Source organism: Pristiophorus japonicus, unplaced genomic scaffold (genome assembly GCF_044704955.1).
Source record: "Pristiophorus japonicus isolate sPriJap1 unplaced genomic scaffold, sPriJap1.hap1 HAP1_SCAFFOLD_873, whole genome shotgun sequence".
NCBI classification, from domain to species: domain Eukaryota; kingdom Metazoa; phylum Chordata; class Chondrichthyes; family Pristiophoridae; genus Pristiophorus; species Pristiophorus japonicus.
This window is the reverse complement of record NW_027254796.1, coordinates 9,921-82,009: the sequence shown is the minus strand read 5'-3', so window position 1 is coordinate 82,009 and position 72,089 is coordinate 9,921. Positions and strand designations below refer to the sequence as shown.

Below are 72,089 nucleotides of genomic sequence, written 5' to 3'. Positions count from 1 at the left end.
ACCACACCTTAGGAAGGATATATTGGCCTTGGAGGGAGTGCAGAGTAGGTTTAGCATAATGATACCCGGACTCCAGGGGTTAAATTATGAGGAGAAATGACTCAAATTGGGGTTGTATTCTTGGAATTTAGAAGATTAAGGAGTCATTTAATCGAAGTTTTTAATATATTAAGGGGAACAGGTCGGGTAGACAGAGAGAAACTGTTTGGGTGGGGGGTCTAGGGCTAGAAATTTGGGAGCACCTGTTTGGAGTGCTAACTTTTGAAATCATGAAAAATGAATGGCAGGCGCTAATGATTCTCAGCTTCCAGTAAATTGGCTGTTAGTGCTCCAGGAAAAAACTGGAACACTCATGAGCTCAGGAGGGCGTTATAGCAGAGCGATAATGAATTTCAGTGCAATGCAATTGGCAATTCATACTGGCTCCTTCCAGCTCTTAAAGGGGAGGTTGTATCATTGTGCAGATCTTCATTATCAGCATTGCTGGCTGTGAAGGCGACCTGCACCAACTCAATGCCCTGATCGCAATGGCTGATCCCACGCCCAGGGAGAGAGTTTGTCGTTTCACCAACCAGAAATTGGAGGCATTGATTACGGGAGTGGAACGAAGGAGGGTAGTGCTGTTCTCGGCCACTGGAGGGAGGCCATTGCCCCAGGTCTTCAGGGCAATGTGGAGGGAAGTGGCCAGGGGGTCTTGACCAGTCAGGGCGTACGCAGCCTGACACAGTGCCGGAAGAAATTTAACAGCCTCACTTGCGTGGTCAAAGTGAGCATGTGCTTCAACAGGTCCTACATACAAGCATCTGAACCTCAGTCTGTACTCACTGTACAAAGCACCACACTCTCCCCACCACTCACCCACCAAGCATCTGTACCTACTTAAACTCACATCCACATCTCACGCCTTGCTTACAATTAGTTATTCAACAATGGCAGGCATATCTCCCAAACACATAGCTGAACTCTGACTTGCGCACATTCGTTTCTCTTTCAGGCCAAGGTAGCCCACGGCAGGAGGGAGCAGCAGAGAGCAAGTGGGGGTGATGCGCAGCTCCAGCAACTTACAGACCTCAAGGAGCGAGTACTGCAACTCATTGAGTAGCAGGGGATGGGTGGCCGTCGGCAACATCTACTCCATTGGAGGTAACAATGGTATCTTCATCCTCTCCTCCTCATCCCACTTCCCCCTCACGCCACCATCCTTTCTCACTTTCCACCTCCTGAGAATGCATTCCTTGCTCCAATCCTGCCCTCACGCGAGTCTTGTGCCTTTATGCTGTCAAATAATCAGCAACCAGCTGAGCAGCCTGTTCCTGAGGAGAAGAGGAGGACAAGCAAAGCACTGGGTCACTGCATCTCACCCGCAGGCACCACCTGAGATACTGGCACTACGCGATCTTTAGAGGCAAGTTTAGTAGTGGGGTCTACACTGGGTGATGCACTGAGGCCTTATGGGCTGCAGCAAGGTCAAGGGGAAAGGGTAGCTTGGGAGCCAGCTCCCCGGAAGGAGAGTTCGCACACGAGTTCTGCTGCACAGGTCTCAGATGAGGGCCTCGATGGGGAAGCATTCACAAGAAGGGTGATGGGCATGCACTCCAAAATGTTCGGTCCAATGGCTTGGGTGTCGGAGAGCCTCTTGGCAAAGGTGAGGAGTGTGGAGGAGTCTGCCTCTAACATTGCACAGAGCTCTGCCATGGAGCCCATCATTTCTACTCTGCAGAGGATGGTGGACTCCCAGAGAGACCGTGCGGATCCAGACCTCGTGACGCATGTCATGGGCGATGTGGCAGCTTCCACTGCATCACAGACAGAAGTGACGCAAAGTCTTAATGCTGTAGGGATGCTGAGGTGCTGTCCCGGGGGTGTGGCAGTGGGTCAGTGGAGCAGGAACTTGTTGTCCTCTTTCAGGATGACAGCATTCATGAGCCTGCCACTCTACCATTGCACTTGTTGCTGCCTCTCATCCAGACTGAAACCGCCCATCACATGTTGCGGTCTACAGCCGCACCTTCTCGGCCCAGAACTAGTCAAGGGCATCCTGCAAGGTTATTTGTAGTCTCTGGCAACAACAGTCAGCAGCCTACACTCCACTCACCCGAAACCATGTGATCTCCTGGGAGACCCCAAAAAACATGAAAAACCCAGGCCAATTTTGGAAAAAAAAATCTGGGAAATTATTCTCCGACCCATCTAGGCGATCGAAACTAGTCCAGGAGATCACTCTGGCCTTTAATTCCCTGCATGGGAAAGGAAACCTGCTGATAACCATTTACCGCCCTCCCTTAGCTAATGAATCAGTATCCTCCATGTTGAACACCACTTGGAAGAAGCACTGAGGGTAGCAAGGGCACAGAATTTACTCTGGGTAGGGGACTTCAATGCCCTTCATCAAGAGTGGCTTGGTAGCACCACTACTGACCTACTGCCCGAGTCCTGAAGGACACAGCTGCCAGACTGGGCCTGCAACAAGTGGTAACATAGAAACATAGAAACATCGAAAATAGGTGCAGGAGTAGGCCATTTGGCCCTTCTAGCCTGCACGGCCATTCAATGAGTTCATGGCTGAACATGCAACTTCAGTACCCCATTCCTGCTTTCTCACCATACCCCTTGATTCCTCTATTAGTAAGGACTTCATCTAACTCCTTTTTGAATATATTTAGTGAATTGGCCTCAACAACTTTCTGTGGTAGAGAATTCCACAGGTTCACCACTCTCTGGGTGAAGAAATTCCTCCTCATCTCGGTCCTAAATGGCTTACCCCTTATCCTTAGACTGTGTCACCTGGTTCTGGACTTCCCCAACATTGGGAACATTCTTCCTGCATCTAACCTGTCTAACCCCGTCAGAATTTTAAACGTTCCTATGAGGTCCCCTCTCATTCTTCTGAACTCCAGTGAATACAAGCCCAGTTGATCCAGTCTTTTTTGATAGGTCAGTCCCGCCATCCCGGGAATCAGTCTGGTGAACCTTCGCTGCACTCCCTCAATAGCAAGAATGTCCTTCCTCAGGTTAGGAGACCCAACATGAGGAAAAAACCTACTTGACCTGGTCCTCATCAGTCTACCTGTCGCAGATGCATCTGTCTGTCCATGACAGCATTGGTAGCAGTGATCACCGCACAATCCTTGTGGAGACGAAGTTCTGTCTTCACACAGAAGACCCCCTCCATCGTGTTGTGTGGCATTACCTCCGTGCTAAATGGTATAGATTCAGAACAGATCTAGCAGCTCAAAACTGGGCATCCATGAGGCACTGTGTGCCATCAGCAGCAGCAGAAATGTATTCCACCATAATCTGTAACCTCATGACCCGGCATATCCCTCAATCTACCATTACCATTGAACCAGGGTTGGTCCCTTGGATTGATGAGGAGTGCAGAAGAACATATCAGGAGCAGCACCAGGCATATCTAAAAATGAGGTACCTACCTGGGGAAGCTGCAACACAGGACTACATGCATGCTAAACAGCGGAAGCAGCATGCTATAGACAGAGCTAAGCAATCCCACAATCAACGGATCAGATCAAAGCTCTACAGTCCTGCCACTTCCAGTCGTGAATGGTGGTGGACAATAAACAACTAATGAGAGGAGGAGGAATATCCTCATCCTCAATGATGGAGCCCAGCACGCAAATGCAAAAGATAAGGCTGAAGCCATCTTCAGCCAGATGTCCAAGTGGATGATACATTTTGGCCTCCTCCTGAGGTCCCCACCATTACACAAGTCAGTTTTCAGCCAATTCGATTCACTGCACCTGATATCAAGAAACAGCTGAGCGCACTGGATACAGCAAAGGTTATGAGCCCCGACAACATCCCGGCTGTGTGCTGAAGACTTGTGCTCCACAACTAGCCGTGTCTCTAGCCAAGCTGTTCCATACAGCTACAGCACTGGCATCCTGTCCACAAAAAGCAGGACAAATCCAATTCGGCCAATTACCACCCCATCAGTCTCCTCTTAATCATCAGCAAAGTGATGGAAGGTGTCATTGACAGTGCTATCAAGTGGCACTTGCCAATAACCTGCTCACCGATCCTCAGTTTGGGTTTGGCCAGGATCACTCGGCTCCAGACCTCATTACAGCTTTGGTCCAAACATGGACAAAAGAGCTGAATTCCAGAGATGAGGAGAGAGTGACTGCCCTTGACATCAAGGCAGTATTTGACCAAATGTGGCATCAAAGAGTCCCAGTAAAATTGAATTCAATAAGAATCAGGGGGAAAACTCTCCACTGGCTGGAGTCATACCTAGGTTGTGGTGGCTGGAGGCCAATCATCTCAACCCCATGACATCGCTGCAGGAGTTCCTCAGGGCAGTGTCCTAGGCCCAACCATCTTCAGCTGCTTCATCAATGACCTTCCCTCCATCATAAGGTCAGAAGTGGGGATGTTCGCTGATGATTGCAGTGTTCAGTGCCATTCACAACTCCTCAGAAAATGAAGCAATCCATCGCTGCATGCAGCAAGACTCAGGCTTGGGCTGATAAGTGGCAAGTAACATTCGCACCACACAAGTGCCAGGCAATGACTATCTCCAACAAGCGAGAGTCTAACCACCTTCCCTTGATATTCAACGGCATTACCATCACTGAATCCCCCACCATCAACATCCTGTGGGTCACCATTAACCAGAAACCTCACTGGACCAGCCACATAAATACTGTGGCTACGAGTAGGTCAGAGGCTGGGTATTCTGCGGCGAGTGTCTCACCTGACTCCCCAAATCCTTTCCACCATCTACAAGGCACAAGTCAGGAGTGTGATGGAATACTCTCCACTTACTTGGATGAGTGCAGCTCCAAGACCACTCAAGAAGCTCAACACCATCCAGGACAAAGCAGCCCGCTTGATCGGCTCCCCATCCACCACCTTAAACATCCACTCCCTCCATCACCGGTGCACTGTGGCTGCAGTGTGTACCATCTACAAGATGCTCTGCAGCATCTCCTTCTTCAGCAGCACCTCCCAAACCTGCAAGCTCTACCACCTGGAAGGACAAGGGCAGCAGGCGCATGTGAGCACCATCACCTGTAAGATCCTCTCCAAGTTATACACCATCATGACTTGGAAATATATCGCTGTTCTCTCATTGTCGTTGGGTCAAAATTCTGAACTCTCTTCCTAACAACACTGTGGGAGTACCTTCACCACAAGGACTGCAACGGTTCAAGAAGGCGGCTCACCACCACTTTCTCAAGGGTAATTGGGGATAGGTAATCAATGCTGGCCTTGTCAGCAACGCCCATATCCCAGAATGAATCATTTTACAAAGCACCTATCTTCTGTAAGGTGTGATCTCCGCCACAGCCAGAAACAAATCCAGCTTTTGCTTGAAGGAATTCAGTGAGTCTGCATCCACCACATGAAACGGTAGCTCGTTCCAGAGGTCTACTATTCTCTGGGAATGCACTCGAATGCCCAAATCTTTCTATCTCCACCATCTTTAATGCCTTTTCCTGGAGGATGTATGAATGTTGAGCATTTGCCCTGCCCACATGCATAACACTGCATTTATCTAAGTTATACCACCATTTTCCAGTCTTAAGATCTGCCTGAAGCAGACGAGCATCTTCTACAGTTCTAACACTTGCACAGATCTTGGTATCATTTGCAAATTGTGCCTGCCCCCAACCCCTACATCCAGATCATTAATAAAAATAGTAAAAAGCAACGGTCCTAACACTGATCCCTGGGGGTCACCAGTGGTGACCGATCTCCAAACAGATCCAAGTCCAACTATAACTACTTTTGTCAATGTCCTGCCAGCCAGTTCTGAATACAACTCAATATATTTCCAGTAATATCAGAGGCACCGATCTGAAAGGGAAGCCTCTTATGCAATACCTTATCAAAATGTCACCAATCCTTGCAGCCCGTGTTCCCCGATGCAGGGCTCTTCGATGTCTATTTTTTTCCTCGTTGCTCATTGCCGTCGGATTGAGTTGGAGCCGAGTCATACAGGCCAGCTGCAACGTCGGGACCCAGGAGTGAGGTCGGGAGCAGCCAGGTCGGGACCCAGGGGCGAGGTCGCGAGGAACAGCGAGGTCGGGAGGGAGGGGCGGCAAGGTCGGGGCCCAGGAGCGAGGTTGGGAGGAACACCGAGGACGGGAGGAGGAGCGAAGTCGGGACCCAGGAGCGGGGCCCGGGAGAGGTGCAGTGAGTTCGAAGCCCAGCAGCGACATTGGGATCCAGGAGTGGGACAGGGTGGACCAGCAGCGAGGTCGGGGCCCAGGGAAAGTGCAGCACGGGCCAACAGCGAAGTCAGGAGGCCTACACTGCATTCTCTGAAACCCAGGGAGAGAGGACCTGTGGGAAGGACGGAGGGGGATAGTAGGAATGTGTGTGTGTGCTAAGCCCAAGCAGTGGAGCCTGGTCTCCAATCATCTTGGATCCCTTCATGAGGTTGTTAAACTTCTTGTGACATTGGGTCGCAGTTCGCGGCTCCATGTCTCTAGCAGAGACGTCCTGTGCCACCTCCCTCCAAAGCCTCCGAAAAACTCTTGGCACAAGCCTCCTTCCTCCATTAAAGGGGAGGGCTGCTGCACACTCTGAACGGCCTTTTGGTGACCTCCACTGGGCCACCAGAGCATCATGAGACCGGGCCAGCGGCCTGGCACCCAAGACAGAGTGCGGGGCTGCACGATGGTGCCCTGGATCATGATAGGGCCGCCATGGTCAAGCCCACCCAAGAGTCGGCTGACAAACAAAGATTGCAGCACGGGTGCTGCAGGCCTACCCTTTAAAGAACGTCCCGACAGTGACTGACCGCCAACCTTGTGACTGGCAATTTCCACCACGGGGCGTTAAGGGGTTGGTGTGGAGAAGGGTCACCATGCATGGCAATGATGTCATCGCCGGTTGCGTGGCGACCCAGGGCGTGAATCATGGGGCGCGGCACTGCTGGGTCATCGCCTCCGGAAGTGCCCCCCTCACCCGGGCAAAAACTGCCTTGCCCCTGGAGGCACGAACAGGGTTAGAAAAAGAGGCAATTATGCCCCCCAAATCTCTCTCCAGCTGTTAAATTCTCACTGATAAAAATAGCAACCCCATCTCCCCTTTGACCTACCCTATCCTTTCTGAAAGCCTTGTAGCCCTTTAGGTAAAGTTCTGTCCCATCACTGTAAAGTCCTTACACAATACCACAAATCCACACGAGGCACATTCTATGGACAAGGCCACTCCATGACCTGAACCTTTATTCACAGGACCGAGAAGTGATGACACTGCGTGGGACCTCTCTTTATATACCTGGGTGACCAGGTGAGGATTGTCTCTCACAAGTTCACCCCTGTGGTCAAGGTGTGCATTTCTTACGTATATACAGTATTGCAGTGTTGTTACATAAAGGTTACATACATGACATCACCTTCACCTCAACATCTTATTGGGATCATAGGTTAAGTCTCTCGGGTGGTCTGTGCTCTCTCGTGGAGCGCCGCAGTTGGGGCTTTGGTTGTTGAGCCTTGGTATGCGTATCTGTCACCTGTGGTGATTCCGGCCTGTCCGGGCTGACCGCAGGGACTGTGCATGCTGCTGAATGTTCTTGTTGCTCGTTCACTGGCGGTGGTGTGAGCACCATCTCATGATCTTCCTCAGGTTCCTCAGTGTCCATGCTGAACCTTTTTTTTACTTGGTCCAGATGCTTGCGGAATATCTGCCCACTGTTACGTTTAACCACTGTGACCCTATTCCCCTCTTTGTCTATTACAGTACCCTCAAGCCATTTGGGCCCCAAAGCATGATTGAGAACAAATACAGGGTCATCAATTTCTAGACATCTCCCCCTTGAATTTCGGTTATGGTACTCGTTTTGGGACTGGCGCTTGCTCTCAACAGTGTCGGACAGGACTGAATGAATGAGGGACAGCCGAGTTTTGAGTGTTCATTTCATGAGTAACTCCGTGGGCGGGACCCCCGTGAGTGAGTGCGGTCGGGACCTATAGGCCAGCAGGAGGCGCGATAGGCGGCATTGGAGGGAGTGTCCTTGAATCCGGAGTATGCCTTGTTTTATGATTTGGACCGCACGTTCCACGTGGCCATTGGAGGCCGGCTTGAACGGTGCTGTCCTAACATGATTAATGCCATTGCCCGACATGAACTCCCGGAATTCGTAGTTTGTGAAACATGGGCCATTATCGCTAACAAGCATGTCCGGCAAGCCGTGGGTCGCAAAGACCGCGAGCAGACTCTCCACGGTGGTGGATGTCATGCACGAATTCAAAATGATGCACTCGATCCATTTCGAGTGCGCATCAACCACAATGAGAAACATTTTTCCCATGAACGGGCCCACATAGTCTACGTGAATACGTGACCATGGCCTGGTGGGCCAGGGCCACGGGCTGAGCGGGGCCTCCCTGGGGGCATTACCTAGCTGGGCACTCGTCGTGCACCTACGAACACAGTGTTCCAGGTCTGAATCAATTCCCGGCCACCACACATGTGACAGGGCAATGGCCTTCATCAGCACGATGCCTGGGTGCTCGCTGTGGAGTTCCCTGATGAATGCTTCCCTGCCCCTCTGGGACATGACTACCCGGCTGCCCCAGAGTAGGCAGTCGGCTTGGATGGAGAGCTCATCCATCCGTCTGTGAAACGGTCTGACCTCTTCAGGGCATGCTCCGTGTGCGGGCACCCAATCCCCAATCAGGACACATTTCTTAATCAAGGATAGGAGGGGATCTCTGTTGGTCCAGATTTTGATCTGGCGGGCTGTGATGGAGGAGCCTGTGCTGTCAAAGGCATCGACACCCATGACAATCTCAGCGCTTTGCTCCGCTGCCCCCTCAGTGGACAGTGGAAGCCTGCTGAGCGCGTCAGCGCAGTTTTCAGTGCCAGGCCGGTGCCGAATGGTGTAGTCATACGCAGCGAGCGTGAGAACCCATCGCTGTATGCGAGCTGACGCATTGGCATTGACAGCCTTGCTGTCTAACAGCAGGGATGTTAACGGCTTGTGGTCCGTTTCTAATTCAAACCTCCTGCCAAAAAGGTACTGATGCATCTTTTTCACCCCATAGACACATGCGAGTGCTTCCTTCTCAACCATCCCATATCCCTGTTCAGCTTGAGAGAGTGACCTGGAGGCATAAGCCACAGGTTATAGTTGGCCCTCAGCGTTACCCTGCTGCAACACGCACCCGACCCCATAGGACGATGCATTACATGTCTGAACCAATTTCTTACGGGGGTCGTACAGGGTCAACAACTTATTTGAACAAAGTAGGTTCCGCGCTGGATTGAAAGCCCGTTCCTGACAGCCCCCCCACAACCAATCACAACCCTTACGCAGGAGCACGTGCAGTGACTCCAACAATGTGCTTAAGTTCAGTCCCGAAATAGTTCAAGAGTCCCAGAAATGAACGCAACTCCGATGTGTTGCAGGGCCTGGGCGCTCGTTAAATCGCCTCCGTTTTGGATTCGGTAGGCCGAATCCTATCTGCAACAACCCTCCTGCCCAGAAACTCAACCTCGGGAGCCAAAAACACACACTTAGACTTTTGAGTCGCAGGCCTACCCGGTCCAGTCGGCGTAGCACCTCCTCCAGGTTGTGGAGGTGTTCCTCGGTGTCACGACCCATGATGAGGATGCCGTCCTGAAATACAATCATTCCGGGAATGGGTTTGAGCAGGATTTCCATGTTTCTTTGAAAAATCACGGCCGCTGATCGAATGCCAAACGGACACCTGTTGTAAACAAACAGTCCCTTGTGTGTGGTGACGGTGGTCAGTAGTTTAGATTCATCGGCCAGTTCTTGGGTCATGTAGGCTGAAGTGAGGTCCAACTTGGTGAACAACTTGCCGCCTGCCAGCGTGGCAAAAAGGTCCTCTGCTCTCGGGAGCGGGTATTGGTCTTGTAGGGACACCCAGTTGATAGTGGCCTTGTAGTCGCCACAGATTCTGACCAAGCCATCCGCTTTTAGGACGGGAACGATGGGGCTCGCTCAGTAGCTGAATTCAATGGGCGAGATGATGCCCTCTCTCAGCAACCGGTCCAACTCACTCTCAGTTTTCTCCCGCATCACATACGGCACAGCTCTGGCTTTGTGGTGCACTGGTCTAGCGTCCGGGGTGATGCGTATCACTACTTTGGTACCTTTGAACGTCCCGATGCCAGGTTGAAATAGTGACTCAAATTGCTGTTAGACCTGTGAGCATGAACTTTGCTCCACAGATGACATGGCGTGCACATCCCCCCATTTCCAGTTCATTTCAGCTAACCAGCTCCTCCCCAACATTGCGGGACCATTGCCCGGGACAATCCAAAGCGGCAGCCAGTTCACCGATCCATTGTGTGTGACCCCCAACATTGCACTGCCTAGCACTGGAATGATTTCTTTGGTGTACATCTGTAATTGCATCTCAATGCGATCTAGTTTGGGTCTGCTGGCTTTGAGTGGCCGCAGCTTTTCGAATTGTTGACCACTCATGAGTGACTGGCTGGCCCCCATGTCCCGCTTCATGCGTACAGGGATGCCGTTTAATAGGACTTTCATCATCATAGGTCGTGTTTTGGTATATGAGCTGCGAATGTTTGCCACATGAACCCGCTGAACTTCAGTGTCCATTGATTTGCCCCAAGTGTCATCCTGCCTCGCAGACCCCTCATCTGGTTCATCCGCCTCGTATATTAGACTGGTCACAGGCTTTCTGCACATTCTGGTTAAATGGCCACTGAGGTTACAATTTCTGCAGACGAACTGTTGAAACCTGCGCGTCCTGGCAGCATGTCTGCCCCCACAGCTCCAGCATGAACTGAGATTCCCATTGTTGTGAACAAAAGAGCTGTTGCAAGGCATTCCTCACTGATTGTCCCTGTGACTGCTCTTGAGCACCCTGTTAGTTGGGTGTCAATGGCCCCATCCCAGGCAGCATTGTCCACTGGGGGGGAGGGGGGAGTAAATGTCCGTTCAGCCAGCCATTGTCTCTGTTGGAGACTTACTCTTGGGTCTATTGCTGCCTGGGGTGTGTCAAACTGCCCTTGCCTGCCTGCGGGGCTCTGTGTTGCATTTATGATATTGACTCCCTGATCCAGCGCCACGTTGGAGGCAGAATTGCGCGCGTATATTATCTTGGTTTCCTCCTCCCCTGCCATAAAAGTCTGAGCCATCAATGACGCCGCTTCCAAGGTCAAGTCCTTGGTCTTAATTAGCTTTCTGAAAATCCCAGCATGACCGATGCCCTCAATAAAGAAATCCCTTAACATCTCCCCCCTGCAGGCGTCTGTGAACTTACAGAGGCTGGCCAAGTGCCAGAGGTCTGCAACAAAATCCGGTATGCTCTGTCCTTCCCGACGTCGATGGGTATAGAATCTGTGTCAGGCCATGTGTACGCTGCTCGCCGGTTTGAGGTGCTCACCGATTAGTTTGCTGAGCTCTTCAAAGGTTTTGTCCGCCAGCTTCTTGGGTGCCAGCAGGTCTTTCATGAGCGCGTAAGTCTTAGGTCCACAGCTGGTCAGCAGATGAGCCCTTCGCTTGTCGGCCGCTGCATCTCCCAGCCAGTCCTTCGTGACAAAACTCTGCTGGAGCCTCTCAATGAAATCGCCCCAGTCCTCACCAACACAGTACCATTCATCTGGGCTGCTGCTGGCCATTCTCGTGGGTTGTTGATTCCCGTTTCTCGTCGCCAATGTAAAGTCCTTACACAATACCACAAATCCACATGAGGCACATTCTATGGACAAGGTCACTCCATAACCTGAACCTTTATTCACAGGACTAAGAAGTGATGACCCTGCCTTTATATACCTGGATGACTAGGTGAGGAGTGTCTCCCACAAGTTCACCCCCTGTGGTCAAGGTGTGCAATTCTTACATATATACAGTATTGCAGTGTTGTAACATAAAGGTTACAGACATGACAATCACTTTCAACTAGCCATGTCTCAGAAATACACAATATGTCTAGATTCTCCAAAACAGCATAGGATTGCAATTCTAACAATTTGCTTCTAACATTCCTTGTATTTACATAAAACCAATTTAAAGATTTCCCATCCAATTTCTGAAAGTTATTAATTCTGGTTTGCTTCCTACCTGGTTCATCATCATGCTTAGCATCGGGCTAGACTTAGTCTTCGATCGCTAGGGCCCAAAAAATGGGTGATGTTCCAGCCTGAGCGATGTTTCAGCCTTCAGGATCGTGACTTTCGGCTTTTTTTGGGAGGCGATAGCCCAGCGATGTGAAATGGGCCCTAGCGATGTGGCAGGCAAGGCTTCCCTAGCAACGGCCTTCTGCACATGCGTTTTTTTTTGGTAAGCAGGTTTCCCCGTATTTCGCGAGGTCAGGGGTCATCCACACATGCACAGAAGGTAAAGGGAGAGGTAGAGAGAGAGGATAGAGAGTGATACGTCCTTACTATACAGTATAAATTCACACGAGGCCCAGGCTTGAGAGAAGGTCAGTCTGTGACCTGTCCTTTATTCCTTAGCACTCAAGTGCAGGAAGTGGGTGGAGCTTCCCTTTTTATACCTGAAGGTCCAGGTTAGGAGTGTCTCCCACAAGTTCACCACCTAGTGGTCAGTGTTCTCACAGTGTACAACTTAGGTCAGATTATACATGGGTTACATTGCTGGTTGAATACGTGACATCATCTCCCCCCCCCCAAAGTCTTATTGGGGTCACAGGTTGAGTCTCTCTGGTGGTTTACGCTACCTTGTAGAGTGCCTGAGTTGGGGCTCCGGTTGTTGGGCGCTGGCCTGAGTGTCTGCTGTTTGCGCTGCCTCAGGCCTGTTCGGACTGCCCACAGTGACTGGGCTCTCCTCTCTTTGGTCCCTGTGTTCGGTCACTTGTGGAGGAGTGAACTCTACATCGTGTTCTTCCTCTGCTTCTTCTCTGGTTGCTGAACCTCCTTTTAGTTTGATCCACATGTTTGCGGCAGATTTGTCCATTGGTAAGTTTAACTACCAGAATCCTATTTCTCTCTTTGGCAATCACAGTGTCTGCGAGCCATTTGGGCCCTGCAGCATAGTTGAGGATAAAAACAGGGTCATTTACATCAATACATCACGCCCTCACATTCCTGTCATGGTAGTCATATTGTGACTGCCGCCTGCTCTCGACAATTTCTTTCATGGTGGGGTGTATAAGGGATAACCGGGTTTTGAGCTTCTTTTTCATTAGTAGCTCTGCGGGTGGAACCCTTGTGAGCAAGTGTGGTCGGGATCTGTAGGCCAACAGGAGGCGTGATAAGCGGATTTGTTGGGAACCCCCTTGGATTCTGAGCATCCCCTGTTTGATTACCTGCACTGCTCGTTCTGCCTGGCCGTTTGAGGCCGGCTTGAACGGTGCCGTTCTGACATGGTTAATTCCATTGCCTGCCATGGAATTCAGTGCTTGTGAAGCACGGACCATTGTTGCTGACCAAGATGTCCGGTAGACCGTGGGCGGCGAACATTGCCCGTAGACTTTCGACCGTGGCAGAGGATGTGCTTGAATTAAAAATGTCACACTCGATCCATTTGGAGTAGGCATCTACTGCAACCAAAAACATTTTTCCCATGAAAGGACCTGCGTAGTCCACATGGATACGTGACCAAGGCTTGGCGGGCCATGGTCAGCAACCATGGGGGGCTTCCCTGGGCGCATTGCCCAGCTGAGCACACGTGTTGCACCTGCGAACACAAAGTTCCAGATCTGCGTCTATCCCTGGCCACCAAACGTGTGACCTGGCAATTGCCTTCATTATGACAATGCCTAGGTGCTTATTGTGGAGTTCTCTGAGGAACATCTCTCTGCCCATCTGGGGCATGACTACGCGGTTTATCCACAGTAGGCAATCGGCCTGAATCAAGAGTTCATCCCTGCACCTGTGAAATGGTTTAAATTCCTCAGGGCATGCCCTGTATGTGGCTGCCCAGTCCCCATTCAGGACACATTTCTTGACTAGAGACAATATCGGGTCTCTATTTGTCCAGACTTTAATCTGACGGGCTGTCACGGGTGAGCCTTCGCTTCCGAAAGCTGCAACAGCCTTGACCATCTCAGCAGCATGCTCAGTAGCCCCCTCAGTGTCGGCTAGTGAGTGCATCGGCGCAGTTTTCGGTGCCTGGTCTGTGCCGAATTGTGTAGTCATAGGCGGTTAGCGTGAGTGCCCACCTCTGTATGCGGGCCGATGCGTTTGCATTTATGGCCTTGTTGTCGGCCAAAAGGGACGTTAGAGGTTTGTGATCTGTCTTCAGCTCAAATTTCCTGCCAAACAGGTACTGGTGCATTTTCTTTACCGCATATACACATGCGAGCGCCTCCTTTTCTACCATCCCGTAGCCCCTTTCTGCCTGGGACAGACTTCTGGAGGCATAAGCTACCGGCTGTAACTGACCCTTGGCATTGACATGCTGCAACACACAACTGACACCATAGGACGACGCATCGCACATTAACACAAGTTTCTTACATGGGTCATGTAGCGTTAACAGATTGTTGGAACATAACAAATTGCGTGCTCTATTAAAAGCCCATTCCTGGCTGTACGCCCAGACCCATTCACGACCTTTGCGTAGGAGCATGTGTAGCGGCTCTAACAGCGTGCTCAATTTGGGAAGAAAGTTACCAAAATAGTTCAGGAGCCCCAGGAACGAACGCAGCTCCGTCGTGCTACGGGGTCTGGGTGTTCTCTGGATTGCTTCCGTCTTGGACGCAGTAGGGCTGATCCCGTCTGCTGCTACCCTCATCCCCAGGAATTCTACCTCTGGAGCTAGGAAGACGCACTTCGCCTTTTTCAGTCACAGCCCTACCCGGTCCAGTCTGCGTAGCACCTCCTCCAGGTTGTGGAGGTGTTCTTCAGTATCGTAACCCGTGATGAGGATGTCGTCTTGAAAAACCACCGTCCCTGGACGACTTGAGGCTTTCCATATTTCATTGGAAGATCGCAGCGGCCGAGCGAATCCTGAACGGACATCTGTTGTACTCAAACAACCCCTTGTGTGTCGTGATGGTGGTCAGCTTCTTCGACTCACTCGCCAGCTCCTGGGTCATGTAAGCTGAGGTCAGGTCCAATTTTGAAAAAAGTTTGCCACCGGATAGCGTCGCAAAGAGGTCCTCCGCTCTCGGTAGCAGGTACTAGTCTTGGAGTGACACCCGATTGATGGTGGCCTTGTAATCACCACATATCCTGACCGACCCATCCGCCTTGAGCACCGGCACAATCGGGCTCGCCCAGTCACTGAATTCGACTGGCGAGCTGATGCCTTCCCTCAGCAGGCGGTCCAATTCGCCTTCTATCTTTTCCCGCATCACGTACAGCACCACCCTGGCCTTGTGGTGTACTGGCCTGGCGTCCGGGTTTATGTGAATCAATACCTTGGCCCCCATGAAAGTGCCAATGCCGGGTTGAAATAATGAGTCAAATTTGTCCAGGATCTGTGAGCATGATACTCGCTCCACAGTGGAAATTGCATTGACGTCGCTCGATTTCCAGTTCATGACAGCAAGCCAACTCCTCCCCAGTAGTGCGGGACCATCCCCCGGGACAACCCAGAGTGGCACCTGTTCTCCGAATCTTTGTGGATCACGACTACCGTGGCGCTGCCTAGCACCGGAATGATCTCCTTTGTGTATGTCCGTAGCTGTACGTCAATCAGCGATAATTTTGGCCTCCTGGCCTTGGACGCCTACAACTTTTCGAACTGTTTGATACCCATCAGGGACTGGCTGGCCCCCGTGTCTAGCTCCATTGATACTGGGATGCCATTGAGGAGCACTTTCATCATTATCGGTGGCGTCCTGGTATATGAACTGTATATGTGCTCCACATGAACTCGCTGAACTTCAGCTTCCAGCGATTTCCCCCAGCGTTCATTTCTGCAATTTCTGCAGGTATTTTGCTCATCTCTGCAAACTCCAGCTGAGTGTGTGCCTCCATGTCTCCTATATGAGCTGCTGTTGGAAACAAAAGGTCCCTTGCCAGTTGATCATCCCTGACTGCCCCTGTTATTGTCCTTGAGTGCGCCATTAACAGATGTTGATGGCCCCATTACTGGCCGCATTGTCCCTTGCAATGGCGTGAATCGCCATTCAGCTTGCCATTGTCTCTGTGGAACACCCCCTCTGGGTTCGACTAGATGTTGGGGCATGCCCGCTTGCCCTTGTCTGCCTGGAGAACTGTGTGCTGCTTTAACAATGTTGAATCTCTGTCCCAACCATTCCTTAACACAGTACCTCTTATCTGTTCTGCTAGTGGCCATGCTCGTGTGGTTTAAATCCCAGTTTCTCGTCGCCATTGATACGTCCTTACTATGCAGTATAAATGCACACGAGGCCCAGGCTTGAGAGAAGGTCAGTCTGTGACCTGTCCTTTATTCCTTAGCACTCAAGTGCAGGAAGTGGGTGGAGCTTCCCTTTTTATACCTGAAGGTCCAGGTTCGGAGTGTCTCCCACAAGTTCACCACCTAGTGGTCAGTGTTCCCACGGTGTACAACTTAGGTCAGATTATACATGGGTTACATTGTTGGTTGAATACATGACAGAGAGAGAGGAGGAAGGCAGAGACAGAGAGGAAAGAGAAAGAGAGAGAGAAAGCTTTTTGGCAATTAAGGAGATAAAACAAAAATATGTCTGATCCAGATAGTGTTCAAGATGTGGAGGTGGGGAGGAGGATGGCCAAACCCTTCTCTAATGAGGCCAACGAGGCCCTCGTCAGGGAGGTGTACTTGCGGTGGGCCCAATTAACCCGGGGTGGGGGTGGGAAACCTCCACCCTGGGCGTACCACCGAATCTGGGGCAAGATCGGCGACGTGGTGTCGTCAGCGTCCCACAAGGCAAGGGGATCCGTCCAGTGCTGGAAGCGCTGGAAGAGCCTGGTTGCTTCGGCAAGAGTAAGTATAGATTTTAAATTGTAATGATGCAAATTTTAATTATACATCTCCCAGAATGAAATTAAGCTTGTCATTCTTGCATATAGAAACATAGAAACATAGAAAATAGTTACAGGAGTAGGCCATTTGGCCCTTCGAGCCTGCACCACCATTCAATAAGATCATGGCTGATCATTCACTTCAGGACCCCTTTCCTGCTTTCTCTCCATACCCCATGATCCTTTTAGCCGTAAGGGCCACATCTAACTCCCTCTTAAATATATCCAACGAACTGGCATCAACAACTCTCTGCGATAGACAATTCCACAGGTTAACAATTCTCTGAGTGAAGAAGTTTCTCTTCATCTTGGTCCTAAATGGCTTACCCTTATCCTTAGACTGTGTTCCCTGGTTCTGGACTTCCCCAACATCACGAACATTCTTCCTGCATCTAATCTGTCTAGTCCCGTCAGAATTTTATATGTTTCTATGAGATCCCCTCTCATCCTTCTAAACTCCAGTGAATACAGGCCCAGTTGATCTAGTCTTTCCTCATATGTCAGTCCTGCCATCCCGGGAATCAGTCTGGTGAACTTTCGCTGCACTCCTTCAATAGCAAGAACATCCTTCCTCAAATTAGGAGACCAAAACAGAACACAATATTCCAGGTGAGGCCTTCTCAAGGCCCTGTACAACTGCAGTAAGACCTCTCTGCTCCTATACTCAAATCCCCTGGCTATGAAGGCCAACTGCTTTGAGTGCTGTTGAGGGGGATGACTCATCAGGAGTGGGCAGCAGCAGCCAAGTTCATGGCACCGTGGCTGGCTCTGTTGCACAGGAGGGCAGGAAAAAGAGTGGGCGAGCGATAGTGATAGGGGATTCAATTGTAAGGGGAATAGATAGGCGTTTCTGCGGCCGCAACCGAGACTCCAGGATGGTATGTTGCCTCCCTGGTGCAAGGGTCAAGGATGTCTCGGAGCGGGTGCAGGACATTCTAAAAAGGGAGGGAGAACAGCCAGTTGTCGTGGTGCACGTTGGTACCAATGACATAGGTAAAAAAAGGGATGAGTTCCTACGAAATGAATTTAAGGAGCTAGGAGCTAAATTAAAAAGTAGGACCTCAAAAGTAGTAATCTCGGGATTGCTACCAGTGCCACGTGCTAGTCAGAGTAGGAATTGCAGGATAGCTCAGATGAATACGTGGCTTGAGCAATGGTGCAGCAGGGAGGGATTCAAATTCCTGGGGCATTGGAACCGGTTCTGGGGGAGGTGGGACCAGTACAATCCGGACGGTCTGCACCTGGGCAGAATCGGAACCAATGTCCTCGGGGGAGTGTTTGCTAGTGCTGTTGGGGAGGAGTTAAACTAATATGGCAGGGGGATGGGAACCAATGCAGGGAGATAGAGGGAAACAAAAAGGAGGCAAAAGCAAAAGACAGAAAGGAGATGAGGAAAAGTGGAGGGCAGAGAAACCCAAGGCAAAGAACAAAAAGGGCCATTGTACAGCAAAATTCTAAAAGGACAGAGGGTGTTAAAAAAACAAGCCTAAAGGCTTTGTGTCTTAATGCAAGGAGTATCCGCAATAAGGTGGATGAATTAACTGTGCAAATAGATGTTAACAAATATGATGTGATTGGGATTACGGAGACGTGGCTCCAGGATGAGCAGGGCTGGGAACTCAACATCCAGGGGTATTCAACATTCAGGAAGGATAGAATAAAAGGAAAAGGAGGTGGGGTAGCATTGCTGGTTAAGGAGGAGATTAAGGCAATAGTTAGGAAGGACATTAGCTTGGATGATGTGGAATCTATATGGGTAGAGCTGCAGAACACCAAAGGGCAAAAAACGTTAGTGGGAGTTGTGTACAGACCTCCAAACAGTAGTAGTGATGTTGGGGAGGGCATCAAACAGGAAATTAGGGGTGCGTGCAATAAAGGTGCAGCAGTTATAATGGGTGACTTTAATATGCACATAGATTGGGCTAACCAAACTGGAAGCAATACGGTGGAGGAGGATTTTCTGGAGTGCATAAGGGATGGTTTTTTAGACCAATATGTCGAGGAACCAACTAGGGGGGAGGCCATCTTAGACTGGGTGTTATGTAATGAGAAAGGATTAATTAGCAATCTCGTTGTGCGAGGCCCCTTGGGGAAGAGTGACCATAATATGGTGGAATTCTGCATTAGGATGGAGAATGAAACAGTTAATTCAGAGACCATGGTCCAGAACTTAAAGAAGGCTAACTTTGAAGGTATGAGGCGTGAATTGGCTGAGATGGATTGGCGAATGATACTTAAGGGGTTGACTGTGGATGGGCAATGGCAGACATTTAGAGACCGCATGGATGAACTACAACAATTGTACATTCCTGTCTGGCATAGAAATAAAAAAGGGAAGGTGGCTCAACCGTGGCTATCAAGGGAAATCAGGGATAGTATTAAAGCCAAGGAAGTGGCATACAAATTGGCCAGAAATAGCAGCGAACCTGGGGACTGGGAGAAATTTAGAACTCAGCAGAGGAGGACAAAGGGTTTGATTAGGGCAGGGAAAATGGAGTATGAGAAGAAGCTTGCAGGGAACATTAAGACGGATTGCAAAAGTTTCTATAGATATGTAAAGAGAAAAAGGTTAGTAAAGACAAACGTGGGTCCCCTGCAGTCAGAATCAGGGGAAGTCATAACGGGGAACAAAGAAATGGCGGACCAATTGAACAAGTACTTTGGTTCGGTATTCACGAAGGAGGACACGAACAACCTTCCGGTTATAAAAGGGGTCGGGGGGTCTAGTAAGGAGGAGGAACTGAGGGAAATCCTTATTAGCCGGGAAATTGTGTTGGGGAAATTGATGGGATTGAAGGCCGATAAATCCCCAGGGCCTGATGGACTGCATCCCAGAGTACTTAAGGAGGTGGCCTTGGAAATAGTGGATGCGTTGACAGTCATTTTCCAACATTCCATTGACTCTGGATCAGTTCCTATGGAGTGGAGGGTAGCCAATGTAACCCCACTTTTTAAAAAAGGAGGGAGAGAGAAAACAGGGAATTATAGACCGGTCAGCCTGACATCGGTAGTGGGTAAAATGATGGAATCAATTATTAAGGATGTCACAGCAGTGCATTTGGAAAGAGGTGACATGATAGGTCCAAGTCAGCATGGATTTGTGAAAGGGAAATCATGCTTGACAAATCTTCTGGAATTTTTTGAGGATGTTTCCAGTAGAGTGGATAAGGGAGAACCAGTTGATGTGGTATATTTGGACTTTCAGAAGGCGTTCGACAAGGTCCCACACAAGAGATTGATGTGCAAAGTTAGAGCACATGGGATTGGGGGTAGTGTACTGACATGGATTGAGAACTGGTTGTCAGACAGGAAGCAAAGAGTAGGAGTAAATGGGTACTTTTCAGAATGGCAGGCAGTGACTAGTGGGGTACCGCAAGGTTCTGTGCTGGGGCCCCAGCTGTTTACACTGTACATTAATGATTTAGATGAGGGGATTAAATGTAGTATCTCCAAATTTGCGGATGACACTAAGTTGGGTGGCAGTGTGAGCTGCGAGGAGGATGCTGTGAGGCTGCAGAGCGACTTGGATAGGTTAGGTGAGTGGGCAAATGCATGGCAGATGAAGTATAATGTGGATAAATGTGAGGTTATCCACTTTGGTGGTAAAAACAGAGAGACAGAATATTATCTGAATGGTGACAGATTAGGAAAAGGGGAGGTGCAAAGAGACCTGGGTGTCATGGTACATCAGTCATTGAAGGTTGGCATGCAGGTGCAGCAGGCGGTTAAGAAAGCAAATGGCATGTTGGCCTTCATAGCAAGGGGATTTGAGTACAGGGGCAGGGAGGTGTTGCTACAGTTGTACAGGGCATTGGTGAGGCCACACCTGGAGTATTGTGTACAGTTTTGGTCTCCTAACCTGAGGAAGGACATTCTTGCTATTGAGGGAGTGCATCGAAGGTTCACCAGACTGATTCCCGGGATGGCGGGACTGACCTATCAAGAAAGACTGGATCAACTGGGCTTGTATTCACTGGAGTTCAGAAGAATGAGAGGGGACCTCATAGAAACATATAAAATTCTGACGGGGTTAGACAGGTTAGATGCAGGAAGAATGTTCCCAATGTTGGGGAAGTCCAGAACCAGGGGTCACAGTCTAAGGATAAGGGGTAAGCCATTTAGGACCGAGATGCGGAGGAACTTCTTCACCCAGAGAGTGGTGAACCTGTGGAATTCTCTACCACAGAAAGTTGTTGAGGCCAATTCACTAAATATATTCAAAAAGGAGTTAGATGAGGTCCTTACTGCTAGGGGGATCAAGGGGTATGGCGAGAAAGCAGGAATGGGGTACTGAAGTTGAATGTTCAGCCATGAACTCATTGAATGGCGGTGCAGGCTAGAAGGGCCGAATGGCCTACTCCTGCACCTATTTTCTATGTTTCTATGTTTCTATGTTTCTATGCCATTTGCCTTCTTCACCGCCTGCTGTATCTGCATGCCAACTTTCAATGACTGATGTACCATGACACCCAGGTCTCGTTGCACCTCCCCTTTTCCTAATCTTCCGCCATTCAGATAATATTCTGCCTGCGTGTTTTTGCCAACAAAGTGGATAGCGTCACATTTATCCACATTATACTGCATCTGCCATGCATTTGCCCACTCAACTAACCTGTCCAAGTCACCCTGCAGCCTCTTAGCATCCTCCTCACAGCTCACACCACCACGCAGCTTAGCGTCATCTGCAAGCTTGGAGATATTACACTCAATTCCTTCATCTAAATCTTTGATGTATATTGTAAAGAGCTGGGGTCACGGCACACCACAAGTCACTGCCTACCATTCTGAAAGAGATCCGTTTATCCCGATTCTCTGCTTCCTGTCTGCCAACCAGTTCTCTATCCACATCAATATATGACCCCCAATATCATGTGCTTTAATTTTGCACACCAATCTCTTGTGTGGGACCTTGTCAAAAGCCTTTTGAAAGTCCAAATACACCACATCCACTGGTTCTCTCCTGTCCACTCTAATAGTTACATCCTTCAAAAATTCTAGAAGATTTGTCAAGCATGATTTCCATTTCATAAATCCATGCTGACTTGGACCGATCGTGTCACTGCTTTCCAAATGCGCTGCTATTTCATCTTTAATAATTGATTCCAACATTTTCCCCAGCACTGATGTCAGGCTAACCGGTCTATAATTTCTCGTTTTCTCTCTCCCTCCTTTCTTAAAAAGTGGTATTACATTAGCTACCCTCCAGTCCATAGGAACTGATCCAGAGTTGATAGACTGCTGGAAAATGATCACCAATGCATCCACAATTTCTAGGGCCACTTCCTTAAGTACTCTGGGATGCAGACTATCAGGCCCTGGGGATTTATCGGCCTTCAATCCCATCAATTTCCCTAACACAATTTCCTGACTAATAAGGATTTCCTTCAGTTGCTCCTTCTCACTAGACCCTCGGTCCCCTAGTATTTCCAGAAGGTTATTTGTGTCTTCCATCGTGAAGATGAAACCAAAGTTTTTGTTCAATTGGTCTGCCATTTCTTTGTTCTCCACTATAAATTCACCTGCAAGGGACCTATGTTTATCTTCACTAATCTTTTTCTCTTCACATATCGATAGAAGCTTTTGCAGTCAGTTTTTATGTTCGCAGCAAGCTTCCTCTCATACACTATTTTCCCCCTCCTAATTAAACCCTTTATCCTCCTCTGCTGAATTCTAAATTTCTCCCAGTCCTCAGGTTTGCTGCTTTTTCTGGACAATTTATATGCCTCTTCCTTGGATTTACCACTATCCTTAATTTCTCTTGTGAGCCACGGTTGAGCCGCCTTCCCTGTTTTATTTTTACTCCAGACCAGGATGCACAATTGTTGAAGTGCATCCATGTGATCTTTAAATGTTTGCCATTGCCTATCCACCGTCAACCCTTTAAGTATCATTTGCCAGTCTATTCTAGCCAATTCACGTCTCATACCATCGAAGTTACCTTTCCTTAAGTTCAATATCCTAGTCTCTGAATTAACTGTGTCACTCTCCATCTTAATAAAGAATTCTACCATATTATGGTCACTCTTCCCCAAGGGGCCTCGCACAATAAGATTGCTAATTTGTCCTTTCTCATTACGTATCACCCAATCTAGATGGCCAGCCCTCTAGTTGGTTCCTCGACATATTGGTCTAGAAAACCATCTCTAAAACACTCCAGGATCCTCCTCCACCGCATTGCTACCAGTTTGGTTAGCCCAATCAATATGTAGATTAAAGTCGCCCATGATAACTGCTGTACCTTTATTGCATGCATTCCTAATTTCTTGTTTGATGCTGTCCCCACCTCACTACTACTGTTTGGTGGTCTGTACACAACTCCCACGAGCATTTTCTGCCCTTTGGTATTCCATAGCTCTACCCATACAGATTCCACATCATCCAGGCTAATGACCCTCTTTACTATTGCGTTAAATTCCTCTTTAACCAGCAAAGCTACCCCACCACCTTTTTCTTCCTTTCTATCCTTCCTGAATGTTGAATACCCCTGGATGTTGAGTTCCCAGCCTTGGTCTCCCTGGGGCCATGTCTCCGTAATGCCAATTATATCATATTCGTTAATAGCTGCCTGCGCAGTTAATTCGTCCACCTTATTACGAATACTCTTCGCATTGAGGCACAGAGCCTCCAGGCTTGTCTTTTTAACACACTTTGGCCCTTTAGAATTTTGCTGTAATGTGGCTCTTTTTGATTTTTGTCTTGGGTTTCTCTGCCCTCCACTTTTACTTTTCTATCTTTTGCTTCTGCCCCCATTCTACTTCCCTTTGTCTCCCTGCATAGGTCCCCATCCCCCTGCCATATTAGTTACACCCCTCCCCAACAGCACTAGCAAACACTCCTCTTGGGACCTATACTCACTGCTAAGATCTGGATAGGGCTCGGAACCTGCACCCTTTTTAAGTCTCACTGTTTCAGTCTCTCCGGCTGCTGTCACTGACCCAGCCTGGACTGGGGAACTTAGAAACATAGAAAATAGGTGCAGGAGTAGGCTATTCAGCCCTTCGAGCCTGCACCGCCATTCAATGAGTTCATGGCTGAACATGCAACTTCAGTACCCCATTCCTGCTTTCTCGCCATACCCACTGATCCCCCTAGTAGTAAGGACTACATCCAACTCCTTTTTGAATATATTTAGTGAAGTGGCCTCAACAACTTTTTTTTTGGTAGAGAATTCCACAGGTTCACCACTCTCTGGGTGAAGAAGTTTCTCCTCATCTCGCTCCTAAATAGCTTACCCCTTATCCTTAGACAGTGACCCCTGGTTCTGGACTTCCCCAACATTGGGAACATTCTTCCTGCATCTAATCTGTCTAAACCCGTCAGAATTTTAAACGTTTCTATGAGGTCCCCTCTCACTCTTCTGAACCCCAGTGAATACAGGCCCAGTTGATCCAGTCTTTCTTGATAGGTCAGTTCCACCATCCCGGGAATCAGTCTGGTGAACCTTCGCTGCACTCCCTCAATAGCAAGAATGTCCTTCCTCAAGTTAGGAGACAAAAACTGTACACAGTACTCCCTGGCTCACTGTCTGCCCTGGGACACTTTGGGACATTAGCTCCTGTCATTGCCGAGCTCACCAGCTATCCTGATTCCCACCACACCTGGGGGCCCTTCACCGGAGATTGTAGTCGAGATGTTCATGTCAAGCATTAGATCCTAAACACGATCTTTGTTGTAACCATGCATCAACTGTGGATACAAACCCTATTAGCCGTTGAAAACTGTTGTCTTTCCATGATAGTACCTACTAGTCAATTAGCTGATGCTATGCTCTTGTCACGTTTGCAGAGGAAGACATCTAAGAGTCGGGCTGACTGCAGGCGCACGGGAGGAGGCCCTGCCCAGCTGACCATCCTTACCGACTTGGAGGAATTGGTCGACAGCCACAGTCGCTCGGCCACCCGTGGTGAGGCAGAGCCCTCCCTTGTGTCACGTGAGTAATGTGTCAAGCAGTGTTAAAGTAATGTAACATCATTTCATTATAATATAAGAATGATGTCATGTTCTGCATACAGCTATCCTGGTTCCCATGCAGCCTCTGTGCTACTCTCAGGTTGACAACATAAGAAATAAGAGCAGGAGCAGGCCATCTGTCCCCTTCGCTGTCCGCTCCCCATAAACCTTCAGTCCCTTATCATTCTGTCTATCTTAGACTGATCCAGCCTCCACAGCTCTCTGGGTCACTGAACTTCAACTTGGATGTACTATCATATGTACTACCGTGTGATGCGTTATTATGGAACGTCTCTTGGTCTCATTTATTATAGTAGTGCTGCTCCTCCTTCGTATGTACCTTTCCATTCTAATAAGCTCAATAAGCTCAATTGTGTTTTGCAGGTCCAACAACATCCTTGTGCAGTGAGGCACGAGCTTAACTGGAACCTGTATCGTTGCAGGTGGTCCTCACCATGGGTGGGGAGGAGGAGGAAGACAATGATGTTGATGATGAACAGACAATGCAGCCTGAAGAGGATGTTGCTGATACAGAGGAGGATGCCCCTCTGATGCATCTGTCACCTGTGGGACCTGCGGCCATAACATGGTCTTCGACAGAAGAGGCAGCGGGACCAAGCGGGTTGCAGCCGTCGATGCCAAGGCACATGTTAGTGCTCACGCCGACCCCACGGAGGTCAAGTCAGCGCGGACAGCAAACGCCTGCTCTGGTCGATCGCATCGAGGGTTTGACCAGACTGTACATGGAGAGTGTCGCGATAAGTCGCGAGCTCCTCCAGGCGTTCGTGGTTTACACGAGGGACATGTCCCGGGGTCAGCTCACAATTCGGAGGATACGCAGCAGATGATCCAGGAGATGTGTGCAACGACCGCCTCCATCGATGCCTTGCGGCATGCAGCACTGAACCCCAAGGTGCGGCAGCACAAACCACCAGCAACAGCACACAAGCAAGTCAGGAGGAAGCACTTCCTTCTGGCTGGGAAGGTGTTTCCGCAGGAACGTCTTCCCCTCCACCACCCCCTGAGCTGATCGAGCCATCATCAACCCCCACCCCCCCCTCCACAGCAGGAAGTCTTGCCGTTGCCCGCTGCATGCCTGTCTCGTCTCGATACCCAGGGATCAAAACGGGGGGGGCGGTGGGGGAGGGGTTAAGATACGGGGGGATAAAGGACCTGGAGGGAAACATGGCCATAGGTAGGGAGGGGGTTGCTTTATTGTTGTTCTTATTGTTGTTATTATTATATTGTTCTTACTGTTGTTTTTTAATTTTATTGTTGGTTGACTGTTTAGTTAAGTTGTTTGTTAAATCATTGAAGAATTTTATTGCATTTTACAATTGTTGTGCAGTGTCTTCTAATAACGTACGGTAAAGTAAAACATGAGTACAATTGTTGGAAAACAATCGCCAGGCCAGACCAGGCAAGGATGAAACATAATGCAACTGTTGTCTTTCCGTAACTGTAACTGTGACTGTCCCCAATGTAAGTTCATGCAAATCGTTCATTTATGAGCTGCTGACTCAACAGTTTTGCAGTCACGTAACTCCCACGGGGTTTTTCCAGTCTTGCGGGGGGAGCATGGGGGCAAGGGTTCATCGCCCAGCTGACTGTCCTCCCTGAGATCTTCATCCTCCTCTTCCACCACCCCTCTCTCCTGAGGTGGACCAGGGGTCCCATCTGGTAATGATTGTCCTCTCCTTCTTGCTAGGTTATGCAACATGCAGCACATCACAATAAACTCAGCGAACTGGTCATGCTAGTATTGTAGGCTGCCTCCAGAGTGGTCCACACACCACTCCAATTGTCTTTTCGACAATATTTCATGTAGCTATATGGTTTTCTCGGCTTCTGTCTGGGGATTATGTAGGGAGGTCATGAGCCAGCGGCAAGGCCATATCCTTTATCCCCCAGCATCCAACTGTGACCTTGTGGCTGACTGTTAAACAGGTCAGAGACAATGCTCTCATGCAAGATGTGCGCATCATGGATGAAGCCTGGAAAATTAGCATTTACTGCCATGATTATTTGGTTATGGTCGACAACGAGTTGCGCATTCAAGGAATGGAATCCCTCTCGATTACAAAATACCTCCACATCCTGCAAAGATGCTTTCAGGGTGATGTGCGTACTGTCTATTGCTCGCTGCACCTTGGGGAAGTTTGTTATTCTTGAGAAACCCAAAGCCCTCCCGGTCTGTGCCTCCCTGGTCATAGGGAAGCTTATAAAGTCCATCCTGCAAGTGTAAAGGGCTTGAGTCACATGTCAAATCTGCAGCCTACCAGCACCATCAGGACTGCACGTCCGTTGAGGTAAAGGTTACTGCGGCACTATCCTTCTCTGCATCGGGCAATGTATGGCATGCGAAGAGATATCACAGATGTCGCTAGCTGAAGCTTGAAAGGAGCCCTATGTGTAGAAGGTTAGTGCGCAGTAACCTTTACCTCAACGGACAGTGCAGTCCTGATGGTGCTGGCAGGCTGCAGATCTCCCTTGATGAGCTGGCATTTCTCAGGGATGATCTCCTTTCAGAAGCGCAGCCTCCTAAGGCAGGTGTTATCGGACAAGTTCAGGTATGATTGCTTTTCCCTGTAAGTTCGTCGGATGTACGGTCTCCTACTCCACATCAGTCTGCCACCTCTTTGATTGGGCTCTTCACTAAACCCAACTTCAGTCTCCAGCATGTGAGCATTTACTAATAATGGTACAGACCCCATCATTATCACTATTGCTATAAACGCCCTTTGTACTAATATAAATATAAATGTGAGTATCACAAGCTAGCACTAATCGTTTGCATGGATCATATAGAACAAGTAACTTATTAGAGCATAACAGGTCCCTAGCCTTCTTGAAAGCTGTCTCTTGAGATTTACCCCAAACCCAGTCATTACCCTGACGTAGCAACATGTGCAAAGGTTCTAACAACGTGCTCAGCCCAGGTAGAAAGTTAACAAAGTAATTGAGGAATCCCAGAAATGAATGCAGCTCCGTCACATTTTGGGGTCTAGGTGGTCTTGATGGTCTCCGTCTTGGAGTCCGTGGGCCTGATGCCATCAGCTGCGATCTTCCTCCCCAAACATTCAACCTTTGGCACCAGGAAAACACACTTGGAGTGTTTCAGCCTGAGTCCCACTCTGTCCAGGCGATGCAGGACTTCTTCCAGGTTGTGTAGGTGTTCTGTGGTGTCAGTGATCAGGATTTCACCTTGGAACACGACAGTCCTCGGGACGGATTTTAGCAAGCTCTCCATGTTCCTCTGGAATTTTGCAGCAGCCGAACGAATCCCAAAGGGGCATCGGTGGTAAATAAACAGTCCCTTGTGCATGTTAATGCACGTCGGCTTTTTCAAGGATTCAGCCAGCTCTTTAGTCACATAGGCAGAGGTCAGGTCCAACTTGGAAAATGACTTCCCGCCCTCCAGTGTTGCAAATAGGTCGTCTGCCTTCGGTAGTGGGTACTGGTCCTGTAGCGAGACTCGGTTGATTGTCACCTTGTAGTCCCCGCAAATTCGGAGATCAACGAAATCTTCCCAATCAACAAATCATTCTAAAATACCAATGGAAGCCATGGTCGCATGAAAGTTCGTATTTCTTTACTCGTCACCAGTTAGTGTGTATGAAATAATCTCACGAGGCCAAGTACTGTAAGCTGAAATTAGTATGACCTTGGTTTCTTTATTAAAACTCCAGAGTGTCTAAACAACAAGGTAGCAAGCCTTTTATACCAGCACGAAGTGTGGGTGACCCGTAGGATTCCCGCAGTCACGCCATCTGGTGGCAACTATATATAGCTACATACATAATAGTGAGTGTCCGTGGTTTCAAGATGCAGCTTGTATTTATTACAATGTAAGTTATTTGGGACTGTCAATAAGTGTCCCTTTTAGCAGGTGACTGTTTTTTGGGGTTGTCGGATTGTACAGGTTTCATTGTAATCGGCCTGGTGCTGGGAACACTGCATTTTCACCACAATGATGCTGGACTTAAAGGGTTAAATTATGAGGCCAGTTTGCACAACCTTGAGTTTAGCCGGTTATGGGGTAATTGGATTGAGGTGTTTAATTGATGAAAGGATTCAATAGATTGAGAGAAACTATTTCCGTGGGTTGGGCAATGCAGAATACGTGGGCAGAGTATTCCAATTAGAGCCAGACCATTCAGGAGGGAAATCAGAAAGCACCTTTTCACACACAGGAGAGTGGAAATCTAGAATGTTCTCCCTTTGTTGAAATGCTGCTCCAAAGTTTAAAAATACGTAAAAGTTACAACACGGAAATAGGCCATTCGGCCCAACCAGTCCATGCCAGTGTTTACCCTGCACACGAGCAAATAGTCCTAATCACATTTACCCCTCCTTCAATTCCATTTCCTCCACCCACCGATCCAGTCTAATCTTGAATGCCTCAGACACTAACTCTGGAAGTGAATTCCACAGCCTCACAACTCTCTGTGAAGATGTTTCTCTTGTTCTCTCTTCTAAATCTTGAACATTTAACCTTGTATCTGTGGCCCCTCGTTCTTCACCCCTCAACCACTGGAAACAATCTGCTTCTATCTACTCTGTCCCATCCTTTCATAACTTTAAACACTTCTATCATGTCGACCCATAATCTGTAATGTTGTAATGAAAAGCTCAACCAGCAATGACTTTCTGAATGTTAGCGACGAGAACACTGACTTGTCTGACTCATGGCTCTCGGTTTTTCTGGGGCTGAGTGTTACCTGACCTGTGACCTGTGGTTAGGTACAGAGCAAAGGTCACGGTCAGTGTGATGTCACCAGTGTCTCATTAACACACAGGTCGCGTTTGTGGCTCATTACCATTAATGGCCGGTACATCATGAGCACAACTGAAAAATCCCAGCCCTATTTTAATAGCAACTCCCTCCCTTCTGAGGTGCAACGATGTTCGTGCCATAACATCTTTGACAGTAAGAACATGAGCAGCACTAATTGGAGCGCTAAACAGACACAGCAAGATAGCACCCAATTTTCTGATGCACTGCAACTCAGGAAGTGGCCACTGATTAGGCCCTAAACCAAACTTAGGAATATCGCTCATGCCGCAATTTACTTTCCCTCAAAAACCAACAAGCAACAATAAGTACAGAAAAATAACTAGAGAGGGTACAGAGGAGATTTACGAAGATGTTGCCTGGACTAGAGAATTTTGGCCAAGAAGAAAGATTGGATAGGCTGGGGTTGTTTTCTTTGGAACAGAGGAGGCTGAGGGGAGACATGATTGAGATGTACAAAATTATGCGTGGCTTGGATAGAGTGGATAGGACGGACATGTTTCCCTCAGCAGAGGGGTCAACAACCAGGGGGCATAGATTTAAAGTAATTGGGGGGCGGTTTAGAGGAGATTTGAGGGGAAATGTCTTCACCCAGAGGGTGGTGGGGGTCTGGAACTCACTGCATGAAAGGGTGGTAGAGGCAGAAGCCCTCACCACATTTAAAAAGTACTTGGATGTGCACCTGAAGTGCCGTAACCTACAGTGCTACGGACTGAGAGCTGGAAAGTGGGATTAGGCTGGATAGCTCTTGGTCGGCCGGCACGGACACAATGGGCTGAAATGGTCTCCTACCGTGCTGTAAATTTCTATGGTTCTATGGGGCGATAAGAAAAGGGATTTTACGAACATCAGGCACTACAAAAAATTTAAGACGATCTTTCTTTTCATTTCCAATCATTTTGCTCAGAAGAAAGTGATTGCTGGTGTGTACTGCGAGCCTCAATTCAGTTCCATCCACCCCCATTCAGGAATCCTGCATCACTTGTCCATCCTTGTACCTCTCGCGACAGACTCTGGAGTTCAGTATTCATCATTGAAGGGATATTCTGGGTGATCGCTCCACCTACAGCAACAAAACAGGGAGTGATGGGTTAAGGTGAGGCAACAAAATCCATGCATGGCATGGCCGGGCCCCACCAATGTCCCTGTTAGCAGATTGCACAACTGAGGCACAGAGACCATAAGCTCCTGAATGGTGGGGGTGGTGGGGGGGGGACCGTGGGGAGGTAATCCTGCTCCTCCCAGCCCACAAGGAGTGAACCCTGAGGTGATCCTCGCCTCACTGCAGCTGTGGGAGTCCCAGGGCCTGGGAACCCCGGCAGTTACACCTGCGAAGCAGGTTAAAACCGAGGATCCAGATAAAGATGGTACAGTTGGCCTCAGTGCTAATGCAGTAGGTAGAGGGAAAATCAACTTGCTCCTGATGGTTATCCAGTGACTGCTAATGGGAAGTGTTGTTGCAGGGTGAGTCTAGGGCTGGGGTTGGACGAGATCAGCCTGAACCAGGACCACACCAAGTGGCACATCTACCCACTGAGCCATCAGGGTTCGGTGGGGTTGAACAATAATAGTTATTTTGCCTTAAACAGTTGGAGGCTGCATTAGATGTGAAAGGTTCCTGACACTGATTCCTGGTTTCACAGATGGGAAGCTTACATCAAAAGTTCCACATATCGCTGGTTTCTGTTGAGAGCACTGATCTTTTTCATTTCTTCACCCGTCAGAGAAAAGTCAAAAATCTAAGAAATGAGAGAAATCAGAGACAGTGAGGGGAACAAGAAATAAATTAAACATTATATTGGTTAAAAGTTACTGAAACTGCTGCTCCCTCTCAAATGATTCATCAGCTGCAATAGTTTTCACTGTGGCCTCACTGTGGATCTCACTCCCAATCCAACTGAAGGCTGAGGGTAATCTGATAGAGGTCTTTAAAATAATGAAAGGGTTTGCTAGGATAGATGTACAGAAGATGTTTCTACTTGTGGGGCAGTCCAAGGGGCCGTAAGTATAAGATAGTCATTCATAAATCCAATGGGGAATTCAGGAGAAACTTCTTTACCCAGAGAGTGGTGAGAATGTGGAACTCGCTACCACAGGGAGTGGTTGGACGAAAAGTGTCATGTATTCAACCAGCAATGTAACCCAGGTATAATCTGACCTAAATTGTACACTGTGAGAACAATGACCACTTGGTGGTGAACTTGTGGGAGACACTCCTAACCTGGAGCTTCATAAGAACATAAGAACATAAGAATTAGGAACAGGAGTAGGCCATCTAGCCCCTCGAGCCTGCTCCGCCATTCAAAAAGATCATGGCTGATCTGGCCGTGGACTCAGCTCCACTTACCCGCCCGCTCTCCATACCCCTTAATTCTCTTATTGGTTAAAAATTTATCTATCTGTGATTTGAATACATTCAATGAGCTAGCCTCAACTGCTTCCCTGGGCAGAGAATTCCACAGATTCACAACCCTCTGGGAGAAGAAATTCCTTCTCAACTCGGTTTTAAATTGGCTCCCCCGTATTTTGAGGCTGTGCCCCCAAGTTCTAGTCTCCCCGACTAGTGGAAACAACCTCTCTGCCTCTATCTTGTCTATCCCTTTCATTATTTTAAATGTTTCTATAAGATCACCCCTCATCCTTCTGAACTCCAACGAGTAAAGACCCAGTCTACTCAATCTATCATCATAAGGTAACACTCTCATCTCCGGAATCAGCCTAGTGAATCGTCTCTGTACCCCCTCCAAAGCTAGTATATCCTTCCTTAAGTAAGGTGACAAAAACTGCATGCAGTACTCCAGGTGCGGCCTCACCAATACCCTATACAGTTGCAGCAGGACCTCCCTGCTTTTGTACTCCATTCCTCTTGCAATGAAGGCCAACATTCCATTCGCCTTCCTGATTACCTGCTGCACCTGCAAACTAACTTTTTGGGATTCATGCACAAGGACCCCCAGGTCCCTCTGCACCGCAGCATGTTGTAATTTCTCCCCATTCAAATAATATTCCCTTTTACTGTTTTTTTTCCAAGGTGGATGACCTCACATTTTCCGACATTGTATTCCATCTGCCAAATCTTAGCCCATTCGCTTAACCTATCTAAATCTCTTTGCAACCTCTCTGTGTCCTCTACACAACCTGCTTTCCCACTAATCTTTGTGTCATCTGCAAATTTTGTTGCACTACACTCTGTCCCCTCCTCCAGGTCATCTATGTATATTGTAAACAGTTGTGGTCCCAGCACCAATCCCTGTGGCACACCACTAACCACCGATTTCCAACCCGAAAAGGACCCATTTATCCCAACTCTCTGCTTTCTGTTAGCCAGCCAATTCTCTATCCATGCTAATACATTTCCGCTGACTCCGCGTACCTTTATCTTCTGCAGTAACCTTTTGTGTGGCACCTTATCGAATGCCTTTTGGAAATCTAAATACACCACATCCATCGGTACACCTCTATCCACCATGCTCGTTATATCTTCAAAGAATTCCAGTAAATTAGTTCAACATGATTTCCCCTTCATGAATCCATGTTGCGTCTGCTTGATTGCACTATTCCTATCTAGATGTCCCGCTATTTCTTCCTTAATGATAGCTTCAAGCATTTTCCCCACTAAAGTTGTTACACTAACCTGCCTTTTGTCTGCCCTCTTTTTTTAAACTGAGGCGTTACATTAGCTGCTTTCCAATCCGCTGGTACCTCCCCAGAGTCCAGAGAATTTTTGTAGATTATAACCAATGCATCTGCTATAACTTCTGCCATCTCTTTTAATACCCTGGGATGCATTTCATCAGGACCAGGGGACTTATCTACCTTGAGTCCCATTAGCCTGTCCAGCACTACCTCCCTAGTGATAGTGATTGTCTCAAGGTCCTCCCTTCCCACATTCCCGTGACCAGCAATTTTTGGCATGGTTTTTGTGTCTTCCACTGTGAAGACCGAAGCAAAATAATTGTTTAAGGTCTCAGCCATTTCCACATTTCCCATTACTAAATCCCCCTTCTCATCTTCTAAAGGATCAACATTTACTTTAGTCACTCTTTTCCGTTTTATATATCGGTAAAAGCTTTTACTATCTGTTTTTATGTTTTGCGCAAGTTTACTTTCGTAATCTATCTTTCCTTTCTTTATTGCTTTCTTAGTCATACTTTGCTGTCGTTTAAAATTTTCCCAATCTTCTAGTTTCCCACTAACCTTGGCCACCTTATACGCATTGGTTTTTAATTTGATACTCTCCTTTATTTCCTTGGTTATCCACGGCTGGTTATCCCTTCTCTTACCGTCCTTCTTTTTCACTGGAATATATTTTTGTTGCGCACTATGAAAGAGCTCCTTAAAAGTCCTCCACTGTTCCTCAATTGTGCCACTGTTTAGTCTACGTTCCCAGTCTAACTCTGCCCTCATCCCACTGTAGTCCCCTTTGTTTAAGCATAGTATGCTCGTTTGAGACATTACTTCCTCACCCTCAATCTGTATTACAAATTCAACCATACTGTGATCACTCATTTCGAGAGGATCTTTTACTAGGAGATCGTTTATTATTCCTGTCTCATTACACAGGACCAAATCTAAGATAGCTTGCTCCCTTGTAGGTTTTGTAACATACTGTTCTAAGAAACAATCCAGTATGCATTCTATGAATTCCTCCTCCAGGCTACCCCGTGCGATTTGATTTGACCAATCGATATGTAGGTTAAAATCCCCCATGATTACTGCCATTCCTTTTTCACATGCCTCTATTATTCCCTTGATTATTGTCCGCCCCACCGTGAAGTTATTATTTGGGGGCCTATAAACTACGCCCACCATTGACTTTTCCCCCTTACTATCTCTAATCTCCACCCACAATGATTCAACATTTTGTTCATTAGAGCCAATATCATCTCTCACAACTGCCCTGAGTTACCCCACCTCCTTTCCCTTCTTGTCTATCCTTCCGAATTGTCAGATACCCCTGTATGTTTAATTCCCAGTCTTGGCCACCCTGCAACCACGTTTCTGTAATGGCCACCAAATCATACCCATTTGTAATGATTTGTGCCGTCAACTCATTTACTTTATTTCGAATGCTGCGTGCGTTTAGGTAGAGTGTTTTAATACTAGCTTTTAAACCATGATTTTTAGTTTTGACCCCTCCTGCAGCCCCTTTATCTTCATACATATTGTCCCTTCCTATCACCTTGTGGTTTACACTTACCCCAGTGCTACTCTGCTCTGTTGCCTCCTGCCTTTTGCATTCAGATATAAAAGGGGAGGCTCCACCCACTTCCTGCACTTGAGTGCGAAGGAATAAAGGACAGGTCACAGACTGACCTTCTCTCAAGCATGGGCCTCGTGTGCATTTATACTGTATAGTAAGGACGTATCAATGGCGACGCGAAATTGGGATTTATACGACGCGAGCATGACCACTAGCAGAACAGACGAGAGGTACTGTGTTAAGGAGTGGTTGGGACAGAGATTCAACATTGTTAAAGCAGCACACAGTTCTCCAGGCAGACAAGGGTAATCGGGCATGCCCCAACATGTAGCCGAATCCAGAGGGGGAGTTCGACAGAGACAATGGCAAGCTGAATGGCAATTCACACCATTGCAAGGGCCAATGTGGCCAGTAATGGGGCCATCAACATCTGTTAATGGTGCACTCAAGGACAATAACAGGGGCAGTCAGGGACGATCAACTGGCAAGAGACCTTTTGTTTCCAACAGCAGCTCATGTTGGAGGCGTGGAGGCACACACTCAGCCGGAGTTTGCAGAAATGAGCAAATTACCTGCAGAAATTGCAGAAATGAACGCTGGGGGAAATCGCTGGAAGCTGAAGTTCAGCGAGTTCATGTGGAGCACGTATACAGTTCATACACCAGGATGCCACCGATAATGATGAAAGTGCTCCTCAATGGCATCCCAGTATCAATGGAGCTAGACACGGGGGCCAGCCAGTCCCTGATGGGTACCAAACAGTTTGAAAAGTTGTGGGCGTCCAAGGCCAGGAGGCCAAAATTATCGCCGGTTGACGCATAGCTACGGACATACACAAAGAAGATCATTCCTGTGCTAGGCAGCGCCACAGTAGTCGTGACCCACAAAGATTCGGAGAACAGGTTGCCACTCTGGGTTGTCCCGGGGGATGGTCCAGCACTACTGGGGAGGAGTTGGCTTGCTGTCATGAACTGGAAATGGGGTGATGTCAATGCAATTTCCTCTGTGGAGCGAGTATCATGCTCACAGATCCTGGACAAATTTGACTCATTATTTCAACCCGGCATTGGCACTTTCATGGGGGCCAAGGTAGTGATTCACATAAACCCGGATACCAGGCCAGTACACCACAAGGCCAGGGTGATGCCGTACGTGATGCGGGAAAAGATAGAAGGCAATTTGGACCGCCTACTGAGGGAAGGCATCAGCTCATCAGTCGAATTCAGTGACTGGGCGAGCCCAATTGTGCCGGTGCTCAAGGCGGATGGGTCGGTCAGGATATGTGGTGATTACAAGGCCACCATCAAGCGACGCAATCCGGTGGCAAACTTTTTTCAAAATTGGATCTGACCTCAGCTTACATGACCCAGAAGCTGGCGAATGAGTCGAAGAAGTTGACCACCATCACGACACACAAGGGGTTGTTTGAGTACAACAGATGTCCGTTCGGGATTCGCTCGGCCGCCGCGATCTTCCAACGAAATATAGAAAGCCTCCTCAAGTCGATTCCAGGGATGGTGGTTTTTCAAGGCGACATCCTCATCACGGGTTACGATACTGAAGAACACCTCCACAACCTGGAGGAGGTGCTACGCAGACTGGACCAGGTAGAGCTGCGACTGAAAAAGGCGAAGTGCGTCTTCCTAGCTCCAGAGGTAGAATTCCCGGGGATGAGGGTAGCAGCAGACGGGATCAGCCCTACTGCGTCCAAGACGGAAGCAATCCAGAGAACACCCAGACCCCGTAACACGACGGAGCTGCGTTCGTTCCTGGGGCTCCTGAACTATTTTGGTAACTTTCTTCCCAAATTGAGCACGCTGCTAGAGCCGCTACACATGCTCCTACGCAAAGGTCGCGAATGGGTCTGGGGGGACAGCCAGGAAAGGGCTTTTAATAGAGCACGCAATTTGTTATGTTCCAACAATCTGTTAACGCTATATGACCCATGTAAGAAACTTGTGTTAACGTGCGATGCGTCGTCCTATGGGGTCGGGTGTGTGTTGCAGCATGTCAATGCCAAGGGTCAGTTACAGCCGGTAGTTTATGCCTCCAGAAGTCTGTCCCAGGCAGAAAGGGGCTACGAGATGATAGAAAAGGAGGCGCTCGCATGTGTATATGCGGTAAAGAAAATGCACCAGTACCTGTTTGGCAGGAAATTTGAACTGGAGACAGATCACAAACCTCTAACGTCCCCTTTGGACGACAACTAGGCCATAAATGCAAACGCATCGGCCCGCATACAGAGGTGGGCACTCACGCTAACCGCCTATGACTACACAATTCGGCACAGACCGGGCACCGAAAACTGCGCCGATGCACTCAGCAGGCTCCCGCTAGCTGCCACTGAGGGGGCTACCGAGCATGCTGCTGAGATGGTCAAGGCTGTTGAAGCTTTCGGAAGCGAAGGCTCACCTGTGACAGCCCGTCAGATTAAAGTCTGAACAAATAGAGACCCGCTATTGTCTCTAGTCAAGAAATGTGTCCTGAATGGGGACTGGGCAGCCACGTACAGGGCATGCCCTGAGGAATTTAAACCATTTCACAGGCGCAGGGATGAACTCTCGATTCAGGCCGATTGCCTACTGTGGGGAAACCGTGTAGTCATGCCCCAGATGGGCAGAGAGGTGTTCATCAGAGAACTCCACAATGAGCACCCGGGCATTGTCATAATGAAGGCAATTGCCAGGTCACACGTTTGGTGGCCAGGGATAGACGCAGATCTGGAACTTTGTGTTCGCAGGTGCAACACATGTGCCCAGCTGGGCAATGCGCCCAGGGAAGCCCCCCTTAGCCCCTGGCCATGGCCTGCCAAGCCTTGGTCACGCATCCGTGTGGACTACGCAGGTCCTTTCATGGGAAAAATGTTTTTGGTTGTAGTAGACGTCTACTCCAAATGGATCGAGTGTGACATTTTAAATTCAAGCACATCCTCTGCCACGGTAGAAAGTCTACAGGCAATGTTCGCCGCCCACGGTCTACCGGACATCTTGGTCAGCGACAATGGCCCGTGCTTCACAAGCACTGAATTCCAGGACTTCATGGCAGGCAATGCAATTAACCATGTCAGAATGGCAACGTTCAAGCCGGCCTCAAACGGCCAGGCAGAACGAGCAGTGCAGGTAATAAAACAGGGGATGCTCAGAATCCAAGGGGGTTCCCTACAAAGCTGCTTATCACGCTTCCAGATCCTGACCACAGTCGCTCACAGGGGTTCCACCCGCAGAGCTGCTCATGAAAAGGACGCTCAAAACCCGGTTATCCCTTATACACCCCACCATGAAAGAAATTGTCGAGAGCAGGCACCAGTCACAATATGACTACCATGACAGGAATGCGAGGGCGCGATGTATTGATGTAAATGACCCTGTTTTTGTCCTCAACTACGCTGCAGGGCCCAAATGGCTCGCAGGCACTGTGATTGCCAAAGAGGAAAATAGGATTCTGGTAGTGAAACTTCCCAATGGACAAATCTGCCGCAAACATGTGGATCAAACAAAAAGGAGGTTCAGCAACCCCATAGAAGAAGCAGAGGAAGAACACAATATAGAGTTCACTCCTCCACAGGTGACCGAACACAGGGACCAAAGGGAGGAGAGCCCAGTCACTGTGGGCAGTCCGGATAGGCCTGAGGCAGCGCAAACAGCAGACACTCAGGCCAGCGCCCAACAACCAGAGCCCCAACTCAGGCACTCTACAGAGAGCGTAAACCACCAGAGAGACTCAACCTGTGATCCCAATAAGACTTTTGGGGGGGAGGTGATGTCATGTATTCAACTAGCAATATAACCCATGTATAATCTGACCTAATTGTGCACTGTGAGAACAATGACCACTAGGTGGTGAACTTGTGGGAGACACTCCTAACCTGGATCTTCAGATATAAAAGTGGAGGTTCCACCCACTTCCTGCACTTGAGTGCTGAGGAATAAAGGACAGGTCACAGACTGACCTTCTCTCAAGCATGGGCCCCGTGTGCATTTATAGTGTATATTAAGGACGTATCAAAAAGCATCGATGAATTTAAGGGGAAACTAGACAAGTGCACGAGGGAGAAAGGAGGAAGGTTATGTTGCAAGGGTCAGATAGAGACAGGTGGAAGGAAGCTCGTGTGGAGCAGAACCAGTGGAATGGATCGTATCAAACCCTGGTTAGGCCGCAGCTGGAGTACTGTGTGCAGTTCTGGTCACCACATTACAGGAAAGATGTGGTTGCACTAGAGAGGGTACAGAGGAGGTTTACGAGGATGTTGCCTGAACTGGAGAATTTTACCTTTGAGGAAAGATTGGATAGGCTGGGTTTGTTTATTTCGGAACAGAGGAGGCCTCAAGTGAGACCTTAATGAGGTGTATAAAATTATGAGGGGCCTGGATAGAGTGGATAGGAAGGACCCATTACCCTTAGCAGTGAGGTCAATAACCAGGGGCACAAATTTAAAGTAATTGGTAGAAGGATTAGAGGGGATTTGGGGAGAATTTTTTTCACCCAGAGGGCGGTGGGGGTCTGGAACTCACTGCCTGAATGGGTGGTGGAGGCAGGAACCCTCATCCTATGGATATGCACTTGAAGTGCCGTAAGCTGGGCCAAGAGCTGGAAAGTAGGATTAGACCAGATAGCTCTTGGTCGGCCAGCACAGACACGATGGGCCGAATGGCCTCCTTCCGTGCTGTAAATTTCTATGTAATTCTATATAATAGAACACATTTAAGCAAAACATTACCTCAATGTAAAATACATTTAAACAAATTGGTACCTCAGTGTAAAATAACTTTAAACTACACTTTACCTCAAAGTTCTGTTTGATGCGTTCTGGGTTAAAACTTTTTGGAATGACGACTATGTTACGCTGAAGCTGGTAACGCAGAGCCACCTGGGCACTTGTCTTCTTGTACTTTGCTGCCACAGAGTTTAGGACAGGGTCATCCAGCAAAGAGGGAATCTCGATGTTCACCCTGCAAACACAGACAAGCACCATGTAATTTGCAAAAAGCCCCCTTCCGATTGTGCCTCCGGAGAGCACCACCTTTGTTGGGTACAGTCCCATAGGTACCGGACACTCTCTGGTACCTTGTCCCATTGCCATTCTACAGGGCAGTTTTCCACACTGTCGGGTAGATGCCAGTGTTGTAGCTGTACTGGAACAGCTTGGCTAGAGGTGTGGCTAGTTCTGGAGCACAAGTCTTCAGCACAACAGCCGGGATGTTGTCGGGGCCCATAGCCTTTGCTGTATCCAGTGCACTCAGCCGCTTCCTGATATCACGTAGAGCGAATCGAATTGGCTGAAAACTGGCTTCTGTGATGATGGGGACATCAGGAGGAGGCCGAGATGTATCATCCACTCAGTAATTCTGGCTGAAAATGGTTTAAAACACTTCAGCCTTGTCTTTTGCACTTGCGTGCTGGGCTCCGCCATCATTGAGGATGGGGATATTCAGGGAGCTGTGTGTTTAATTGTCCACCACCATTCACAACTAGATGTGGCAGGACTGTCGAGCTTTGATCTGATCTGTTGATTGTGGGATCACTTAGCTCTGTCTGTAGTATGTTGTTTCCGCTGTTTGGAATGTATGTAGTCCCGTGTTGCAGCTTCCCCAGGTTGGCACCTCATTTTCAGGTACACCTGGTGCTGCTCCTGGCATGCTCTCTACACTCCTCATTGAACCAGGGTTGGTCCCCAGGCCTGATGGTAATGGTAGAGTGAGGGATATACCGGGCCATGAGGTTACAGATTGTGGTGGAATACAATTCTGCTGCTGATGATGGCCCACAGCGTCTCATGGATGCCCAGTTTTGAGCTGCTAGATCTGTTCTGAATCTATCCCATTTAGCACGGTGGTTGTGCCATACAACATGATGGAGTGTCCTCAGTGTGAAGACGGGACATCGTCTCCACAATGATTGTGCGGTGGTCACTGCTACCAATGCTGTCATGGACAGATGCATCTGCGACAGGTAGATTGGTGAGGATAAGGTCAAGTAGGTTTTTCCCTCGTGTTGGTTCTCTCACCACCTGCTGCAGGCCCTGTCTGGGGGCGATGTGCTGTGTTTTAAGTTGGCCCTCCATTCTGATGCAAAGCTGTAATACAAGTAAGTCAGTAGACGTGAAAAAAAGAAGGATTTTCACTTGTATAACGTCTTTGGTGATCTGAGGACATCCCAACGCGCTTTACAGCCCATGTAGTATTTTTGAAGTGTAGTCACTGTTGTAATGTAGGAAACGTAGCAGCCACAGCAAGTTCCCGTAAACACAGCAATGAGATAAATGAACAGGTCATTTCTTTTAGTGATGTTGGTTGTGGGATAAATGTTGGGCTGGACACCAGGGAAAACACCCCTGCTCTTTTTTAAATAGAAACATAGAAACATAGAAAATAGGTGCAGGAGTAGGCCATTCGGCCCTTCTAGCCTGCACCGCCATTCAATGAGTTCATGGCTGAACATGCAACTTCAGTACCCCATTCCTGCTTTCTCACCATACCCCTTGATTCCCCTAGTAGTAAGGACTTCATCTAACTCCTTTTTGAATATATTTAATGAATTGGCCTCAACAACTTTCTGTGGTAGAGAATTCCACAGGTTCACCACTCTCTGGGTGAAGAAATTGCTCCTCATCTCAGTCCTAAATGGCTTCCCCCTTATCCTTAGACTGTGTCCCCTGGTTCTGGACTTCCCCAACATTGGGAACATTCTTCCTGCATCTAACCTGTCTAACCCCGTCAGAATTTTAAACGTTTCTATGAGGTCCCCTCTCATTCTTCTGAACTCCAGTGAATACAATCCCAGTTGATCCAGTCTTTCTTGATAGGTCAGTCCCGCCATCCCGGGAATCAGTCTGGTGAACCTTCGCTGCACTCCCTCAATAGCAAGAATGTCCTTCCTCAGGTTAGGAGACCAAAACTGTACACAATACTCCAGGTGTGGCCTCACCAAGGCCCTGTACAATTGTAGCAACACCTCCCTGCCCTTGTACTCAAATCCCCTCGCTATGAAGGCCAACATGCCATTTGCTTTCTTAACCGCCTGCTGTACCTGCATGCCAACCTTCAATGACTGATGTACCATGACACCCAGGTCTCGTTGCACCTCTCCTTTTCCTAATCTGTCACCATTCAGATAATAGTCTGTCTCTCTGTTTTTACCACCAAAGTGGATAACCTCACATTTATCCACATTATACTTCATCTGCCATGCATTTGCCCACTCACCTAACCTATCCAAGTCGCTCTGCAGCCTCATAGAATCCTCCTTGCAGCTCACACTGCCACCCAACTTAGTGTCATCCGCAAATTTGGAGATACTACATTTAATCCCCTCGTCTAAATCATTAATGTACAGTGTAAACAGCTGGGGCCCCAGCACAGAACCTTGCGGTACCCCACTAGTCACTGCCTGCCATTCTAAAAAGTCCCCATTTACTCCTACTCTTTGCTTCCTGTCTGACAACCAGTTCTCAACCCACGTCAGCACACTACCCCCAATCCCATGTGCTTTAACTTTGCACATTAATCTCTTGTGTGGGACCTTGTCGAAAGCCTTCTGAAAGTCCAAATATACCACATCGACTGGTTCTCCCTTGTCCACTCTACTGGAAACATCCTCAAAAAATTCCAGAAGATTTGTCAAGCATGATTTCCCTTTCACAAATCCATGCTGATTTGGACCTATCATATTACCTCTTTCCAAATGCACTGCGATGATATCCTTAATAATTGATTCCATCATTTTACCCACTACCGATGTCAGGCTGACCGGTCTGTAATTCCCTGTTTTCTCTCTCCCTCCTTTTTGAAAAAGTGGGGTTACATTGGCTACCCTCCACTCCATAGGAACTGATCCAGAGTCAATGGAATGTTGGAAAATGACTGTCAATGCATCCACTATTTCCAAGGCCACCTCCTTAAGTATTCTGGGATGCAGTCCATCAGGCCCTGGGGATTTATCGGCCTTCAATCCCATCAATTTCCCCAACACAATTTCCCGACTAATAAGGATTTCCCTCAGTTCCTCCTCCTTACTAGACCCTCCGACCCCTTTTATATCCGGAAGGTTGTTTGTGTCCTCCTCAGTGAATATCGAACCAAAGTACTTGTTCAATTGGTCCGCCATTTCTTTGTTCCCCGTTATGACTTCCCCTGATTCTGACTGCAGGGGACCTACGTTTGTCTTTACTAACCTTTTTCTCTTTACATATCTATAGAAACTTTTGCAATCCGTCTTAATGTTCCCTGCAAGCTTCTTCTCGTACTCCATTTTCCCTGCCCTAATCAAACCCTTTGTCCTCCTCTGCTGAGTTCTAAATTTCTCCCAGTCCCCGGGTTCTCTGCTATTTCTGGCCAATTTGTATGCCACTTCCTTGGCTTTAATGCTATCCCTGATTTCCCTTGATAGCCACGGTTGAGCCACCTTCCCTTTTTTATTTTTACGACAGACAGGAATGTACAATTGTTGTAGTTCATCCATGCGGTCTCTAAATGTCTGCCATTGCCCATCCACAGTCAACCCCTTCAGTATCATTCGCCAATCTATCCTAGCCAATTCACGCCTCATACCTTCAAAGTTACCCTTCTTTAAGTTCTGGACCATGGTCTCTGAATTAACTGTTTCATTCTCCATCCTAATGCAGAATTCCACCATATTATGGTCACTCTTCCCCAAGGGGCCTCGCACAACGAGATTGCTAATTAGTGATATGGGATCTTTAATGTCCACTTGAGAGGGTAGATGAGGCCTCGGTTTAAGATCTCATGTGAAAGACGGCACCTCCGACAGTGCAGCACTCCTTCAGTACTGCACTGAAGTGTCAGCATGGATTATGTGCTCAAGTCTCTGGAGTGGGGCCTTAACCCATAACTTTCTGACTGAGGGGCATGAGTGCTGCCCACAGGGGAACGCCTGACACCCGACTATTATGAAGACAGGAGTAACTGTGCTATTACAATTAACCTCAGTGCCCCTGGCTACTGAAGGAGAATAATCTGTCAAGATTCCTGGCCCAGATTGTACTGCACATCTATGGCATCACATCAGGCAAGAATTGTGTCTATGGAGGTAAAGCGATGTCGGTGAGAGAGGTAAATTGCCCAATCCCAAAGCTGCAGACATTTTTATTCTGTCCGTAGCAACAAGATTTGAACATTGCTGAGCTGTGACCTGCTCAGCAATGCAAAGGTCGAGAGTTAGAATGTTAACCTCACTAAGGTGGGCTTAGATTAGCTGAGCTGGGGAGAGGTTTGGGCTTACCCAGCTTTTCAGCAATTGCTGCTGGTCACGGACTCTACCCTGCAGAGCGATGGGGGGTGAATTTACAACCCAACAACCCGGCTTAGGATAGAGATCCACGTGAAGGTATCTGATCTCAACCACTGCACCATCTCAGGCACAATTTCTGACCGCGACACACATGAAGAATGGTCAGTTGGGTGAGAAGCCCATGGAACTTACCCCAACAGGGAGTGAGCACTCAGAGAGGGGAAGCAAGTCACCAAACTGCTTACCAGAGGGAGTCACGACAGGTTCCCAGGGGGCTGTAGCCCACGATGACAATGCCATGGGAGTCACAAAATTCATTTAACTTAGTCTGAATAAAGTACGGGTGGCATTCGACCTGAGCAGAAAAAGACAAAAAGAAAAAGCCTTTTGTAATTAAGAGCAGTGGACGCACTTATTGGCCTGGCATTATTCTGTGTAAATGGCATTCAGTATAAAGGGTCTCAGTCTGGCTCAGTGGGGGGAGTCGAGGGCGGGGGGGAGTCGGGGGGAGTTGGGGGCAGATGGAGTGGGGGGTAGGGGAAGTTGGGGGGAGGGGAAGTCGGGGGTGGAGGGAGTCAGGGGTGGGGGAGAGTCGGGGGTGGGGGGAGTCTGGTCGGGGAGAGTTGGGGGCAGAGGGGGAGTGTCAGGAGAGGGGGGAGTCAGGGGCGGGGCGGGCTGGAGGGAATTAAGGGCAGGGGGTTGTTGGGGGAGGGGGGGGAATCGGGAGCCAGGGGGAGTCGGGGGCCGGAGGAGAGTCGGGGGCAGGAGGGAGTCGGGGGCAGGGGGCTGTCGGGGCGGGGAAATCGGGGGCAGGGGGGTTGTTGGGGAAGGGAGGGTAGTCGGGGGCGGGGGTAGTTGGGGGCGGGGAGAGTCGGGGGCGGGGAGAGTTGGGGCGGAGGGGGAGTGTTATCAGAGGTGGGTGTCGGGGGCGGGGGGAGCCGGGGCTGGAGGGGAAGTGTCCAGAGCGGGGGGGCAGGGGGGGAGTCAGGGGCAGGGGCAGGAGGGCCTCGGGGGCAGGGGGTTGTCGGGTGCGGGGGGAGAGTCGGGTGCAGGGCAAGAGTCGGGGGCAGGGGGAGAGTCGGGGGCAGGGGGAGAGTCAGGAGAGGGTGACTTGGGGGCGGGGGGAGTCATGGACATGGGGAGTCGGGGGATTGTTGGGGGTGGAGGGGGAGTTTCGGGGACGGAGGAGGAGTCTCGGGAGAGGGTGGTGTCGGGGGTGGTGGGAGTCGGGGCCAGAGAGGGAGTGTCTGGAGACGGGGGAGTCAGGGGCTGGATGGGCAGGAGGGAGTCGGGAGCAGGGGGTTGTCGGGGGCGGGGGTGAGAGTCCGGGGCGGGGGGAGAGTTGGGGGGAAGAGGGGAGTGTCAGGAGAGGTGGAGTCAGGGTGGGGGAGTCAGGGAATTGGGATGGGACAGTAGTTAGCAAGGACAGAAGGGTTAAGGGTGGATTTTTTGAGGAGGGGGTGATGGTGGCAGACTTGAGGGGGCGGGGGAACAGTACCTGAGGAGAGAGAACCGTTAACAATATCAGCTAACATGGGGGCCAGGAAGGGAAGTTGGGTGGTCAGCAGTTTGGTCGGAATAGGGTCAAAAGAGGAGACGGGCTCATGGACAGGACGAGCGTATAGAGCACACGAGGGAATATTGGAGAGAATGTAGAGAAAGATGCAAGTTCAGGGCGAGTGCAAGTGGGAACCTGAGGGGAAGTTTGTCCCTGTGGACTAGGGGACTGGAGGGAAGCAGCAGAGTTAGCTGATCGACAAAGGGCCAGAAATTAGTTTTTTTCGCCAAAAATACCGCTTTCACTCCGCTATCACTGCAAGGCCTAAAATTCAGGCTTCAATTTACGCAACGGTAAAAATCGGCATTGCACGAGGAATTGTGGCGCAAACCACTAATTTTCTGCAACTTTACTCCGAGGCCGCTGTGAGAGAGGCCTTGGGAGTGGGGAAAAAACCAAAAAATATATTGCTAAAAAAAAATCACAAAACGTTCACAAGACACATAACTAGCGAATCGCTGCAAAAGAATTAAAAAATAAGAACTTTAACTAACCGTTTTTGCAGATCTTCATACTCACTGCTGTTCTAGGGGCTGCAACGCAGCTTTTTACCTGGCGGTTTTTTTCATCCTAAATACGGGTGCGCTGTGAGCCAAATTGTTGGCGAAAGCGATATTTCAAGTCTTGCATGGTGGCGGTCCGCTCCCCAGCGATATTTAAAAACCACCGCCGCAAGACTTCCCCAAAAATATCGCCAAAAAAACGGGTGCAAGGTTGGTGAATTTTTAGCCCAAATTTAGTGTCCATGAACTCCTCACACTTGTTGTTGGGGATGAGGATGGAGGAGGCAGGGAAGAGGGGTTTAAGGTCACGGTTTGTAGTGGAGAAAAAAATCTGGGGGTTATTTTTGCACTCCAGAATGATCCTGAAATAGTGAGCTGTTTTGGCAGAGAAGAGTAGGACCCGATAGTGCTTTCTGTGGTCTAGCCAGATCTGGTGATGAATAGCTAAAGAAGTTATCTGCCATAAACGTTCAAGTCTACGTCCCTTTGACTTAAGTGAGCGGAGATGAGGGCGTTACAAGTGGGAGTGAACGGGATGAGAGAGAATAATAATTTTAATGAGGACTAGGAGGGTGTGATTGAGCAGATTGGTAGCTGTAGATGTACATGGTGAATGTCAGGACAAAGACTAGACGGTTGGGAATTTTAAAGTGTAATTGTAAGTGACTTGGGTGAGAGTTTTTTCAGGGGCAGACCTAGAAGGAAGTGACGTTATTGACATAATGGGAGTAGAGAGGTGACATGAGACGGCAAGGTCAACGATGTGGCCATTAATCTGGGTAGGGGAGTTTATATCGAGGGAGAGATTAAGAGATGATAGGAGGGCAGTGAACTCAGAGGAGACAGGGTCTGATGAGTTGCGATTCAGGTTGAAATCACCAAGGATGAGAAGTCGCTCGGTGCAGAAGCTGAGGGAAGAAAGCAGTGCAGATATCTCAGTGAGAATATTGGCATGGAAGTTGGGTGGGCAGTAGAGAACGAGGAATTTAAATAGTGGCGAGAGGGATGGAACAAGGTGAGATGCTCAAAGGAGGAGAAGGTACCGGAGGAGCAGGGGACAGACCAAGGTGTGATTTGCTGATAAAGGGCCGCACTGCTACTGGTGGGACATGTGGTGGAATGTATGGCCAAGCGGAGAGGCTTCCTTTAGGATGAAGGTGTCACTCCATCTGCTGCAATAAGTAGGACCACCACATGACACTACATGTTGTAAATGGACAGTACCTGGTTTACTGCTGGCTTGTACTTCAGGCCTGGTTTGTTCAGGATCTGCTCCAACTGTCTGCGATTGAAATTTGACACACCAATCGACTTCACCAAACCAGCATCTTTACACATTTCCAGGGCCTAGCAAATAAAAATGCTTGTACTAAAGCAAAATATTATGGATGCTAGAAATCTGAAATCACACCTGAAACATTAACTGTTTCCTTCGCCACTGATGCTGCCTGACCTGCTGAGCATTTCCAGTTTTTATATTAAATAAAAATCCTTTTCACTTTCATTCTAATGACCATCTCCAACAAGCGAGAGTCTAACCATCTCCCCCCTTGACATTCAACAGCATTACCATCGTTGAATCCCCCATCATCGACACACTGGGGCTCACCATTGACCAGAAACCTAACTGGACCAGCCACTGAGACAACAAGAGCAGGTCAGAGGCTGGGTATTCTGTGACGAGTGTCTCACCTCCTGACTCCCCAAAGCCTTTCCACCATCTTCAAGGCACAAGTCAGGAGTGCGATGGAATACTCTCCACATGTCTGGATGAGTGCAGCTCCCACAACACTCAAGAAGTTTGACACCATCTAGGACAAAGCAGCCCACTTGATCGGCACCCCATCCACCACCTTAAACATCCACTCCCTCCACCACCGGTGCACCGTGGCTGCAGTGTGTACCATCTACAAGATGCACTGCAGCAACTCACCAAGGCTTCTTCGACAGCACCTCCCAAACCCGCGACCTCTACCACCTAGAAGGGCAAGGGCAGCAGGCGCATAGGAACACCATCACCTGCAAGTTCTCCTCCAAGTTACACACCTCCTGACTTGGAAATATATCGCCATTCCTTCATAGTCACTGCGTCAAAATCCTGGAACTCCCTCCCTAACAGCACTGTGGGAGCACCTTCACCACACAGACTGCAGCGGTTCAAGAAGGCGGATCACCACCACCTTCTCAAGGGCAATTAGGGTTGACAATGAATTTAAAAAAATATACTCGGGTTCATAATCATATACTAGTGGCTACAATCACATACCCGGGTCTACAATCATATACCTAGGTCCGCAATCATATACCCAGGTCTACAATCATATACCGAGGTCTGCAATTATATACCGAGATCTGCAATCATATACCCAGGTCTACAATCATATACGAGTGGCTACAATCATATACCCAGGTCTACAATCATATACGAGTGGCTACAATCTTATACCCAGGTCTACAATCATATACCGAGATCTGCAATCATATACCCAGGTCTACAATCATATACGAGTGGCTACAATCATATACCCAGGTCTACAATCATATACCCAGGTCTACAATCATATACCTAGGTCTGCAATTATATACCGAGATCTGCAATCATATACCCAGGTCTACAATCATATACGAGTGGCTACAATCTTATACCCAGGTCTACAATCATATACCGAGATCTGCAATCATATACCCAGGTCTACAATCATATACGAGTGGCTACAATCATATACCCAGGTCTACAATCATATACCCAGGTCTGCAATCATATACCCAGGTCTACAATCATATACCTAGGTCTACATTTATATACCGAGATCTGCAATCATATACTAGTGGCTACAATCATATACCCAGGTCTGCAATCATATACCCAGGTCTATAATCATATACCCAGGTCGACAATCATATACCCAGGTCTGCAATCATATACCCAGGTCTACAATCTTATACCCAGGTCTAAAATCATATACCCAGGTCTACAATCATATACCCAGGTCTGCAATAATATACCCAGGTCTACAATCATATACCCAGGTCTACAATCATATACCTAGGTCTACAATCATATACCCAGGTCCACAATCATATACCCAGATATACAATCATATACCCAGGTCTACAATCATATACCCAGGTCTGCAATCATATACCCAGGTCTGCAATCATATACCCAGGTCTACAATCATATACCCAGGTCTACAATCTTATACCCAGGTCTACAATCATATAACCAGGTCTGCAATCATATACCCAGGTCTACAATCATATACCTAGGCCTACAATCATATACCCAGGTCCACAATCATATACCCAGATCTACAATCATATACCCAGGTCTACAATCAGATACCCAGGTCTGCAATCATATACCCAGGGCTACAATCATATACCCAGGTCTACAATCAGATACCCAGGTCTGCAATCATATACCCAGGTCTGCAATCATATAACCAGGTCTGAAATCATATACCCAGGTCTACAATCATATACCTAGGTCTACAATCATATACCTAGATCTACAATCATATACCCAGATCAACAATCAGATACCCAGGTCTGCAATCTGATACCCAGTCTGCAATCATATACCCAGGTCTACAATAATATACCCAGGTCTGCAATCATATACCCAGGTCTACAATCATATACCCAGATCTGCAATCATATACCCAGGTCTACAATCATATACCCAGGTCTACAATCATATACCCAGGAACACAATCATGTATACAAGGCTCAATAAATATCCAGAACCATAATAAACAAATAAAATTAATGCACACACAGAGGTGAAGAACAGACAAATATTGAACTATTTTACACAGAGGCATGAGGAATGGGCAGATGTGTGGATCTATTTCACAAGGGGTGAAGAGTAGCTCTAGAAACAGGATAGCGATTTAGCCCCTCGAGCCTGTTCTGCAATTGAATGAGATCTGCGACCGAACTCCATATACTCGCCTTTGCCCCTTATCCCTTAATACCTTCAGTTAGAATCATAGAATGGTTACAGCATTCATCGAGCCCATGCCAGCTCTCTGCAAGAGCACGTCAGCTGCTCCCACTCCCCCGCCCTTTTCCCATAGCCCTGCAAATTTCTCCTTCAGGTACTTCAAGTGCATTCTAGATCCTAACCACTTGCTGCATAAAAACGTTTTTCCTCATTTCGCCTTTGGTCCTTCTGCCAATCACCTTAAATCTGTGTCCTCTGGTTCTCAACCCTTTCACCAATGGGAATAGTTTCTCTCTATCTATTCTGTCCAGACCACTCACGATTTTGAACACCTCGATCAAATCTCCTCTCAACCTTTTTTACTCGAAGGAGAACAACCCCAACTTCTCCAGTCTATCCATGTAACTGAAGTCCCTCATCCCTGGAACCATTCTCGTAAATCTTTTCTGCACCCTCTCTCAGGCCTTCACATCCTTTCTAAAGTGCGGTGCCCGGAATTGGACACAATAATCGAGTTGAGACCCAACCAGTGTTTTATAAAGGTTCATCGTAACTTCCTTCCTTTTGTTCTCTTTCCTCTATTTATGAAGCCCAGGATCCCATAAGCCTTTTTAACCGCTTTCTCAACCTGCCCTGCCACCTTCAACAATTTGTGCACATTTACCCCCAGGCCTCTCTGTTCATGCAGCCCCTTTAGAATTGTATCCTTCAGTTTATATTGCCTTTCCTCATTCTTCCTACCAAAATGTATCACTTCGCACTTTTCTGCGTTAAATTTATCTGCCACGTGTCCGTCCATTCCACCAACCTGTCTATGTCTTCCTGAAGTCTATCACTAACCTCCTCACTGTTCACTATACTTCCAACGTTTCTGTCATCTGCAAATTTTTAAATTGTGCCCTGTACACCCAAGTCCAAGTCATTAATATATATCAAGACAAGCAGTGGTCCCAGTACTGACCCCTGGGGAACACCACTGTATACCTTCCTCCCGTTCGAAAAACCATTCACCACTACTCTCTGTTTCCTGTCACTGAGCCAATTCCGTATCCATGCTGCCACTGTCCCTTTTATTCCACGGGCTTCAACTTTGCTGAAAGCCTATTATGTGTCACTTTATCAAACACCTTTTGGAAATCCATGTACATCACGTCATCTGCATTACCCTCATCAACCCTCTCTGTTACCTCATCAAAAAACTCAATCAAGTTAGTTAAACACAATTTGCCTTTAACAAATCCGTGTTGACTTTCCTTAATTAATGCACATTTGTCCAAGTTAACAAAACGCTATCAATCTCCGATTTAAATTGAACAATTGATCCAGCATGAATTGCTGTTTGTGCAAGAGAGTTCCAAACTTCTATCACCTTTTCTGAATAGAAGTGTTTCCAAACTCCAGTCCTGAAACTCCTGGCTCTAACCTTTAGGTTATGTCCCCTAGTTCTAGACTCCCCATCCATCAGAAATAGTATCTCTCTACCCCATCAGTTCCCCTTAAAAGCATGAAAACTTCGATCAAATCATCCTGTAACTTTCTAAATTCCCCAGCAATATAACCCGAGTTTGTGTAATCTCTCCTTGTAATGTCACCCTTGAAGTCTGGGTATCATTCTGGTAAACCTACGTTGCACTCCCTCCAAGACCAATATATCCTCCTGAAGGTGTGGTGCCCAGAGCGGCTCACAGTGCTCCAGGTGTGGTCTGACCAGGGCTCTGTACAGCTGTAGCCTAACTTCTACCCCCTGGTGTTCTAGTCCTCTAGATAGAAAGGTCCGCAGAGCATTGGTCTTTTGATTGTTTTCTGTATCTGTCCGTGACATTTTAATGATCGATGTAGATGGAGCCCCAAGTCACTTTGGACCTCCATAGTTTCTAGCTTTACACCATTTAGAAAGTGCTCTAATCTTTCCTTTTCAGGTCCAAAGTTGATGACCTCGCACTTGCCTCAATTGAAATCTATTTGGCAGTTTTACACATAACGCAGAGAGGGGAGAATGAGGGTATGCCCTACCATACCTCCCAGGTGGCACACAGGTCTGTTGGGTGGTAAAAATACTTCCCGTTTTCATCTTTTGGGTAAATGGCATCTCCCGGCTGAAATATAAACACAAAGAATTACAAGGCATGAAGCAAAGAGAAGAATAATCTCCCAATGATCCTCCCCCCAACCATTCAACCAGCCAATTGAACCTTTCCTTGAGGCACTAACCCCTGACCTGATACAGGGCCACAGGTGCTTTAAGCGTCTGCTACTTTTCCCAGCCGAGTAGCTTTATTACAGTGATATTACTGAATGAAATGAGCAGCAAAGGGGATTGATCACCGGAAGGTTATTATCAGTCTTGGGATTCAGGAAATTAGGAACCTCCATGACCTGCATGGATCAAACAGGATAATGAGACCACCTGTGTATTTTAAAGAAATGCTCCTAATGTGCACCAGATAATATCACTGGAATACTCTCCATTTGCCTGGATGAGTGCAGCTCCAATAACACTCTTAGACAGCACCTCCCAAACCCGCAACCTCTAGGGCAAGGACAGCAGGCGCATGAGAACACCACCCCCTCCACATTCCCCTCCAAGTCACACATCATTCGGACTAAGAAGTATATTGCCGTTCCTTCATCGTCGCTGGGTCAAAATCCCGAACAGCACTGTGGGATTTCCTTCACCACACGGACTGCAGCGGTTCAAGGCAGCTTCTCACCACAACCTTCTCAAAGGCAGTTAGGGATGGGCAATAAATGCCGGCCTTGTCAGTGACACCAACATCCCAGAAACAAATTTTTAAAAAGCTACAGCATGAATCATTAATGAGAGGAATCTGGACGGGATTGGTGTCATCACCTGGATCATAGAGACTGAGGCTTAAGTTTGATAGTGCCTGATAACTTGCACTAAATGATCAGGGCATTAACCGCCTGAAGAGGGGGCTATCCTCAGGCCTCATTGGAATAAATCCCACCAACTGCGAGCACTAACTGGGCTCCAGTTGCAGTTCTCTGGGCCGGTGGTGAGATAGCCCACAGGCAAGGCCTGGGAAACGGGAGGAGACTGAGCACAGAGCAGAGGAACCAACAGTATTCATTTGAAGGTAGGAAGTGCACTTCTTGCCACATTGAGGCAAATAGATTATTGCCCATTGCATAACTCTGCACCTGCCTCTCTTTTGACCCAGACCTTGAGCAGGCAGGTCGCCATTGGTATTGGTCGATCGGTGTGCCCAGGTCTGCACAGGTAGTTAGTGGCATCTTACTGGATGCAGCCAATCAGGCAACAGTGGCTGTAGATCACCCTGGTGTTTTTAAAAACTCATTCATTCATGGGATGTGGGCGTCGCTGGCAAGGCCAGCACTTATTGCCCATCCCTAATTGCCCTTGAGAAGGTGGTGGTGAGCTGCCTTCTTGAACCGCTGCAGTCCGTGTGGTGAAGGTACTCCCACAGTGCTGTTAGGGAGGGAGTTACAGAGTTTTGACCCAGCGATGATGAAGGAACGGCGATATATTTCCAAGTCCGGATGGTGTGTGAATGAGTCGCGGTAGAGGTCACAGGTTTGGGAGGTGCTGTCGAAGAAGCCTTGGCGAGTTGCTGCAGTGCATCTTATAGATGGTGCACACTGCAGCCACGGTGCGCCGGTGGTGGAGAGAGTGAATGTTTAAGGTGATGGATGGGGTGCTTTGTCCTGAATCTTCCATACTCAAGGGAATATGAGCCTAGTTTATGCAACCTGTTCACATAATATAACCCTTTTATTGTTTGAAATCATTCTCAATTTGGTGACATTCTATAGAATTAACACAGAAACAGACCTTCACCTAATCCTATCAGCATAACCTTTTCACCCTTTCACCCTCATGTACATGTCTAACTTCCCCTCAGTTACATCCATGCTATTCACCTCAACTGCTCATTGTGGGAGCGAGTTCCACATTTTAACCACTGTAAAAGAAGTTTATCCTGAATTCCGTCTTGGATTTATTAGTGACTTGGATTTATTAATGGCTCCTAGTTTGGATTCTGCCTCAAGTGAAATCATCTTCTGTAAGTCTACCCTACTGATCTCCTTCATAATTTGAATTAGTTCAGCTCTTTTCCCCATTTCCCCTCTTTACACTGTCTCCATAATCCCTTAATGTTCAAAATCTATCGATTTCTGTCATGAATATACTCAAAGACTGAGCCTCCACAGCCGTCTGGGGAAAAGAATTCCAAAGATTCACCACCCTCTGAAGAAGTGAAGAAGTTTCTCCTCATCTCAGTCCTAAATGGCCAACCCCTTATTCTGAAATTGTAACTCCTGGTTCTAGACTCCCCAGACAGGGGAAACACCCTCCCTGCATCTATCCTGTCTAGCCCTGTATGAATTTTGTCTGTTTCAATGAGATCACCTCTCATTCTTCTAAACTCTGGAGAATATAGGCCCAGTTTACTCAATCTCTCCTCATAGGATAATCCCCCCATCCCAGGAATCAGCCTGGTGAACCTTCGTTGCACTCTCTCAATGGCAAGTATATCCTTCCTTGGGTAAGGAGACCAAAACTGTACACAATACTCCAGGTGCAGTCTCACCAGGGGCCTATATAATTGCACACAATTATGTTTGTGGCGGAGGAGCGGCGCGAGATCATGACGGAGGTGCGAAAAATGAGGTCATGGGTCCCAGAAGAGCCGAGGGCCTAGGGTCAGCATGGGCCAGCCCACACTGCGATATGTGTGCACACTAGGTCCGTGCAGCAGAGCTGGTCTCCAGTCGTCCTGCTCAACCCTTGCCACTGGATAAAGGCCCAGCTCTGTCAAGCCCGTATGGTGGCTAATGAGCAACGGTCACCACACGTTAAAAAAATCCACGCACAGGCATCTTCCACCCCTAAAGTTCAGGACTGGAACATTGGGTCCTTTATTGAAATATCTACAAACTCATGTGGAAGCAAGTCATCCCCGTTCGAGGGACCGCCTATGATGATCATGATGACGATGATACAATTACAGTAAGACATCGTTACTCTTATACTCAAATCTTCTTGTAATAAAGGCCAACATACCATTTGCTTTCTTAATTGCTTGCTGTACCTGCATGTTAATTTTCAGTGATTCATGTACAAGGACAGCCAGGTCCCTCTGAACACCAACATTTGCCAATCTCTCACCATTTAAAAAATACTCTGCTTTTCTATTTTTCCTACCAAGGTGGTTAACTTTGCCATGTTCTTGCCCACTCACTTAGCCTGTCTATATCCCCCTGAAGCCTCTTTGCATCCTCCTCACAACTTACATTCCCACCTAGCTTTGTAACATTAACAAACTTGGATATATTATATTTGGTCCCTTCATCCAAATCATTGATATAGATTGTGAATAGCTGGGCACAAGGACGGATCCTTGCGGTATCCCACTAGTTACAGTCTGCCAACCCGAAAATGACCCGTTTATTCCTACTCTCTGTTTTCTGTCCTATTCTCAATCCATGCTAGTATATTACCCTCAATCCCATGAGCCCTAATTTTGTTTAGTAACCTCTTGTTTGGCACCATATCAAATGCATTCTGAAAATTCAAATACACCACATCCACTGGTTTCCCCCTTATCTATTCTGCTGGTTACAAACTCAAAATACTCTAACAGATTTGGTAAACATGATTTCCCTTTCATAAATCCAAGTTGACTCTGCCCAATCCCATTATTATTTTCTAAGTGCCCCATTGCCATGTCCTTAAAAATAGATTCTAGCATTTTTCCTCGTACTGATATCCGGCTAACTGGTCTGTCGTTCCCCATTTTCTCTCTCCTGACTGATGATCCCTTTAACGAATGTCCCTGGAGCCGGTTTCCTGGTGCTGCATGCCAGCTCTCCTTGGCGGTGTTTACTCCAGGCATTGAGATAAGTGGCAAGAATGAATTTTGCAAATCGGGTGGTTATTGAGCATTGCACACTCACTGATCTTTCTGATCTCACACACCCTGCCCTTTCCTATCTACCTGACGTTGTCGTTCCCGGCAATACCTCTTACTGGTGGCGCTACGGGGCAGTGCCAGATTTGGCGGCGGCACTGGATTCACCTTGCCTCGAGCGAGACTGGTCTCGTGCCCCATTGATGGCACTAAGGGGACACATTTTTCCCACTCAAACTCTTTCTCAAAGATCTCTGTTCAGTTTTGGATTTTTACATTAAATATTACCCTCAGGTTTGACATCATTGAGCATCTCATAAGTAACATAATCCACATCACATATACCATAAAAATCCTTTCACAATACTGAGAAGCAAAGGATATTAAAAATGTATCTCTCATTAGGTGGTCTGCCTTTCACAGAATTCAAGCAGTGTTTTCCCACAAATATAGCTGCCACTTACAGTAGGATGCAACTATCAGTCTGTACCCAACCGATTTTCAAGCTGTCAAAATTGGCTAGGGGACACACAATGCTGCTTTGGAATAATATCTTTGAAGTAACTTCTTGCATACCAGACAATATTACACGTTCTCTGCAGCTTGACAAAGTTAACAGTACCTAACTTTTAAATTTACTTTCAGACACCTGTGCAAATATGCTGAGATCCTTGGTCTTTCTGAGAGTGACCAAATCTCTCTGTTGGTCACGCCTCCATCCTGTGCTTTCCTATTTTATTGGTTCCTATATGAACTGTGACTTCTGGCTGGATCTCTCCATTCTTAGAACTTATTCTGCCAGCTCTGTTCTGTTTCCTACTCTGGCACTTACAAACAGGCTATCTATCCCCTGACTTAAATCCCTCAGAACTCCCAATCTCATTCTCGTGGCTAGTGTCTTTCTATATCCTAAAGGTAACCCCTTGTAGTGCTGTGATGTCATTCTCAATTAATCTCCTTGCGTCTCCAATCCTTCTGTATATATTGCAAATCCAGGCTATCTCACATTATTCATAATGCATCATTCACTTTATCTCCTGATCCTGCCATTACTACAATCTAATGTCTGCTTGACTTTCGACTTAATTAATTGGAACTGATTCTCATTTACTTGCCTGGTTTTGCTGACTGTCCACTCAGTTTCAAACTCCTCTTCAGGAGCGATCATCACCAAGCTCACTCTGTTTTGCCACTTCAATTCTCCCTCCCACTCTGACCTTTTTGTCTTTGGCCTTCTACACTGTTCAAACGAAGTTCAACTCAAGTGAGGAACAATATCTCAGCATCCTACAAGACACTTTGCAGCCCCTTGGCCTTAACCTTAACATCAACAACTTTCACTGCAGCTTCCATGTTCTCTCTGGCAGAAGGTGCTGGCGATGTTCAATGGATGAGCTGGAATGTCCAGGGATGGGAGGAAGGAGCAGATTGGTGCTGGGCATGGGGACTCCACTCCACCACCCATCATAACACCGGATGGACAGGGTGGTCTATTCTTCCAGCAGGCCCTGCCGGCACTGGGTCTGCTCCATTTTGTCCGTCTTGGCACACTGACCTTTCTACCTACCTCTCCCGCCATTTACGCAGTCTCCTTCACACGCTCTCTGTGTCTTTTACTGCTTTGATTTCTCTCATCCTGTCTCCTGCTAATATCACCTCTCCGATTTAACCATCTCCACTTTAACTTATCTGATCACCTAGGCTCTAGTGGAGCCTAATTGTTGGCATGGACTGGTTGGATCAAATGGAATGTGTCTCTGCTACATACTCTAATTAATTCTATGAATAGCATTTAAGAGGAAGTTATATAAGTACATGAGGGAGAAAGGAATAAAAGGTTATGCTGATAGGATGAGATGAAACAGGGTGGGAGGAGGCTCGTGTGGAGCACAAACACGGGCATAGACCAATTGGGCCAAATGGCCTGTTTTTGTGTGTAAATTCTATGTCAGATCTCTCCACAGATACAAAAAGATCCAGAGACGTCACTTTAAAACTGTAATTGACCGTGGATATCTGCCACTCGGCTGGCAGTCCCATAAGGAGCTCTGGAACGCTTCACTTCTACCCCCAGGAATCCCATGCCATCCTTTGCCCTTTCTCTCCCAAATCTCCGCACTGGCACTGATCAAGTTCCCCAGGATCCATCAGTTGGTGCATTTTAGCCCCAACCACAATTTCACAGCTTTAAATCTCCATTACCCATTCCCCACCTCTGCTCTCTGCTTCTCAAATTTGTTTTCTGAATTCCTGGACTTCTCTGGACATCTAGGCCTAGAAATTCGGGTCGTTTGCGCCTCCCGTTAGTGCCCCGGGGGGGGGGGCGGGGGGCGGTTAACGGGCGGCAAATGAGTTTTGGCCCGGGTGCGGCACCGCTAACAACTCCTGCTAAATTCCGGGGGCTTTAGCGGCGGCGGTAACCCATAGCGCCTTGCTTCACCGGCGATGATAACATGATCACCATAGTCAGCGCCCCAGACCCTAAATTGGATATTGCCCGCTGAAGCCAGCGACAGGTTCAGTGGGCGGCTACAGGGCAGTCGACTGCTCGCGCTGCGCAAGTTAAAGGGGAGGTTTGGGCCAAACCACCCAAAAAAAATCCGCCGATTTTGCCAAGCGCCCCCATTGGGGCTTTGAATGCAGGGTCATCAGAGGTTCTCCCCTTTAAGCTAAGGGGTGGGTGTTGAAGCGTGTCAACAGTATGTGGAGTGTCTGCGTAGTGCTTCACTCCCTGCTCCAGTAGCGCCTCGTCCATAAAGGAAGTGGAGGGCACCAGATTGCTCTTCACTTCCTGCGAGAGACGGTAAGCACAATTCAGCGGCGGGGGCGGGCCAGGAGCAGGAAGTCCCGGTCCCAGCTGGTTACCGCCTACAAGTGGGACACAGGGCAATTTCGCCCCCAAATTATTTGTTTAATTTCTCTGCCATGTCCTTGTTCCTCATTATAATTTCTCCATCTCAACTTGTAAGGAACCCACATTTACTTTCACTAATCTTTTCCTTTTTACATACCTATAGAAGTTTTTATAGTCTGTTTTTATATCTCTCGCTAGTTTACTCTCATGTTCTATTTTCTCTTTCTTTATCAATTTCTTGGTCCTCCTTTGCTGAATTCTGAAACACTCCCAATCCTCAGGCTTACTGCTCTTTTTGGCAACATTATTAGCCTCCTTCTTTGATCTGTAGAATTTACCAATATTTCGCAAAGATTCCTTGTACCTTTCCCCTGCAGAGGAGAAGAATCCCTTTCTGGACTTTTAAAATTGAAGGAAACACTTCGGGACACAAATGAGTTTAAAAGGGCAGATGAGGCCTGCAGGGGATAAAAGGGGACCCCCCGCCCCCAGTGTTTGGACTCATAGGAAAGGGAATTTAATTTGGAACTATCTACCAGAAAGTTTGAAATCCTAAAGTGCACATGGAAGAAACTACGAACTTTAATCGAATTTGGGATTTTTAAAAGATGAATGTTGGGTCTGCAAGAAAAGGGGTGGAGTCAATCTCGAAAGGGCCAGTTTGGACATTGGAGCTAATCAAATTGTCTGGGAACTGTTTACCCTCAAAACTTGCCCCTAGAAAACATTAGCATTTAAACAATCGATCATGGAAGAAACATTATCACCCCACCCAGAGGACCCAAATGTCACATACATATTACAACAGCATTTCAACAGGCATAGAAATATCTGGCTCAGGCCAGACTAGCACAATGGATGAGAGCTCATCAACTTTGAAAAGCCTATTAACGCCAGATTAAAACCACTTAATCAAGTTTCAGTTAGCTGGGCTGCAAAATCGAAACAAAGAGTTGGGCCAGATTTGGTGGGAGATAAGGAAGCCTTTTTGGGGTATATCTATTCCCAGTTTTACAAGGAAAAACTCACAGACTCAAACACAGACACAGACACAAGCAGCCGGAGCTGGGGAGTGAAGAAATGGAATAGTGAAGGAAACTACTAGAACTCATCAAGAACTGACCGAGCACGAGGCCCACGAAACTGAAGGTTGTCAGCAGCCAAATTGACAACCACTCTACAATCTACTTCTGAACGGGTGAGAAATTACCAAAAAGGACTAACTAAAACTTTTCCTAACCAAAGAAAGTGGGTACTTACACCATACTCCAAAACGCAACTTACCGCATCAACGGCACACCCCAATCGAAGACTACGCAGTCTGAAGTCCTCTCCTCCGTCCGGGGTACAGCTCGCCTAGAAGGCCAAGTGCAGCGAACCCCGAAACCGCGATTCACCGACAACTGTCAAAAGGGATTGGTGAGTATAGCCCCTGAGCCCCCAGAGCTATAACTTAGTTAGTAAGGGGAATTGGGAGGGGGGAGGCTGGGATAACTTGTGTAAATGTATTTGCATTCTCCTTTTTACCCCATTTAGAGTTTAAGCTGTATTCTTTTCCCCACAGGCTGTAATTTGACATATTATGTGTTGTACCCCTCAGTGTGTATTGGTATTACTATTCTGTGTGTGTTATTAAAGGTGTGCCTTTTACTTCTTTTTAAACACAATAAAGCCATACGTGCTTCCTACCTTGAAACCGATTGTCTGTCCAAGTCTGTCACAGTCCCTTCATAATTCCAGAGTCCAGAACCAAGGGTGTGAGAGCGATTCGGAACCGCTCATATAAGGTCAGAAGGGAAAGCCGTCCCCCTGAAAACCATCCCTTACAGATCGAATACTATCTTTAACTTCTCTTGTTAGCTACAGTTGGACCACTTTTCCTGTGGGGTTTTTGTGCCTTAAAGGAATGTATATTTGTTGTAAATTATGTATTAATTATTTAAATGCCAGCCATTGCTCGTTTACCGTCATACCTTTTAACGTAATTTCCCAATCTACCTTAGCCTACTCTCCCCTCATGCCTACATAGTTTCCTTTGTTTAGATTTAAGACCCTAGTTTCGGATTTAATTAAATCACTTTCAAGCTAAACATAAAATTCTATCATATTATGATCACTCTTCCCTAAGGGCCCCTTTACTACAGGGTTATTAATTAACACTTTCTCATTGCACAATACTAGATCTAAAATAGCCTGTCCCTATTTGGTTCCTCAACATACTGATCTAGAACACTATCTTGTATACATACGATGAATTCGTCCTCCACACGATGGCCGGAATCTTCCCAGCCCTGTGAGTTTGGGTTTGGAGGCTAATTGACAGCGGGGCGAGATCCCATTCTGAACACGCCTCCGTATCAGTTTCTCAACTGTCGGGTCTGCCTGTGCTCACAGACCCGGGCCAGGCAATTAACATAGAAACATAGAAAATAGGTGCAGGAGTAGGCCATTCGGCCCTTCGAGCCTGCACCACCATTCAATATGATCATGGCTGATAATTTTTGCAACTTTAGGATCCCATTCCTGATTTCTCTCCATACCCCTTGATCCCTTTAACCGTAAGGGCCACATTTAACTCCCTTTTGAATATATCTAACGAACTGGCCTCAACAGTAGAGAATTCCACAGGTTCACAATTCTCTGAGTGAAGAAGTATCGCCTCATCTCGGTCCTAAATGGCTTACCACTTATCCTTAGACGGTGACCCCCTGGTTCTGGACATCCCCAACATCAGGAATATTCTTCCTGCATCTAACATGTCCAATCCCATCAGAATGTTATTTGTTTCTATGAGATCCCCTCTCATTCTTCTAAGTTCCAGTGATTATAAGCTGAGTCGATCCAGTTTTTCTTCATATGTCAGTCCTGCCATCCCGGGAATCAGTCTGGTGAACCTTCGCTGCACTCCCTCAATAGCAAGAATGTCCTTCCTCAGATTAGGAGACTAAAACTGTACACAATATTCAAGTTGTGGCCTCAACAAGGCCCTGTACAACTGCAGTCAGATCTCCCTGACCTATACTCAAATCCTCTCGCTATGAAGACCAACATACCATTTGCCTTCTTCACCACCTGCTGTACCTGCATGCCAACTTTCAATGATTGATGTACCATGACACCCCGATCTCGTTGCACCTCCCCTTTTCCTAATCTGTCACCATTCAGATAATATTCTGCCTTCCTGTTTTTGCCACCAAAGTGGATAACCTCACAATTATCTACATTATACTGCATCTGCCATGCATTTCCCCACTCACATAACTAATCCAAGTCACTCTGCAGGCTCTTAGCATCCTCCTCACAGCTCACACTGCCATCCAGCTTAGTGTCATCTGCAAACTTGGAGATATTACATTCAATTCTTTCGTCTATATCATTAATGTATATTGTAAATAGCTGGGGTCCCAGCACTGAACCTTGCGGTGCCCCACTAGTCACTGCCTGCCATTCTGAAAAGGACCCATTTATCCCGACTCTCTGCTTCCTGTCTGCCAACCAGTTCCCTATCCATGTCAGTACATTACCCCCAATACCATGTGCTTTAATTTTGCACACTAATCTGTTGTGTGGGACCTTGTCAAAAGCCCTTTGAAAGTCCAAATACACCACATCCACTGGTTCTCCCTTGTCCACTCTACTAGTTATGTCCTCAAAAAATTCTAGAAGATTTGTCAAGCATGATTTCCCTTTCATAAATCCATGCTGACTTGGACCGATCCTGTCACTGCTTTCCAAATGTGCTGCTATTACATCTTTAATAATTGATTCCAACATTTTCCCCACTACCGAAGTCAGACCAAACATCCATAATTCCCTGTTTTCTCTCTTAACAGGTCGTTGAAAGATATTTGCGGATTATAACCAGGCACTTAACATTTCAGCAACTTTTTGAGGAGTTTGCCGTCCCGGGGAAGTGTGTCGGGTTCCCAGTGACTCTCCATTGCTTTCAATAGGTGACAGCTGCAGAAGTGGTATAAAAGCTACCATTTCACAGCTGTTCACTTTCCAATCTCAGAAGCTGTAACCTTCAGTGTTTGAAAGAATATCTTCATAGAAACATAGAACGTAGGTGCAGGAGTATGCCATTCGGCCCTTCAAGCCTGCACCACCATTCAATAAGATGATGGCTGATCATGCAACTTCAGTACCCCATTCCTGCTTTCTCTCCATACCCCTTGATCCCTTTAGCCGTAAGGGCCACATCTAACTCCCTTTTGAATATATCTAATGAACTGGTCTCAATAACTTTCTGTGGTAGAGAATTCCACAGGTTCACAATTCTCTGAGTGAAGAAATTTCTCCTCATCTCGGTCCTAAATGGCTTACCCCTTATCCTTAGATTGTGACCCCTGGTACTGGACTTCCCCAACATCGGGAACATTTTTCCTGCATCTAACCTGTTCAATCCTGTTTGAATTTTATATGTTTCTATGAGATCCCCTCTCATTCTTCTAAATTCCAGTGAATATCAGCCTAGTCGATCCAGTCTTTCTTCATATGTCAGTCCAGCCATCCCGGGAATCAGTCTGGTGAACCTTCCCTGCACTCCCTCAATAGCATGTCCTTCCTCAGGAGATCAAAACTGAACACAATACTCAAGGTGTGCTCTCACCAAGGCCCTGTACAACTGCAGTAAGAACTCCCTGCCCCTGTACTTAAATCCCCTCACTATGATGGCCACCATGCCATCCTTTACTGCCTGCTGTACCTGCATGCCTACTTTCAATGACTGACGTACCATGACACCCAGGTCTCGTTGCACCTCCCCTTTTACTAACCTGTCACCATTCAGATAATAATCTGCCTTCCTGTTTTTGCATCCAAAGTGGATAACCTCACATTATCCACATTATACTGCATCTGTCATGCATTTGCCCACTCACCTAACCTGTCCAAATCCCCCTGCAGCCTCCTCGCATCCTCCTCGCAGCTCGCACTGCCACCCAGCTTAGTATCATCTGCAAACTTGGAGATACTACGTTCAATTCCTTCGTCTAAATCATGAATGTAAATTGTAAATAGCTACGGTCCCAACACTGAACCCTGCGGCACCCCACTACTCACTGCCTGCCATTCTGAAAAGGTCCCGTTTATTCCCACTCTTTGCTTCCTGTCTGCCAACCAGTTCTCTATCCAGGTCAATACATTACCCCCAATACCATGTGCCTTAAGTTTGCACACTAATCTTTTGTATAGCACTTTGTCAAAAGCCTTTTGAAAGTCCAAATACACCACATCCACTGGTTCTCCCTTATCCACTCTACTAATTACATCCTCAAAAAATTCTAGAAGATTTGTCAAGCATGATTTCCCGTTCGTAAATCCATGCTGACTTGGACCGATCCTGTCACTACCGATGTCAGGCTAACTGGTCTATAATTCCCTGTTTTCTCTCTCCCTCCTTTTTTAAAAAGTGCAGTTACATTAGCTACCCTCCAATCCATAGGAACTGAACCAGTGTCTATACAATGTTGGAAAATGACCACCAATGCATCCACCAATTCATGGACCACTTCCTTAAGTACTGTGGGATGCAGACTATCAGGCCCTGGGGATTTATTGGCCTTCGGTCCCTTCAATTTCCCTAACACTATTTCCTGACTAATAAGGATTTCCCTCAGTTCCCCCTTCTCGATAGACCCTCGGTCCCTTAGTATTTTTGGGAGGTTATTCGTGTCTTCCTTAGTGAAGACAGAACCAAAGTATTTGTTCAATTGGTCTGCCATTTCCTTGTTGCCCATTATAAATTCCCCTGATTCTGATTGCAAGTGACCTACATAGAGCTAGTGCCTTCGGCTTCATACACTTTGGAATAGTTTGTAGTGAACTCTATATTCACTGTAATCTTCTTGAAGGAACATTTCTGACCATTAACAGATTGCTTCTGTCAATTCAAATGGATGTGGCATCTAAACAATCAGAATGGGCCCGATTTATGCTCTCTCATCTGGGTCCTCAGAGTGTGGTGAGCAACAGCCACATGAGCAACAACAGGAGTGCCGACCTTCTCCTGAGCCACCTCATGCTGCACAGGGCATCACGCTGGCATTTACCCATTTTGCCTATCTCTTCTAAAAGTTAAATATTCTGCAATATTTAGTCAACTGTAGACACTTTGCAACCATGTCTCCGTAATGGCTATTAGATCAAACCGATTAATTTCTATCTGCGCTATTAATTCTTCTATTTTGCAGCAAATACTACGTGCATTCAGATATAGTGCCTTTAGCTTTGACTTTTTAATATTTTTCCCTGATGGCATCTTAGTCGACAATGCCCTATTACCTTTGTTACCCTCTCTGCCCCTTCCTGACCCACTCTGCTTATTTTTACCCTCAACTCTGCTCCAGAGCCTTGACATTTCTCTTGCTGCTTTTAAATTCACACTTTCCTGAATCCCCCTCCCACTCCCCTTCCCTCTCATTAGTTTAGCGTCTTGTGTACCACACCTAGTTATTCGATTCACCAGGACACTGATCACAGTCCAGTTTCAGAGGAGCCCATCCCAATGGAACAGCTCCCTCTTTCCCCAGTACTGGTGCCAGTGCCCCTACCTCCCACACCACTCTTTGAGCCACACATTGAACCTTCTAATCTGCTAATCCCAACACCAATTGGTGCGTGGCTCAGGTAACAATCCAGAGATTATTACCTTTGAGGTTCTGCTTTGTGATTTGGACCCCAACTGCTCAAACTCTCTCAGCAGAACCTCATTATAGTTCTACCTATGTCGTTGGTTCCTACGTGGACCATGACAACTGAATCCTTCCCTTCCCATTCCAAGTTCTTCTCCAGCCACGAGAAGATGTCTTTAACGCAGGCACCGGGCAGGCAGCACAACCTTCGGAACTCCCTGCAGAGAACAGTATCTATCCCTCTGACTATACTGTCCCCTACCACAACTATATTCCCTTTCTCTCCCCCCACTTGAATGACCTGCTGCACCATAGTCCCATGGTCAGCCTGCTCATCCATCCTGCAGGCTTTTCCCTTATCCACATAGGCAGCAAGAACCTCATACCTGTTGGATAAGGGCAAAGGCTGAGGCTCCTCCAGCACTGCACCTGGGGTCCCCTTACCTGCCTGAGTTGCAGTCACACCCTCCTGTCCCTGACCAGTTAGCAGACCTGTACCACTATCTAACCTAAGGGGTATGACTGGCTCCTGGATCAAAGTGTCCAGATAACTCTTCCCCCTCCCTGATGCCCCGCAATGTCTGCACCTCAGACTCCAGCTCAGATGCAGGCACTTACTGCAAACATGGTTGTGTGCGGGATCACAATGCGGTCCACAAACTCCCACATGCTGCAGTTGCAGCACACCACCTGCCCTGCCATCCCTATATGACAGTGTTCTATTTAATTACATTTATATTTAGCTAACTTAATTTACAGTTTTGTTTCTTGACTACTTAATTGATCTAGATTAAGTTATGGGCAATTAAATTAAATATCTACCTGTAATACAAAGCACTACAATATGTAGGCAAAAAGGAACAACTCCTTCCTCCTCTTCTCTGAATTCCCACTCTTTCCAAATTCACAAACAAGAAACTCTGTTTAAGTGACTCTGTTATCCGGCTCTGTGCAGACTTGTTCTATGAGTTTTCCTGCTTTGCTGGTCGCTGGCTTGTGGTTTCACATTTTCTCCGCCGCTTTTGATCTACGTGGCCTCAAACTTCGCGTTAACTCCGCCATCATCTTTCTGCACCACAACTGATTTTCATTATCATGGCAATAACCTCCATCCTCCAATTCTCCACCCTTCAAATAGCTGCTGGACTTATCGCCTGCTACACCTGTCTCTGAACTTGGACAACATTTCGCTGATGCTCCACGTCGACTCCATCCTACCTACATCAACTTTTTCCCTCCACGGGACATCCGACTTTAACTCTGGACTTCCGACTAATGTCACCCACCTATTTCCTGCTACCACCAAGTTATATGCAACCCTATAATTGCTACATAACCAGGCCGATGTAACTTGAGTTTTCCCGTGTCCATTCACGTGCACACTTTGCCTGCTGCTCTGGACCTGAGCCGTTCACTTCTATTCCCAGGTTTTTCTCCCCCTTTTCCATTTCTCTCTATCCCTCCCTGACCGCTCTCTCCTGTCATCATACCACCTCTTATCTCTTCTTTCCCAAATCCCTACCCTAACCCGTCATTACTCTTCAACCTTCCTACTCTCCTGCCGCCATCTGAATAACTAGTATCCTGGCGAATCGAATAACTAGGGCTGTAGAGAGAGCTTTAAACTAAATACTGGGGGTGGGAGTGTTCAGCTGAGCGGAAATTTAAAAAGTCAAAGAGCAAGGAGAAGGCAATAGAGCCAGGCAGCACGGGGGGAATGATAACCAGAGCATGACAGGAAGGGACAGAAAGTATAAACATAAGAGTGTATCAGAAAGTGGGGTCAAAGCAGGGAAAATGGTGAAGAAACAAAATTAAAAGCTCTTTATCTGAATGCACGCAGCATTCGTAACAGGATCGATGAGTTGACGGCACAAATAGATACAAATAGGTATGATCTGATAGCATTACAGAGATGTGGTTGCAAGGTGACTAAGGCTGCAAACTGAATATTATGGGGTATTTGATAATTCGGAAGGATAGGCAGAAAGGAAAAGGAGGTGGGATAGCTCTGTTAATAAAGAATGAGATCAGTCGTTAGTGAGAAATGATATTGGCTCAGAAGATCAAGATGTTGAATCAGTTTGAGTGGAGATAAGAACTAATAAGGGGAAGAAGTTACTGGTTGGCGTAGTCTATAGGCCCCCTAACAGTAGCTACACTGTTAGACTGAGTAGAAATCAAGAAATAATGGAGGCTTGTAAGAAAAGTACGGCAATAATCATGGACGATTTTAATCTTCATATTAATTGGACAAATCAAATTGGACAAGGTAGCCTTAAAGAAGAGTTCATAGAGTGTATGCGGGATAGTTTTCTGAACATTACATGCATAACCAACCAGGCATCAGGCTATCTTGGATCTGGTACTGTGTAATGAGACAGGATTAATAAATTATCTCCCAGTAAAGGATCCTCTTGGAAAAAGTGATCATAGCATGATTGAATTTCAAATTCAGTTGGAGGGTGAGAAAGTTGGATCTTAAAGCAGCGTCCTGATCTTAAATAAAGGCCCTAACAAAGATATGAAGGCAGAGTTGGCTAAAGTGGACTGGGAAAATAGATTAAAGTGTAAGACGATTGATAAACAGTGGCAGACATTTAAGGATATATTTATAACTGTCAAGAAAAATATATTCCAATGAGAAGAAAAGACTTTAGGAGAAGGGAGAAGTATCTGTGACCAATGAAGGAAGTAAGGATGGTATCAAATTGAAAACAATGGCATATAAAGTGGCGAAAATTAGTGGGAGGCCGGAGAATTGGGAAACTTTTGAAACTTTTTTAGTCCTCAGGCAAGGGACGAAATTTTAAAGAGAGGGAAAATAGATTATTAGCAAAAAATATAAAACCCGATAGTATATACAGACATATAAAAAGGAAGAGAATAGCTAAAGTAAACGTTGATCCCTTAGAGATCGAAACTGGGAAATTAATAATGGGGAACAGGGAAATGGCAGAGACTTTGAACAAATATTTTATAACAGTTTTCACGGTAGAAGACACTAAAACATCCCAATAGTGGATAATCAAGGGGCTATCGGGAGGGAGGAACTTAAAATGATCACTATCACGAAAGAAACAGTACTCGGTAAAATAATTGGATTGAGGTGGACAAGTCCCTTGGACCTGATGACCTGCACTCTAAGGTCTTAAAAGAAGTGGCTGCAGAGATAATGGATGCATTGGTTGTAATCTACCAAAATTCCCTGGATTCTGGAGAGGTTCCAACTGATTGGAAAACAGCAAATGTGACGCCCCTATTTAAAAAGGAGGCAGACAGAATGCAGGAAACTATAGACCAGTTAGCCTAACATCTATTGTTGGTAAAATGCTGGAATCCATTATTAAGGAAGCAATAGCAGGACATTTGGAAAAGCATAATACAGTCAAACAGAGTCAGCATGGTTTTATGAAGGGGAAATCATGTTTGACAAATTTGCTGGAGTGCTTTGAGGATGTAACGAGCCGGGTGGGTAAGGGGAACCAGTGGATGTGGTGTATTTAGACTTCCAGAAGGCATTCGATAAGGTGCCACATAAAAGGTTACTGCACAAGATAAGAGCTCACAGGGTTGGGGGTAATATATTAGCATGGATAGAGGATTGGCTAACGAACAGAAAACGGAGTCGGGATAAATGGGTCATTTTCAGGTTGGCAAACTAAAACTCGTGGGGTGCCACAGGGATCGGTGCTAGGGCCCCAAACATTTACAATCTATATTAATGACTTGGATGAAGAAACCGAGTGTAATGTAGCCAGGTTTGCTGATGATACAAAGATGGGTGGGAAAGCAAGTTATGAGGACACAAAAAATCTGCAAAGGGATATAGACAGGCTAAGTGAACGGGCAAATATTTGGCAGATGGAGTATAATATGGGAAAGTGTGAAGTTATCCATTTTGGCAATAAAAATAAAAAAGCAAATTATTATTTAAATGGAGAGAAATTTCAAATTGCTGCAATACAGAGGGACCTGGGGGTCCTTGTGCATGAAGCACAAAAAGTTAGTATGCAGGTGCAGCAAATAATCAGGAAGGCAAATGGAATGTTGGCCTGTATTGCAAGGGGGATGGAGTATAAAAGCAGAGAAGTCCTGCTACATCTGTACAGGGTATTGGTGAGGCCACACCTGGAGTACTGCGTACAGTTTTGGTCTCCTTATTTAAGGAGGGATATACTTGCAATGGAGGTAGTTCAGAGAAGGTTCACGAGGTTGATTCCGGAAATGAAGGGGTTGACTTATGAAGAAAGGTTGAGCCTATACACATTGGAGTTTACAAAAATGAGAGGTGATCTTATTGAAACATATAAGATACTGAGGGGCCTTGACAGGGTGAATGCAGAGAGGATATTTCCACTCGTGGGGGAATTTAGAACTAGGGGGCATAGTTTAAGAATAAGGGGCCGCCCATTTAGAACTGAGAGAAGGAGGAATTTCTTTTCTGAGAGGGTTGTAAATCTATGGAATTCTCTATCCTAGAGAGCTGTGGAGGTTGGGTCATTGAATATATTTAAGCTGGAGATAGACAGATTTTTGAGCAATAAGGGAGTAAAGGGTTATGGGGAGTGGGCGGGGAAGTGGAGTTGAGCCCATGATCAGATCAGCCATGATCTTATTGAATGGTGGATCAGGCTCGAGGGGCCAAATGGCCGACTCCTGCTCCTATTTCTTATGTTGTTATGTATCCCAGGTTTGGCTCCCTCTTACATAAGACCACAGCTTGCCCTCTGTGCCTCTCTTGACATCCTCCGAAGGACCCACGTGGCACTCGTCGCTGCCTCCTCACGAGTAGCAACACCAACTGTCCTATCCTAGTCTCCCGCCGACCTTCCTGCCCAGCCCATCCGCCCACAGGGCTAATCTTTACAATCTCCTCCCCACCCAAACTCACCCCGCCCCCAGCGCTGACCCTGTGGACGTTGGCAGTGGATCAGCCATCACTGACCCTCTCCGCATCTCCCTCCAGAATGTCCATCCGCTTGCGAACATGGCCTTTCCCTTCCATGAGCTTATCATGGATGATTGCATCAACATCATGGCCCTGACGGAAACTTGGATGAAGGGTGATGATACATTTGCCTTAAGTGAAGCCTCCCTGCCTGGCTATACCTTCCACCACTTGCCCCGCCCAGACCGCCATGGTGGCGGTGTGGCTCTCATCAGCAAATCACTCCTTGGTCTGTGCCCCTACTCCTCCGGCACTTTCTCCTCCTTTGAACATCTCACCTTGTTCCACCAAGATATCTTCACTGTTTTCCTCCCTCAGCCTCTGCACCGAGCGACTTCTCATCCTCGGTGATTTCAACTTCCATCTCAATTCATCATGCGCGCTCTCCTCTTATCCTCCCTTAATCTCTCCCTCTATGTGAACTCCCCAACCCATATTCATGGCCACACCCTTGACCGTGCCATCTCTCGTGGCCTCGCTACTCCCATCGTGTCAATCACAGATAAGGCCATCTCTGACCACTTCCCAACACCGACACCTTTGCTGCCGAACGCAAATATTTCCCCCGCTGTTTTTTTTTTCTTCCTACCAAATAGAATAACCTCACATTATACTCCATCTGCAAACTTATTGCTCACTCACTTAACCTGTCTATATCCCTTTGCAGGCTCTCTGTGTCCTACTCACAGCTTACTTTCCCACCAAGCTTTGTATCATCAGCAAACTTGGATACATTGCACTCGGTCCCTTCATCGAAGTCATTAATATAGTCATTGTAAATAGTTGAGGCCCCAGCATTGATCCCTGCGGCACCCCATTAGTTACAGCCTGCCGACCGGAAAATGACCCATCTATCCCGACACTCTGTTACCTCCAAACCCATGAGCCCTTATCTTGCATAGCAACCTTTTATGTGGCACCTTATCGAATGCCTTTTGGAAATTCAAATATACTGATCGTGGGAGAGAGAGAGACATTGGGAGAGACAGCGAGAGAGACTGTGGGAGGGGGGTGGAGAAAAGAGAGACTAGGGGGCGTGGAGAGAGAGACTGGGGTGGGGGGCGGAGAGAGAGACTGGGGGGACGGGGAGAGAGAGATTGGGGTGGGGGGCAAGAGAGAGACTGGGGTTGGGGGGGGAGAGAGAGACTGGGGGGGGAGAGAGAGACTCAGGGGGGGAGAGAGAGATAGAGAGAGACAACTGGGGAGGGAGAGATTGGAAGGTGTGAGAGAGAGAGAGAGAGAGAGCGAGAGAGAGAGAGAGAGAGAGACTGGGGGGTGTCATGTATCTCACACTACTGTATATAACTGTATCTTACCATGTTATACATGAATGTAACTAGATATGACCTGTAACCACAAGCTCACCTTACCACCAGGGGTGCACTTGCAGGAGACACTGGATACCTGTTCCACACAGGTATATAAAGACAGGTCTCAGGCAAGTGAGGCATTCGAGAGCTGTGTAATAAAGGTGCAGGTCCTGAGTGACCTTGGCTTCAGCATGTGCCTCGTGTGAGTCTGTACTGCAGGGACAGGACTTTACAGTGGCGACGAGTTACGGGATTACAGAATCCACAGAATGGCGACCAACAGCTCAGATGAAAAATACAATGCTGGAGATAATTGGGAGGACTTTATAGAAAGGCTCCAGCAAAGCTTTGTAACCAAAGACTGGTTAGGCGACGATAAGGCAGACAAGA

At 47.4% G+C, this 72,089-nt stretch overlaps 1 protein-coding gene across 1 annotated transcript; it reads right to left on the bottom strand.

Moving 5' to 3' along the window:
* Positions 1-29,341: 29,341 nt before the first annotated feature.
* Positions 29,342-52,147, bottom strand: LOC139257590 (aldo-keto reductase family 1 member D1-like). The gene is made up of 6 exons (XM_070874526.1): positions 52,074-52,147; positions 47,331-47,453; positions 44,291-44,400; positions 39,583-39,748; positions 31,253-31,335; positions 29,342-30,659 (listed from the first exon to the last, which is right to left on the bottom strand). The coding sequence occupies exons 2-6, from the start codon at positions 47,442-47,444 to the stop codon at positions 30,617-30,619; spliced, it is 516 nt and encodes a 171-aa protein (XP_070730627.1). The 5' UTR covers positions 47,445-47,453; positions 52,074-52,147; the 3' UTR covers positions 29,342-30,616.
* Between the last annotated feature and the right edge of the window lie 19,942 nt (positions 52,148-72,089).

Excerpts from the sequence above, each read along its gene's own strand:
- LOC139257590 (XM_070874526.1), bottom strand. The coding sequence starts at position 47,444 with ATGTGTAAAGATGCTGGTTTGGTGAAGTCGATTGGTGTGTCAAATTTC. Across the intron at positions 39,749-44,290 it reads ACCTGTCGTGACTCCCTCTG|GGTGAACATCGAGATTCCCT; the intron begins GTAAGCAGTTTG and ends CTGTGTTTGCAG. Across the intron at positions 31,336-39,582 it reads GCATCAAACAGAACTTTGAG|ATTTTTGACTTTTCTCTGAC; the intron begins GTAAAGTGTAGT and ends CTCATTTCTTAG.